At 45.4% G+C, this 70,204-nt stretch overlaps 4 protein-coding genes across 4 annotated transcripts; all 4 read left to right on the plus strand.

Annotated features, from left to right (window-relative positions):
• The first annotated feature begins 314 nt into the window (after nucleotides 1-314).
• On the plus strand, nucleotides 315-3,479 carry HOXC8 (homeobox C8). The gene is made up of 2 exons (XM_027858092.1): nucleotides 315-772; nucleotides 2,284-3,479. The coding sequence occupies exons 1-2, from the start codon at nucleotides 337-339 to the stop codon at nucleotides 2,574-2,576; spliced, it is 729 nt and encodes a 242-aa protein (XP_027713893.1). The 5' UTR covers nucleotides 315-336; the 3' UTR covers nucleotides 2,577-3,479.
• Nucleotides 3,480-21,438: 17,959 nt separating this feature from the next.
• Nucleotides 21,439-23,944, plus strand: HOXC6 (homeobox C6). The gene is made up of 2 exons (XM_027858093.1): nucleotides 21,439-21,959; nucleotides 22,743-23,944. Exons 1-2 carry the CDS (start codon nucleotides 21,560-21,562, stop codon nucleotides 23,048-23,050), a joined length of 708 nt encoding a protein of 235 aa, XP_027713894.1. The 5' UTR covers nucleotides 21,439-21,559; the 3' UTR covers nucleotides 23,051-23,944.
• Nucleotides 23,945-26,544: 2,600 nt separating this feature from the next.
• HOXC5 (homeobox C5) lies at nucleotides 26,545-28,005 on the plus strand. Its single transcript, XM_027858113.1, has 2 exons — nucleotides 26,545-26,998; nucleotides 27,746-28,005. Exons 1-2 carry the CDS (start codon nucleotides 26,545-26,547, stop codon nucleotides 27,958-27,960), a joined length of 669 nt encoding a protein of 222 aa, XP_027713914.1. The 3' UTR covers nucleotides 27,961-28,005.
• Nucleotides 28,006-50,260: 22,255 nt separating this feature from the next.
• On the plus strand, nucleotides 50,261-51,606 carry HOXC4 (homeobox C4). The gene is made up of 2 exons (XM_027858094.1): nucleotides 50,261-50,744; nucleotides 51,242-51,606. The coding sequence occupies exons 1-2, from the start codon at nucleotides 50,306-50,308 to the stop codon at nucleotides 51,592-51,594; spliced, it is 792 nt and encodes a 263-aa protein (XP_027713895.1). The 5' UTR covers nucleotides 50,261-50,305; the 3' UTR covers nucleotides 51,595-51,606.
• Nucleotides 51,607-70,204: the final 18,598 nt, after the last annotated feature.

A 70,204-nucleotide genomic window follows, 5' to 3' on the forward strand; every position in this document is an offset into this window, starting at 1 on the left:
ATTCGCCTGGGCTGTTAAAGGAAAGAGCGAAGTGAGAGAGAGCGAGAGCTCTACCTACCGACAGTAAGGAGAGACGCCGGCAGCAGCCAGCCAGCCTAGCTCGTCGCCTTGCTCGCCCCCTTAGCCTATGGAGCTGCCCTGAAAGAGGGCAGAGGCAGACAGAGACAGGCACCTAGGCGCGCCCCCAATCCTCCCCTAATCCTCAACCCAGCCTAGCCCAGCCCAGGAGAGCCAGTCAGCCTGGGGTTTGCATCTGCGGGGGCGGTGATTCGGGGTATCTGGCGGGGGTGTCAGGAGCCATAGGAGAGGGGGCCGTGGGGTTTTCATGCTCCCAGCATGAGCTCCTACTTTGTCAACCCCCTGTTCTCCAAATACAAAGGCGGTGAGTCCTTGGAGCCGGCGTATTACGACTGCCGGTTCCCTCAAAGTGTGGGTAGGAGCCATGCCTTAGTATACGGCCCGGGCAGCACGGCGCCCAGCTTTCAGCACGCCTCTCACCACGTCCAAGACTTCTTCCACCACGGGACTTCGAGCATCTCCAACTCTGGCTACCAGCAGAACCCGTGTTCCCTCAGCTGCCACGGAGACGCCTCCAAATTCTATGGCTACGAGGCGCTCCCCAGACAGCCTCTTTATGGGGCTCAGCAAGAGGCGAGCGTCGTGCAATATCCCGACTGTAAATCCTCCGCCAACAGTAACAGTAACGAAGGACAAGGGCACCTAAATCAAAACTCGTCTCCCAGTCTCATGTTTCCATGGATGAGACCCCACGGTGAGAAGTCTTTTCTCTTTCCCTCTCTGTCCCTTTCTCCGTCTATCTCTGTTTCTTTCTGGGTCTCTCCACCCCCCCCCCCCCCTTTCTTTTTTTTCACACTCCTTTTTTTCTCCCGGTTTTGGGTCTTCCTGTAAACCCCTTTCCCTCCCCCCTACCCCGCCCCATTTGTTTGGGTGGGTGTTCGTTGCTTCTCGCTGGGCCTGGGAGCAGAGGGGGTTTGCTGGGAGGGTTTGGCGACGATGGAAGAGGGAGGAGTGGAGGAGGTGGTGTCTGGGTGAAAAGGGTTAAAAATTCCTCCCCACCACCACCACCAATCTATAAAATAAAAGTTGGTTTTAGGGCAGAGTGTAAAGGGACTAAACTCCCAGGAGGTTATTAGCATTCAGAGAAGCTCTAGCTCTCTATACCGCTTTGGGCCCAATTCAGGACCGGAAAGACAGGGAGACCAACAGTGTTGTCTGAGGAAGGAGGTGAAGGGAAGTATTCTTCCAACACCGCCCCCCACCTCCAGCCCAGAAGAGCAAGGGAGATCCCAATGGTCAGGATTTTGACTTACTGAGTTCCCCTTCTCCCCCTCTCAAAAGGGTCTACAAAGGCGACTTCTCTAAACTTTGTTCAACTTAATACAATTGGCATAAGAAGAATGGAGAAAGGGGTGCCCAAATAAAAATTTCACCTTAGGGGGATGTCTCCATCCCACCAAACACACAAGCAGGGAATCTGTCCAGCTCCTGTTTCACTGTATTTGTCCTGAACGCCCACCCCCAATGGTGAGAAGCACTGTACACTCTCTCCAACAAGGAATAGCTCCAGAATGACCCTCAAAGTTATTTCAAGATTTTAGTTTTAAGCAGGGGTGAGTCTCATTATCCCATTTCGAAGCAAAAGGGGAAAAGAGAGATAGAAAAGTTATTGACAGGGAGAGGCTGTGACTGATGTGCTGGTCTCCAGTTAGCAGTAATTTTGAGCCATAATACATTTTAGTAGGTCAATTATTTTTCTTATTGGAAAAGCATTAGGTAGAAAGAGGAAGGAGGTGGGGAGGATAATACACAAACCTCGCCATCTCACTTTAGCCCTCTGGCTTCCTTTCTTTTGGGGATCATTATCTCCCCAGTCCTCCCCTCCAAAAGCTAACATAGAACAACAAAGCTTCGGAGGTCATAGAGAGAGACAGCTTGGAGGTAGTGGCTGTGGTGGAGAGAAACTTGCCAGTCCCCCTTTCTCTCAAAAGCCCCAGTTATGAAATACTCGGCGCCCCTGGCCCTACTCCCCACCTCCGTCTCCGCCTTCCAAGTAAAAAGGAAGTCAAACCAAACGAGACCAAAACAAAACAAAACCCCAAACTTTCCTTCTTCCTAGCTGCTTTTTCCCATTTCCTTTTCAAGTAGAGGGAGAGCAGCTGGGAGGATAAGAGGGGGAACCTTTTGAGAGCAATGGGAAAGAGACACCCATCCCCCTCCCTCCCGACTCCTAGAATAACAGGTTTGGGGTTTTGTTCTGTTCAGCTCCTGGGCGGCGCAGCGGACGACAAACTTACAGCCGGTATCAGACCTTGGAACTAGAAAAGGAGTTTCTCTTTAATCCATATTTGACACGAAAGCGACGAATTGAGGTCTCTCACGCCCTGGGACTGACTGAAAGACAAGTGAAGATTTGGTTCCAGAACCGCAGGATGAAGTGGAAAAAGGAGAACAACAAGGATAAACTTCCTGGAGCCCGAGATGAGGAGAAAACAGAAGAAGAAGGGAACGAGGAAGAGGAGAAAGAAGAGGAAGAAAAAGAAGAGAACAAGGACTGAAAGGGGGAAAAGATTTTTTTTTCTTTTAGCAACTCCCTTGAAGTTTCGTTTTATGGTAGAGGATAAATTGAGAAGTTTACGACTGTCATTCGCTTTTATAGAGAATAGAATGAGACTCACAACTGTAACTACCTGTCAAATACTTGTAACTCTGGTTTTACGATCATTGAACTTCCCCCTAGCTTTATATTTTTTGGGGCTGGGGAGGGGAGATGAGGGTTCTGGGATGGTGCTGGGTGGAGGCGGGAGGAGGAATCTAGACACGTAGAAAAGTTCTGGCTCCTGTCTCAACAAGCTCCCCACCACCCCTACACACACACACACACACACACACACACACACACACACACGCAAACACACGCAAACACACGCTACTCCAGCCTCTCTCCTCTCCTGGTATCTCAGATCTGCCCTCTCCTTCTTTGCTCTCCCTTTGGATATAAACTACAGTCCCACCTCACTGTCTCTTTGGTGTTTATTTTTGTAGGGGAGCACTTCCCCCAGGCTCTGAAAGAGTTGAGGGGAAGGAGAGGGAATTCCTTGCTTTTTCTTCTGTGCTATGTTATATTATTGGATTTCCCCCTCTAATTCATTGTTCCTTTTGGGGGAGGGGGAAGATCCTTACTTAGAGTGACTCCCTTGGCTTTCCCTGGAACCTTAGGGAGACCTGACTTTCTGCTGCCCCACACCCCTAAGAAGCAGAGATCAGTATGTAGCCTCCCTCTAAAGAGTTCCTTCCAGTCAGGACACGGTCAGTCCCCAGCCAGTGCTCTGTGGTTTCTGTTGTCCAAAGAGGCAGCAGCTCTGTGTCCAGCTTCCCCAGTCCCTATATGTGTTAGCTCTCTGAAATAATAATAAGTATGATGATAATAATGATAATAATAAATCTTTAATGTACTACCTAAAGGGAACCTGCAATAATCTTGAAGAAAAAAAAAGAAAAAAAAGAAAAAATCCCCATCCCAGGAGGGAGGGGGAAAAAAAGGGGAAAAAGAAAAAAGAAAAAAAAACCGTTATAAGCCTCCAGCGTATTGTATCACTACCTATAGAAGGAAGCCCTGCTTTGAGAGTATTCGTATTGCGGTTTTGTTGTCGTTTGTCGCTGCTTATTTCATGAAGAAGGTGCCCAACAACTAAAACTGCCTAGCTCACCAGTACTGTGTGTTCCTTTATTGTGCTTTGATACCCAGTAGAGTAGGAACTAAATTGCACTGAATGTATAGTTAACTGTCTTGAACTATCTGTTTATGCAACGTGCTCGAAAGAAAAGGAAAAAAAAGATAAAAAAATGATATCTATAATAATAATTTCTGGTCATTCGTCTTTATGTCGAGCTATGAATGTAGGTTTTGTGTGGCCACAGCCCTGTTTCTGGTCCAAGTACTTTGTATTGTATACGTGAATCATAATAAAAACAAAAACAAACAAAGAAGAAAAGCAAAGATTTGGAGCCCAGAATGAGTTTCCTTCAATTCTCTGTCCCCTCTCTCATATTCTCTCTTCTCTCCATCCTCTGCAATTTCTCTTCTCTCTTGAGACAGCTGGGGGAGGGGTGTTTTCTGGAAGTTCTTCATGGGTATGGCTTATGGTGGGAATAAGGATGTCAAATCAAGCAGGTCTTCAGAACTGGGAGACAGGGCTCTCAGGTGAATCTGAAGAAGGCAAGTGAAAGAGGGTTCAGTGTGGGATAAGGGGACCCTACACATGGGGGGTGGATAAGTCAATCTAGTGTATCTTCCTTGGAAATAGGTGATGATTCATTGCCCGAGTTAGGAGAAGCTCTTTCCTCAGGCCTTGTCCCAGATTCCACATCTCAACCACTCTTTAGCTTCCATCTTTCCTCTCTCTTCCCAAGCCAGACAAAAAGTCTCTCATGTACTTGTCTGATTTTTTTCCCTCACTTTCCTAAGTGGGCTGAGGGTAAATTATCAGGGGGAAGAGGGGCAGGAGGGAAATGGTTTTTTTGAGAACCCTTCTAGAACACCTCTTCCCATAACCTCCCTCCCCAGATTCTCTTGGATATAACTCTCTGGTATCTGTGGGGATAAAGGATACTTTCTGTGTGGTTTGATTTTTTTTTTTTAGAAAGAGCTTTGGGGCAGAAGCAATCCTGATTCTATAAGGGGGGTAGGGGGTGGGGGGTATCAGAGTGGAAGAGGGGGAGAATTGTCTGAGTTGAAGGTTGGTGAAAGTCGAAGGCAAGATAGGATAAGTGATGGTGAGCAGGGATAAGTCACATAATTTGTGGAGTTGTTGACCCCTTCTATGGCTTCACCTTGGCAATTGGGCAGCCAAACCATGCCCCCACTTTAATGCCAGTTCCTTGAAGATCTAACCTTGAGGGGAAAGTCTAACTCTGTACCCAACTGTCTGTCATGAGCTTTTAGTCCCAGTCCTAAGCTGACTCCATGGAATTTGGGGCAAATTTTCTGCCCCTCTTCAATTTCCTGAAGATAAAGGGGAGACAGAAGCAAGTCAAGAAAAAGAAGCAAAGGGAGGGGGGACAGTCAAGGGTCTTGGGCTGAAATTTCTGTTTATAACTATAGACTTCTGGTCAAACAATCCCAAATTCCAGAGATACAACTAGTCTGACTCAGCTGGTACTTAGGGGCGAGGGAGACTAGACCCTTCTGGATTTAGAAACCAGACCCTAAACACTGAAATATTTCCAAGTCTTGGAATGGTTTTCTCTTTGTTTTTCCTCTTTTACCTCCCTCCTCTTTTCCTCTCCCTCCTTTCCAACTTCTCTCCTCTTCTTCCTTCTTTCCTTCCTTCCTTCCTTCCTTCCTTCCTTCCTTCCTTCCTTCCTTCCTTCCTTCCTTCCTTCCTTCCTCCCTCCCTCCCTCCCTCCCTCCCTCTCTCTCTCTCTCTCTCTCTCTCTCCCAGATTAGTGAATCATTTTCCTCTATGTAGGCTTGGGGCAAATTTCTCCGCACAATTTTCTGTCAAGGACCCTCCCTCGTCTCTGGTTTGGTGCGCAAAGCGCTTTAATCACTTGAGGGTTTTTGGATTCGTATTCAAAGGGTTTTGTTATTGTTGTTATTGTTTTTGTTTGCCTTTTTTTTTTTTTTATTAGTGACGGTGTTGTTAGCACTAAGATCTGGGCGATTGGAAATGAGGGGGGTAGTTCTTGGTTATGGGAAGTGGGAGTGAGTAGAGCATTATTATCCCAAATCTCACATCTCTCGAAAATCTCATTACTGCCCTCCTTCCTCTCTCGGAGCCCATACCCGCACCGAGCCAGGTAATCAGTTTCTTGTGCTTTCGGGTGCGTCTCTCAAAGGTTAGAAAAAGGTCCTTTTCTCTAACCTTCTCTGGAATCCTTCTCCAAAGTCGGGTGTCCTTTCCAGAAGGCTAGGGGGAGAGGCAAGGTATTTGGTAAATTTTATTTATTTATTTTTAATGTTAAGGATGATTTAAAATGTTAAGCACCCACAACGAAGTCAAGAAAAAAAAAAACCCGCATTAAATAGCCTCGGCCCTCGCTCACGTGGCCTTTAGGAACGACTTTTTCTTTTCCAACCCACTCTACGGTTATCGCGTCGGCCCAGTCACAGACTCTTGGAGAGTGCCTTGGACAGGCAGAGGAACCCTAGGGTGCCTGGTTCACTGCATCTTTTCCGGGGGCCCCCTGGGAATGAAGCATCAGCTCTCAGTCGGCAACCAGAAGAATATCTCTCTTCAGTCCCCCTCCCACCCACCTCCCCCCACTTTCTTGTAGAGAGCGAAGAGGAATCGGATCCAGTTTTATGGGGGGAAAGTAATTGGGAGCGCAGTGCGCTCGCTGTCTTTAGAGCGCCGTCTCCCAAACACTCATTGCCGTTGTATTACCGGAATGGGGACCATTCCGCCGCCTGGAGAAAGGGCTCTCCCTCATCCTTTACTTTTTTATTAGCCAATCAAATTTGCTTCGGAGAGCTATTTGTGATTTGTGAAAAATAGTATCTTTCAAAATGCTGAGTTGTAGCATCTTGTTCATTTCGCCCTGAATTTATTATTCTAATCTCCGCTGCCGAGACAGGATAATGCAGCTATTAAGCTGGGGGGGGAATTCGTTTCTCTTGATTTTTTAGAAAACTCTCCCCTGATTTCTCTGCCTCTCTCACCCCACTCAGGGAGAAAATTGCGTGGCGAGTGAATGTGTATATGTGTGTCTGGTGGGGTGGGTGAGAAGGGGGTGAGGCGGGGGGGATGAGGGGGGGGGGGGGGGGGGAGGGGAGAACGATGGGGATAAATAACTGTAGGATTTCGATCTCTGGGGTCGATTTTCACATTTGCCCCAATGGGACTGGAATTCTCCTGGTCTGTGGCTCTCCCTCAGATAACCATCTTAGGGATTTTCAAGCGCCTAGTTTTTGCCGGTCTGGGACAGGTTCTTCTCCACCCCCATCCCCCAAAAGAGAGAGGCAAAGGGACAGGTTGTGCCCTGGACTGAGGAGCGAAATTTCCGGTGAGCTCCAGGCATTGCTCCCCCATTCTTCGCTCTGTCTATTGTGAGAAGCTGGGCTGGCCGCTTCCTCCTCGTAACTTTTAACTACCTGTTATAAAATTTATGGGTGGGTTTGTAAAGCGAACAAGGTACCGCATCCGGCTGAGAGGGCTGGTCGCCTACTAGAAAAGGAGTTTGGGGAGGCAACCACCCCCCTGAGCTTGGGGAGCAACAGGAACCCTCTCTCTATTGAAGAGATAAGGGGAGATCAGGGTGAACCTAAAGGGAAGGTTGCCCAAAGTATCCAAAGCCAGGAAAAATAGGGAAGAAAAAAATTTCCCCGTTCCCCAAGAGGGGAAGATGCCGTTTACGTAGGGTAATGAGAGATTAAAGAGTACTCTCTCCGCTTTTCTTTAAATAGGGAAATAGCGTTGTGAATTCACTTTGCAATAAGTGACTCGAATCAAGGCGAAAAAGAGATAATATTTTCCAAGAGCTGAGCTAGGCCTTGCTTATCTTAGGCTTTCTCTTAAACAGCGAAGGCCAAAAAATTTTTAGTGATAGAGGCAATAAATGGATGAATGGGTGAGACTCCGTGCCAAGTCCTTCGAATCTCCAGGACTGGAATGGGAAGGAAGGAAGGAAATGGACAAGTCGGGCTTTATGCGTGAGAGGGGAGTCTTTAAAAAAGTAGAAATAAAAAGATGAGAATGAGATTTAGGGAAGCGGAAGGTCCTCGGCTTCGGGATAAGAGACGCTTTACGTCAAGTGATGATATGGAAGAATTCAGCGTGGGGGTGGGGGGTTAGAGAAGAAGGGGTAGCGATAGAAGGCCTCGCTCGAATTATTGGGGTACTCTCTAGCTTCTTCCCCATTCCCCTCAACACCTCCCAATTATATGATTCTAGGGCATATCGGATACCTTTAGGAGTCTTCTTCGAGGGCTGTAACTGAGAGGAACAGATCTAGATCAAGGAGTTGGTCGGGTTTGGGTTGGGCAGTGGTGGGATGGAGGAGGACCAAACCTTTGGCCTCTAATTTCTGGACTTTGAGTGAGCAGTGAACTTTTTTGGATGTATGCATGTGCAGAGTTGGGGGGGGGAGACGTTCCCTTGGACCCCGCCAATGGGTGAAGGGACTGGACCCTTAGTGGGTATCCCTCCAGCTTTCTTTGGGAAGAAATGAGGGAGATAGGAAGGAGGGAGTCCGTCCCATTTTCTCCTTGTATGTTTGTGAATTCACGATCTTTCCAATCAGCTTATTCTGCTCATCTTTTAAAATTAAGCACCCCTCCTCATTTGTCCTAAAAATACCCCCCTTAAAAAAATCTTATAAAGGAAGAATATGACCCGTGGAACCCACCCTCCCCACGTCCTCTTTCCCTCCTTTCCCCAGTTTCTCCCTCTTGCTCATCCAGCTCTGTCGACTCTGGGGAGGGGGAGGTGGGTGAGGGTGGGGTGGGGGGCGGGGGGATGCTCCCTCTTGGAGAGAACTGGGTAAACATGGCGACAGCGGCTCCCATTTTCACACGCTACACAAATGCATCGCATTCCCGGTTGTTTGCAGAAAATTTACAGCTGAGTAATAAAAGTTTACGATCGACTCACAAGTTGGATTGGCCACAAGAAGTCATGTGGATTCCATCCATGAACGTGAACTTTTTATTGTGGTTTGTCCGTACGGAGAGCTCCGCAGAAGAGTCCTCCCTTTAAGAGCCTAACCATTGCCAGTGAAACCAGAACCGGGCGCTCCCCCTTATTAATAGTATTTCTTTTATTAGCCTGATTATTCATTATTTTCTCCCCTCCCCCCTTTTTTCCTCCCAGGTGGAGTTGCCAGAAGCTGGGGGCATCTGGGGAGGGGAGTAGGGTAGGGTGGTGTGTGTGGGGGAGAGGCAAGAGCTGCCGGTACCTCTCTGCCCCCCCGCCAGCACCCTCTTCCCCCCAGGGGCATGGAGAAGCTAGGGAGAGAAGGAGTTGCAAACTGAAAAATACCAATGCCTCTCCCCTTCCCCTCCCTTCCTGGCAACTCTCTCTGATTTTATTCGGCTCCTTTTTATTATTATTAGGATTTTTTTTTTTATATTCTCGGGAGCTGAGACAGACTCTCAGCAGCGGCACAGAATGAGAGGGAAGACGAGAAAGAGAGAGAGGGAAGGAAAGGCAGAGAGAGAGGGAGAGAGAGAAAGGGAGAGTGGCAGCAACGTTGGGTAAGTGTTTCCTTATTGGTTCAAATGTGTAACTAATGATCCGTAGCTGGGTGACTGTTTAAGGATGAGGACTAGATTCTCTTGACTAAAGAGGAACAGGGGGCTGGTCGGTTTGGTGGATAGCAATCGGGAGGGAAAGTGTGTGGAAGAGAGGAGAGAGGGAAAGATGGGGAGGAGGGAGGGAGAAAGGAAGAAGGGAGGGAGAGGCGAAGGAGAGAGGGAGGGAGGGAGGGGGGGAATATAAAGAGGGAGGGGGAGAGAGAGAGAATGGGGTTAAATTAGAGTTATGGGTAGGGAGGGGAAAGTATGCATTGTGATGTCACCATCTCTGCTGAGGTCTGATGTGTGGAAGAGATAAGGAGATGGAGGTCTTACAGTTCGCTGGGAAGGCCCGCGTTATAATGAGGTGGGAGCTGTCGTGGCCTACCCCCCTGGTTTTAAATACTGTCTGCTCATATGCTTGTGCTTCAAGGACTAATGGAACTAGAAAGGAAAGAGTAATAGAGACTCAAACTCCAGAGCTGGGGGGGGGGGGGGAATATTCATCTATTAAGAAATAAACAACCGAGTAAGCCAAACCCTCCTCCCAAAAACCCCAAACAAACTTTTCAGCGCCCCCCTCAGTTAAGTGAACAGCCTGGAGAGGATGCACATGCGCAGTGAGGGTGCTCTGCTCTCTTACCAAGCAGGAAGCGAAATGCACAGAGCCCGCTGGTCCAAGTTAATTGGCAATTAGTGGGGAGACTGGTGGCTGGGTGTAAGTCAGCTGATAGGGAAGCTTCTTCCAACCCCCTCTCCTCCACCCCCTCTCCCCTGTGAACGGAGAGCCAAGGGAGGGGGAAGAGAGGGTGCAGAGAAAAGAGATGGGGTCTGTAGGGGGAGGGGACTGTATGCAGTTCAGGCGGGGTTAGCATTGGATGGAAACAAAAATCATGAAATTAAATGAAAAGCCATTTTTCCCGTCGGAAAACTTAAGTAGTCGTCCCCCCCATTACCCCCTACTCCCACCCCCTACCCCCGCTTTTCCTCCTTCCCCAATAATCAAATGATCTCCCCTGTTCCCCTGGGCGAAAACTGATCGTTTTATGGATGCACAGGAGAAAATCCTGCTGTGTTGGCTCCCAGAGAGGGCAGGAGGGCCAGCCAGCGTAACAGAAAGCTTCCCAGCGCCCCGGGGAGCCTCTCTGTTCGAACATGTCTCTCTGATCTGGGCTGGCCTAGGCTGGTCAGAGATAGGGTGAGAGGCCTGGCCCTGGTGAGCTCAGGGGCCTAATAGGAATAGCGTTGGAGCTTTCTTCCAGAGGGGATTTATGGGGGTAGGATCTGAACATTTGTGAGTTTGTAGCTGTCTTTCGATCAGAAAGTCCAAGGTAGTGTTGTCTCTGTCTTCTAATTTGTATGTTTGAGGCCTCCTGAAAGGGGACAGGCAGGCTAGTTGGCTAGAAGGGCTCAGGGGATTGGGGAGGGGACTTGCCAAGCCAGCCAGAGGTACTTTGAATACTGGTAATAATTGGTGCTAATGGCATGTTGTATAGTCTTTAACCTAACGCATATGGTTTCATAACACAGAGGCTTAATTTCTTCCAAATGTCCATTCCCATGAATGTGTTGAGATATGATATATGACATCTCCCCATGTTCCAAAGCTTGTGGATTGGCAAAACTGGGATATTGCTATATACTGGTGTGTTTAGAGTTATGTGTGTGCCCATAAAAGCATTCATCCTCCAAAGCTTAACTATTGGGGGACGAATATATATTTACGATGATTTCTGAAGAGTCACTAAGACTTGGCAAATTGGCAGTCACAAGTATCCTTCAATTCAACTCCAAGGACTCCTTCCTCACTGCCCCCCCCACCTTTCACCCCATGTATCCTCTCCCCAGGACCTGTACTGGGGTTTATGTGTTCAGGATGGGGTAGGGGAGGTCTCTTTCTTGTTCTCTTACCTGGTGGTTAGTCCAATTTGAACCAGAGGCCCAGAGTAGAAAAAAAGGCCCCCTTTTTTTTGGTAAAATTTAAAAATATAAATACAATTTAGTCTAAGTCAATTTAAGCCATTTCTGTTTGTCCTTATTCTTGAAATTCTTTTCCCTAACCCCAAGTGATCCCTTTCCCTCCCACCCACCCCCCAAAAATACTCCCCATTCTGCACTAGACATAAAGGCCTTTATGGTGGTCTCTGGGGGGAAGAAATGGGATTTTCTCTCTTCCCCCTTCTCCCCTCCCCGTAGGATTTGTGTGTCAGCAGAGGCGTCAGGGCTGAGGGGCTAATTTCGCGTTTCTTGTTTACGAGCTAGAAAAAGGCTCTTTCCAAATGGGGCCCGAGGCCGCAGCTCTGCTGCCTTCCCCGACACTTTCGCCCAGACTCAGGGTAAGAGAAACTGGCCGCGCCCTGGGGACTCAGGCCGCGCCTTCCATTCCCTGCCCCCCCCCCTTCGCTCCCCAAAGCCTTGGAGCCTTGGGGCTGGGGCTACGGGCTGGCAGACGATGGAAACCTGGAATGGCCAGCTGTGGTGGACAGAAAATGGGACTTTTTAAAGGATTAATGTGGGAGCCGCGTTCCGGTGAGAAGTCTGTATTTTTTGCTTTCATTTGTAATTATTTGTAGGGGTTCCACATTGAGGGGACTCTGAGCTGATGGGTAAGTGGGGATCATTACCTCTCTTTGTTTGGTTGAGAAGTAGCCTCTTCTAAAAACTGTGTGACCCTTTTGGACCTGAAGTCCATTGGGTAAAATGGAAATTTACCTGGAAAATCAGAACAGAAAACTTCCACTTGGGTGTGTGTGTGTGTGTGCGCGCGCGTGTGTGTGTTTCGTTCCTTCTAGCTCTTTGTGGACTTTATCTCCCCATCTTGCTATCTGCATGAATATGCTGAAGTTGTAGATGTGTGCTAGTACAGAGATGTCTTGGTTGGTGCACTGACTGAGGGGAGTAGAGAAGGGCAGAAGGGATGACGAAAAGGCTGCGTTCATTTTTCCCTCAGTTGTGAGAATGATCCCGAAATTCTTTTGAATCCATTGATTTTCTTCTCCGTCCCTCCCTCCCTCGTTCACTCCTCTCCACCCTTTCGTCCTGGCTCTGTTCCTCCCTCCCCCTCCCTATTTCGCAGCCATTCTGCAGACCACCGCCCCCAGCCCCCGCCAGACTGGGTGTGTGGAGGGAGAGAGCTGGGAAATCGAGGCAACTGCGGTGATTGTTCGGCCCTTGTTTTGGCCTCTGAACTACAGGGTATAAGCTCGGGCCCAGCCGCCAACAGGAGAATGCCGCCACCGCTCTAGGCCTTTTTTTTCTATCAGCCCTTCTCTGCTCTCCTTTTCTATTATCCTCCACCTCTTAATACACAAACACTTAAATATCCAGACCCTGTAGTTTAAATGTCCTTTGTCACCATAAAAAAAAAGTGTATACAGAGCACTCAAATAGAGCATATATATGTTTATCCTATCTCTTTGTATATACATACGTGGACATAATATTGATGCAAAAATGATTAGAGAATAGATTAATGGTAAATATATAAAATCAAAAGCTATACAGATGAAATCACACCATTTGTGAGTGAAACGCCTTTTGTATAAATGTATGTAAAGACCTGTACATATTTGTATCTCTTTCAGAGAACATGGTACTTTCTTTTATAGGCACCCATATATTTCGGTTTATTATAAAATGCTTGTACATGGTGATAGAAATATATGAGTACAAGTAAGGCCTATCCTCGTATAGGCAGGTCTTTTGGGGACTACAGTCATTGTTATACTGGCATCATTTTCACTTGAATTTGTAAAACTTCTCTTTGGTGCAGAGCTGTGTAAAAAGATTTTTTTTCTACAAAAAGAATATTACATTGTTATCCATATTTGTGATTGGATATTATTTATTTGTTGCTTTGTTCTGATCAGGGAGTATGATTGTATATAAGCACAAATATAGAAATACATACACACATATAGTATAGATGCAGGTGTGCATTTCTCCCAAGGATAATTATGAATTTTGATGCTTATATTCTTGTGCTTTTGTTTTGCATTATTCTCGTACCTCATATTTTGTATTATGTTATATACAACCTCTGCACAGAATGTTTGGCATATGGAGAGGTGCTCACGTGTATTATATAGATATTCATTTATATGGCTAAGCATATGCATAGAATAATATAGAACTATGTCCAGATGTCTCACACATATAGAAATACTTGGACATGTTCTGTTTCTCCAAACACTTTTTGAATTATTTCCTGGCTCTGATATTATTTTCTGAGGAGAAACAGAATTAACTGGAGGGTTTCCTCACTCCTGATGAGTCTCATTCTGTTGTGAGCCTCTTCTTTTCTCCTGGGTCGTTGTGCAAGCTGGCTCAGCTGACTAGCGCTGGAGCCCGGGAACCAGTTGGGTAAATATTCCAGCTTGATTGGGGGTCCCAGGCATTCACACTTGGAGATCCCTGCTCCATTGGAGGGCTGACAGTGGGGACGATGGAAAGTGGTGCTACTACTCATGATGGTGTTGATGAGGGCAGTAAAGACTTCTCTGAATGGGACTGGGGTGTTTGGGCTCTTTGGCTACTGAGACAGTAGGCAGTGTCTTTGAATGGAAGTTAGAATAGGCAAGAAAGGCCGGTGGATAAGGAGGTAGGTAGCCAGTTGGTAAAAGGAAAGGAAGACGATTCCCTCCTCTTTCAGATTTGCTGCAGCAATAAGGGGGATTAGAGTTTATGGAGCTGGGCTGAAAGGCAAATATCTTGTTACTGGTGTGGATATCATTTTAATCCTCCATAGGAGGCTGTGCCAGTGCCAGGGCAAGAGAAGAGAAGCCGGCTGCTAGGGACCTATCTTTTTCAAGAGACTGCCAGGATCCCTAGATGAAAGAGAATTGAGGGATCTTGGGCGGGGAGACCCTTCTTGTCAGAGTGCTGGGACACTGAAAGGACCCCCTCTCTTCCTTTGGGCCTAACGGAGACTAGGATGGGAGCTCGAGTGGGAGCAGAGGGGGAAAGAAAATTATACATTTCACTAAAAAAAAAACCAAAAAAAAAAAACCATAAAAGAGAAGTTTAGCTGAAGGGGGAGGATTTTTCTCCCCGAGCTTCTTGGGAAATCTTGTTTCTCCCCCTGGCTATCCTGTTGAGACATGTTTCAGGAGCTCTCTTCGGAGTCAGGAGTTTTCTCTACCAAGACAGAGAGAGAGAGAGAGAGAGAGCTGATTGGTTTGCAGGCCTTGTTTTGCTGAGGAACTCGGGGGACCCTAGCTAAGAAAGCCTCCCCTCTTCATGGTCCCTACCCCAACCCAGGTCGCCACTGAGAGCTGCCTCGCCTCCCCTGCTTTTGGCAGCCGCCCCGTTTTTATTGTGTCTGTGTTGTTTATTTGTTTGGTCTGCTGCCACCCTGTGTTAGAAACCCGCCAAACCAGCGGCTAGCTCGGGAGAACCTTTGTGCCGCAGTGACCCTCACCTCCGTCAGGGCCCAGGCTGGTCCAGTTTCTTCCTTGGAGTGGGTGAGACCACAGGCTCCCTAAAACCTGTAGCTGTTTATAGGATTGAGGGAATTATTGGGACACAATAAACCTCCGAGTGTACAGGAGCTGGAGGGGACAGGGAATAAAGCCTCTGCCAGCCACCTCCCCCATCCCCACTTTCTTTCCTCTTCCCTAGTAACGAACCCTGGAAAAGGATAGAATCATTGAGAAAGTTTTATTTCTCTACCCCCCCCCCCCGCCCCATTCTCTCATCACTTTTGGCAGGAATTTTCCCTGAGATGCAGGTTGTTGAGTCTTAAATCAGGGTAATGTCGGAGGATTCATAAAGCTAGATAAAGCGTATCGTTCTTCCCTCCCTCCCCTCTTTTCCCAGCCCCCCAAAATAGCAGTGAATTTAAGCAAATCCTACAAAATTAAATTGCCCCTTCGCTAAAGATCCTATAAATCTCCAATCTCGCCAGGTGTGGAGTCGGAGAGCCCGCTCCTCGCCTTTAATTTTGCTCCTAGCTATCAAATCTAAAAGAGCATCATCGAAATAAGTAATATTCTCGTTTCTGGAATTAATTTCCCCCCTTCCCCATCTCTCTCCCCCTTTTGCCAGCGCAGATTAAATGGTTCTTTCAGGTCTGCAAACAATAAAGGATAAAATTATTTATAGGGAAATGAAGACGATGCTTCATTGTTGGCTTATCGTTCCAGAACATAATAACATTTTATTTTCGAGCAGCAAAACTTAGACCAAAGAAAAGAGAAGGGGGGAGAGTAGGAGGAGGAAGGGAGGGAACACACACACAAAACTCCCGCTGTATATAACTTTTACGACATTTACAATTTCCTCATGACAACTCACTGTGACGTCATAAACGCCGGGTTCTTGAATTTTACAATTCCCATAAACCCTCCTGAAATGGGCACAGGCGACACTTGGATTCGAGGGAAGTCGTGAAAGTCACGGAAACGGAGGGAGAATACTGGGATTGAGGGGTAGTAGTGAGACAGAGGGGAAGTTGGCAAAGAGCAGATTTAGAACTGCCTAGCTCCCCAATTTCTTTCCACATATGAGGGACCTTTATCAGGTTCGGGTATGGAAATACTCAGTGATTTTTCTCCTTCTCTGTGATTAGAATGGAAAGGCCATTCTGCCTTATCCTACATAGCAATTCCACTGTCTCTGAATTGTCCTCTCTCCCCCAAAAAGGGAAGCAGAGTCTCATGAGAGGTTTCCTATTTGTAGATTCAATCTATTCCCCCCCACCCCCCATGGATATTTAGATATATTGGGCAAAGAAGAAGAAGAAAGGAGGAAGCAGAGCTATTGGCAAAGTGAGTTGTGGTTTCCAGGAGTGGGAGTGTGAAGTATGGATGTGAGAAGAAAGGGTGAAGAGTCTCTGCTCTGTTATATTGTTCAACGTGAAGCCAGAGAAATAAAAATGTCCAAAAAAATAGGATTCCAGATTTTGGGTTGGGGGGAGGGGGATTTAGGGGAACTAGAGAGAGAGAGGGGAAACCTAGACAGAGAGGAGCTTGGGGGATGGGAGAACAGACAGAGGGAAATTTTATATACTATGAGAGGTCCTTCGTTAAACCCTACTCTGTTTAATTGCAAATAAAGCAAAAACAGCTCCAAGACTGCTCTTCCCCCCACCCCTTGCCCGAAATAAGGAGTAAATTAACGAGGGCCACAGAGTTGTTTCCCGATTTCCTGTGTATTCTGATAGGATCCAGAATCCAGCCTCTCCCTTTACCCACTCTCCTGCAAGTTCCAAGAAATCCTCATTGCACACATGGGTGAGATGAGGACTTGAAGTGGATATCACTGAAGAAAAGGCTCCATTTCTTAGGTTAGGGATGTCAAAGTTCGACCACTGTTTACCTTCTCTTCTCTTAAACTCGGGGGGGGGGGGAATTAGAATTCCTCAAACTGGACATGGGCAAGCTGGGGGATTGGAATGTTCTCCTTTATTTCACTCCTCCACTCTAAAACTCCTGAAAGTCCGATATGTTGGGACCAGGACTCCAAGGTCCCGATTTTGTCCCCTTCCTTTCAGATCCCTTATTCCCAGCTACAGCCTCAAGATGATCTTTTCGATCTTTCTCTGAGCACTCTGCCCGGATCAAAGGGATTTGTGTCCAGAACTCAGAGCACTTCGGTAGGCCTTTTCCCCACCTTCTTTTTCTAAAATCACATCATATTCAAATCGAGTCAACTCCCCAGGAGCGCCAAGAATAACAGAGCCTTAAGCAATAATGAAATGCTGAGGTGGGCCTGAGCAGTTATTGATCTGGGCATTCTCTAGAAGTGGGATTTCTGCTCCAACCCCGTGGCACAAAAGTAGACCTGGCCCGTTGCTCCTGAAGCCCTAACAAGAGGGGGTTTTTGAGGTGAGGCTCAGCTTGGGGGTTAGGAGAGGGGCACCTCCTGTTTGGCATCAAGGATGAAAAGCAGAGAGGCTGGCACCCCACCACCACCATTATTGCAGCAAGTGTCGAGGGAGACACAATACAGTTTTGCAGAGGCTCTGAGACTAACGCAGGAGGCCCTTGGAGGAGGAGAGAGTGTGTGTGCGTCTGTCTGCCTGTGCTTAGGGAATTTACAGTCGCAAAGATTATTACATAGTTTGAGTATGGAGTCAGGGAAGCTATAAAATACAGACTCCAGAGTTTATCTTGAGAAGACTTTCGTTCACCCCCCCAAAAAAACCCCTTAAGCCTCAGCACCCCCAGCTTCCTAGCTTGGGGGTCTTATTCATTAAAAAGAGAAACGGAAGGCAAATGGATGGGGAAATCTAGTAGGAAGAGGATACGGTTTGAACCAAGTCCGCTGCCTAGGAATTATCCCCTTTGGGGTGGGTGGATCTTCTGACCCCTAAAAGGCTGTGTCTCCAGCCCTTTCTCTGCAGCAGATCTCAAGTTAAGGAGAAGCTCAGCACTATTAACTACCTTTTTGTTGGGCAAATCCGAGCAGAGTAGAATGAATTAGAGTGCGCTTGAACGCAGCCTCCTAAAGACACCCCTAGCCCCCAGTAACATCCACATTTACCTATCTGAATAAAGTTCAGACTGGTAGACTTGCTCTCCAATCTCCAGGCCCAGGCGTCTGAAGTTAGTTTCTCTCCTATAATTAGTGATCATAGAAAGCATGTGGTTTGGGGGTTGAGGGGGAGGGTGGGGGGAAGTGAGAGATTTTTCTCTCTCTTTTCCCTTTTCTGGGTTTTTTGAACTCAGCTCATCAATCCGCTAATTACCGCGGGGAGAAGGAGCCAGCTTTGAATGTGCTCTACTCCACACGTATTTCCCCAGTGAACGCCTATTTGGGAGAAGTAGGAACGAGGGGAGAACAAGGAGGAGAAAGGGGATCTTTTCTGGTGAAGGTTATTTGATAATTTCTCCCAGTCTGGTTTATAGCAACAAAGAGCAAATTCCCACCCCCACCCTCGCCGATTCCACCCCCCCCCCTTGTGCCCACCCCTCTCTTTCCGGGACTTCTGCATATTTACAGAGCTGAGCTGCAGTTTTAATAAAACATCTGTTCTTGCTTCTGCTGATGAGTTTCCATAATTGTTTTCAGACAAATTTAACGGGAAAAAATAAATATGGAGAGAAAAAAAACTCAAAATCCCAGCTCTCCCCCCATCGACAGGTTTTCTTTTGCCAGAAAATTAGAAATGGAATAGGAAAAAAGAAAAATCAGATTGGGGAGAACATCCACTCAGGCCAAACCGTCTCCGTCTCTCGGAGTGAATCCCTCCAGCAAAATTCAGCAGTGTAATTAGAGAAGTAATTGGAAGGGGGAGACTCGGTCCCTCAGGAAGCCAAGGTGAGGGAGGTATGGGCTTTTAAATTAATATTCCTGCGAGTGTTTAGTGGTTAGGAATTTATTTAAGTTTTTTCTTTCTCTTTCCCCCTTCCAACATTTATGCCTCTCTCCACTCCACGCACCCCCCCCCCCCCCCCCCACAGCAGCTGCTTTCTGTTCATTATAAATCCACCAGACCTTTAAGTCTTTGCCCTCTGTTTAGGGATGTAATAAAACACTTAACTTTCCAGGACTGAGACTTACATTCTTATCGCTCAGGTCTTCCACCCCTGCCGGCCAGCACCTAGGGCCCAAAGAGTCTTCTTTACTAAGCAGAGATTCCCCCACACCCTCTTTAGACCTGGGTGAAGTCTAGAATTGGGTGGGGTGGGGGCTGGGCATCCGGGCTGGGAGGTTCACCTCGGAACTCCCTCAGAAGCCCTTTCAAGGTTCGAGGATTTCCTCCTCCGCCCCCATCCATAAAAGGAGAAGATTTTTAAAAATACATAAAAAAATCAAGACTCATGGAAAACGAAACCTCATTAAAACATCCAATCTTATATCATTCAATTTGTTGTATATTGCAACAATTTAATATCTTGAAGGAAATATCATTGACATGATTTATCTCTGTTAGCAATCACTCTCTGGAATGGGGAAGAATTTATTCTCTCTTCCGGCCACTTCTACTTGTTACACCGCTGTTCTTCAAGCAGAAGAGAGGGAAGGGGCTCACTAAGTGTGGCCCTACATTCTAGGGGTTTGAAGATCTGCCTCCTGCCTCATCACTAGTTCCCCCCCCTTTCCTACCCTACAAGAGCCTGGAGACCCCTCCAGCTGTTGCAAACCACTGCTTAGGCATGCCATGAATTCGGGGGCAGCTGGATACTAGAGAGAGGAACACAATACACGCGTGTGTTGGTGTGTTATTAAAAATGAGATAACACGTGTCAAAATTTCTTTCTTAATTTATAATCCCTCCCCCACCCCCTCTTTTCTCCTCCACCTCTGTGGAGAGAAAGCACGAAGGCCACGAGGACATCCCCAAACAATTGAAGAGTTTCCCCCCCTTCTAAATACTAGTCAATCGTCTGTCACTACTATCTGGAATGGGAATGCATTTTTTTTTTTTTTGAATAGGCAACCCAAGTTACTTCACAGGAAAACACGTCAATCGAGTAACGAGGTACATATGTTAACTAGCATATTCTCTCCTTTAGCTACTACATACTGTCTCCTTTTTGGTTACAAACTTTATTTTTTCCCCCAGCGACACTCCAGGGAAACCTTAATGTTATAGAAGATGAATTAACGAGTTTTTTTTTTTTTTTTTCCCAGTGTAGTCCCGTTTATGGCTTTATTGCTACCCATTGATTACTTCGCTTTGTTACACAGAAGGAAAAGATCATAAAATCCTTCGACATCCGGGTTCTTGTTATAGCCAAAAAGAGGGAGAAAAATATGGGCTCTTTCCCCCAACCCACCCCCTGCCTCAGCGCCCCCTCCCCTTTGTCAAATCAAAGGATCTCTGGGTTATGTCGCCGACATTGAATTAAGTTCGACTTCAACAGAAGAGAAACCTCATCACGACACCTTCCGCTGTGTATGTTCTCCCACTCCTGTTCCTTCTGAAGCCTTCAACTCCCTTCTTTTCCTTCCTCTGTCCAATGCACTAAGTTGGAAAGAAAATAGGGGGATAGATGAGGGATGAAGGTTGCTGAGAGGGTTCCTGGGTCCAAGCGCCACGTTTTTCTGGGTTTGAGGAGGGGAGCATTTTCTACTGGGTTGTGTTCCAAACCCTGGAAGCTAGAGTTTGGGGGCTTATCTACTGACAAGCAGCAGGTCCAGAGTGGGACTTAGAGCTTCAGGTTTGGGGACAGAGTGCCCTTAACCCCAGCAGATCTTATATTCTCCAAGAACATTCTTCTTAGCTGATTTTTGGTGAGTTACCCCACCAGCCCCAACCCTCTCCATATCATAAATTCTCTCCAACATAAACACAGTTGATGTCTCTAGAAAGCCCCTCAGAAAGAGCTCTCTCTCTCTCTCTCTCTCTCTCTCTCTCTCTCTCTCTCTCTCTCTCTCTCCCCCTCTCTCCCCCTCTCTCCCCTTTTCTTTTCTTTTCTTAAAAAATAACCCCCCCAAAAATAACCCCAAACAACCCTACAAACAAATATTTCACTTTTAGGAAAAATGCTATCCACAGTCCCAAGAGGAGACCCCAAGAGAAGACTGGGGAAGCAGAGGAGAGGCACATGCCAGCTCCCCATTACCCCAACTCAGCTCTATAACTTCTCACTCTCCCTGTGAAGTCGAGACTTCTCCTAGTCTCTTACTTGGGCTTTGAATTGCTCCCCCCAAATGCACTCCACAGTCAAGATTATCAGCCCCACTCTCCTCCCACTGGCCAGTGTAGAATTCCTTTCTACCCCTGAGATGTTTTTGCTTTTTAATCAATAGGAAGACACATCGTATTCTGTCTGAGCCCCCATTCAGAGGGAACGGGAAAATAGGGTTGGGTGCTTTAGTGTTGCCTATCACCCACTGAAGGGCTCTTCCTGGAGTTGGGCAGGGATATTTTTAGGGAAAGAGGTGCGACCCTACGTATAACACAATCAAGTAGAAATGCATTGATTTCTTCAGGCCAGTCTCTGGGCAAATTTAATCTGGGTTAGCACTGGATGGGGGATTTTTCTGAGGGGACTTTCTCCCTCTCCAGCTAGCTCAAGGGCCTGCCCTGCCCCTCCTCTCCCTTCCTCTGTTCCCCAAACCTGGTTTCGTATACCAATATATATTATATATGAATATAATATGTACTAAAAGAAATTCAAGTCTTACTTTGAATGCACACACTTAGTCTCAACTAGGGAATCAACAGAAGCAGGAGCGATTTTTTTCCCCCTTCTTGACATCTAGCTTCCGATTGGCTCCGAGGGGGTCAGCTGACTTTGTCATTTTGTCTGTCCTGGATTGGAGCCGTCCCTATAACCATCTAGTTCCGAGTACAAACTGGAGACAGAAATAAATATTAAAGAAATCATAGCCCGACCAGGTAAAGGCGAAGGGATGAATTCCTATTTCACTAACCCGTCCTTATCGTGCCATCTCGCCGGGGGTCAGGACGTTCTCCCCAACGTCGCCCTCAATTCCACCGCCTATGATCCAGTGAGACATTTCTCGACCTATGGAGCGGCGGTGGCACAGAACCGGATCTACTCGTCTCCCTTTTATTCGCCACAAGAGAATGTCGTGTTCAGTTCGAGCCGGGGGCCGTATGACTATGGATCTAATTCCTTTTACCAGGAAAAAGACATGCTCTCAAATTGCAGGCAGAACACCTTAGCACACAACACACAGACCTCAATGGCCCAGGACTTTAGCTCTGAGCAAAGCAGGACTGCTCCCCAAGACCAGAAAACCAGTATCCAGATCTACCCCTGGATGCAGCGAATGAATTCGCACAGTGGTGAGTTTTACAGCTCCAAGATATAAATTAAATAAAGTGAACTGGCGTTATGAGCAGCTTCCCTAGAAGAACAGGCGGAGAGTTTTTTTTATAGCGCCATAAAAACAATCACGTTCCTCTCCTCGCCAGCGTCGAGACAGGGCCCCCTCTTCTCCTCCGTTTTCCCCCTCCTCCTTCCCTTTCCCTAGCTCCCTCTCCCCTGATGCATTGGAGGGGTTGTAGGCGAGCTAAGGGGGAGGTGAGGCTAGGGATGGGAACAGGGACTGAGAAGGATTGGGGGAACCCCTGAAAGTGGAGTCAGGCAGAGCGGAAGAGTGAAGGGGGAGGGGAGAGAGAAGAGAAGGGGAGAAGTTTCTAAAGGGCAAGAGAGGGAGCAAAGCGGAGGGAACCTGAGAAAGTAGGGAAAATCAAGTCAAATGCACTTCTAGAGGATTCTCCTCTCTCCCCCTTCCCCTAAGCAATTGGAGTTTTCCCCTTTTCAAACTACGGTTTCAGACTTTCTCCCACAGCCTGATATCACTTCACCCTCTTCTTAATCCCCTCACCTCCAGGACAATACCTATCCCCTACATTGGGGACCTAGGAGGAAGTTGGGGTCCAAGTCCCCCCCCCCCAGGCTTCGAGGAATTAAGATGGGGGTGGGGCAGAAGCGAGGGCAGACGGGTGCAGTAGGGTGCTGAGGGAATTGGGTGGGACAGAGACACTTTTTTTTCCTTATGTGAATTACTAGGATTATTTCCCTTTACTAATTGTTTTTAGTTTGCTTTGTGTCCGGATCTCTAGGGGTCGGCTATGGGGCGGACAGGAGACGCGGCCGGCAGATCTACTCTCGATACCAGACCTTGGAGCTGGAAAAAGAATTTCACTTCAACCGTTACCTAACCCGGCGCCGGCGAATCGAGATTGCCAATGCGCTCTGCCTGACCGAGAGACAGATCAAAATTTGGTTCCAGAACCGCCGGATGAAATGGAAAAAGGAATCTAATCTCACTTCCACGCTGTCGGGGGGCGGCGGAGGGGCCGCGGCCGACAGCCTAGGCGGCAAGGAAGAGAAGCGGGAAGAGACAGAAGAAGAAAAACAGAAAGAGTGAAAACTGTCTCGCCTCCCCCCACCTTCCCCCACTACCCAATTCTCTCCTCTCCTCTTTCTCCCCAGACCTTCTGCTCCCCTCCTTTCTCACAAATCCTATATTTATCACTGACACAATTTATATTTTGACTCCCTCAGGAAGATTAGGGAGTCAAATGTGGACCTTCAAGTCAGATCTCGCCCCTGCTCCCTCTCCCCAAACACCCCCTCCTCCCTCCCTCTCTCCCTTTCTTTCTTCGGCCTCCTGTCCCTTTACCTCCCTGATCCCGCCGGCCTTGGGGGCCTAGGTCTCTGAACCTCGATTCGGAGGCCATAGGGCTCATTTTGAATGAGGACTGGATCTTCCTCCCTCCTCCACCCCAAGCCCCACTCTAGGGCCCAGCAGCAAAGAGCCGACACACAAGGCGCCTATTTCCCATTCAGCCTCCCCAGGGGCGAGAGGGACTCTAAAGCCGTGTGAGTCATCGAGGCCCTATGTAGCGACACTGCTAAGGGTCTAAAACAACCCCTGGGGCTGTTGGAGTGGGCAGGAAGCTTTCCCCCTCTTTCAAACCCTGCTGGTCCCAGTTCCAATCCCAGTACCCCAGTTCAGTACCCCCGAAGCTCCGACATATTTTCCAGCATAACCCAATCGTATTTAAAGAATCCTCGGGGGTCATTATGGCATATAACAAACTGTGACAGTTTCTGTGTGAATATTTTTAGCTGTATTTGTGGTCTCTGTATTTATATTTATGTTTAGCGCCGTCAATGTTCCAATCCCAAATTTAAAAAAAAAGGGTGGGGGGACTGAAAGGAGAAAAGATATGAATGAAGTTTGTTTAGCCAGTAGGAAAAAAAAAGAGAAAAAAATACAAAAAAGAAAAAAATGCCCCTCGTGTTACCCTCCTGTATAAATCCGTCTCCCAGACCGGTCCTCGAGTATTTAATAAAACTGATATTATTTTTAAAAGTTTATATCCTGATTTCTGCTCATTCGCTCGCCCCATCTCCTGTACATCGTGGGCGAAAGTTGGTGCTGGCGCCGAGTCCTTGCTGCGTCTCTATGCCTCCCCTGGCGGCTGCTTCTCTCCCCCAGCCCCAGTTCCAGCCCCTGCACACTCCCATTCCCTTCTGGTTTCCTCTCAGAAACTTCAGGAGCAGGAGCCCCGAAACATTCTCTCTCTGCTTCCTCTTTGTCCTCCTGCTCTGAGCTGAGAAAAGCTCCCTTCGATCCCTTCCTCGGGAAAAGGCAGTCTTCATTTACCACCCTCCCCCCCCCAAGAAAAAAATCGAATTTTTCATTGGAAAATTCCCTTCTAAAAGCCAACAATACAGATTGGAATCGAATCCCACTCTGAGTCTCCTTAAAGACTCCAAACCTTGAAGATTTGCCTCCTGACCCCACCATCCCCCCCAAAAAATAAAACCCAGGAAAGAAAAGAAGTTCACTCCAGGCGCAGAGTTCCCAGAAGAGAGAAAAAGCTGGCAAGCTGACCCCTGAACCAGGGGCCGGCTGAGGCGAGATGTGTCGGAGGCAGCGAAAGGTGAAGAAAAGATTTGGAGTCATTTCACAGAGGATTTGGTGATTCAAGGACGCTTAGAAAAATAAAGACGGGAAATTCAGTCCTCTTTTCTGCTGGGACTCGGACATAAGGGCAAAAATACATCTTTCTTCACTCCCCCCTCATCAGCACCCCAATTCTCCTTCTCCCTCAGATTCCCCTTCACGCTCCCAAGTCTGGTTGAAGAGCAAAGTTCACCCCGGTCTTTTCCCTTGCTCTGGGCCTTCTCTTTCCCTCCTGCCTTGCTTAGAAACCCTGACCCAAACTGGGGAGGAAGTCCTTTCCCAGTGAATTGGAATGTTGAGATGGGGTCTTCAAGAGGAATGAAAAGCCAAGAAGATTTCCAAAACCCCACACATCCCAGGCAGCTGCCAGAGCTTGGTGTTTCTCAATCCAGGGGCGGAGATTTCCCCGGGAAGGAAGGAAGGAAGGAAGGAAAGAATGTGACTTGGAGTTGGGGAAAAAAAATGGAAACCAACAGACATTTTAATGGGCTCTCCTCCAACTGGGAAATCATGTCCTGCCCTTCCTGATCTAGGACCTCTTCTGGCTGGCTGTTCCCCCAGATCTCTCCTCTTTGCTCCCCAAAGTCTTCTCCCTTCTCTGTCATGTTCCCTGCACCCCTTTCTCCAAAGAAACGCACATACTCTATAAAGAGTTTGACTTATAGGAACCTAACCCAGAAGACCTTAGGCCTTTGAAAGTGCCTATCCAAAAACACCTGCCCCAAAAGGTGGAAAATATGCATTTATGGGAATTTTTACAAATCCCACCTTCCTGTGACTTCACATAGTATCTATTTTCTATGCATATAGATACATATTGAGTACACGTGTGTTACATACACACAAATACCACTTTCTCCACTCAAACCACATTCGTTTACAGGCCTTTGTGTCTGACTTCTCATAAAACACACATCACCTACACTATCACCACTAAATTACTCTAATTCCTACTGTGGGGTTGGATATGAGTGAATGTGGAGTGAGGTCTAATCATAATTATTTTCTCCTCAACTCCAAGCCCTTCTTAGACATCGTCTCAGTATACTTTTGCCTCCACTATACCCACCTCAGCCTTCCCAACTCTTGTAGATCCAGGCATTCCCCTTCCCCAAATACCCCTTAGTGGTTAGACTTCCCTTTCCAAGTCGAGTCGTTTCAGAAACCTAATCAACTCTATCTGCTCCTCTCCCTTCCCCAAGGCAAGGGACTTAGGTCCTTTTAATTAGGAAAGAAACAGATCCACTCCCAGCCACCACTGAATGAAAGGTCTAGCATCTACTCCCACTTCAATTCTTCCCCCCTCCCCCCAACACGCGCACAAATTCCTGTGAACTAGCTCATTCCAACGATCCTAGAAGGCCCTGGGGGAGGGAGGGGCGACGATCTATTCAGAAAAGCCCCTTTGCGCATCCTAAATGAGGCCCCATCTTTCCTTAAAATTAAATACAATTTAAAAGGCCAACTCAGGGGGGTTTGTGTAAAACAGTACAGCTTCTCTTCGCTAGGGTAGAAAAATCCACCCTGGAGAGGCGAGGATGATGAGCCAGGGTGCAATTCTGCCGAGCCTACGCCAGGTGTCGCTGTGGACTCGTTGTCCCCGCTACCCCCTAATTCCAACAACCATTTTTTTTCTCCCCCTTCTTCTTTCCCTTTCTCTCGATCCCTCTCCCCTCGGTTGGGCTGTGCCAACATATCAAGATGCGTTTCGCCGGCTTCCATCACTAACCTCCCGGAGGTCATCAAGCCAAATTTATGAGTGGCCGCCCGAGTCACGTGACTCTATTTAAGGATCCCTTATTTGGAAAGCGCGCATAGGATAAAGAAAGAGATATCTCCACCTATAAATTGTGCACTTTGGAGAACAAAAAACCCCTCAACTTCAAAGAGTCACAAATCACCCTTAATCAAAAAGGGTGCAGAAATTTTTTTCGTCCCTCCCCGCCATGAGCTCCTACGTAGCCAATTCATTCTATAAGCAAAGCCCTAATATTCCTGCCTATAGCATGCAAACTTGTGGGAACTATGGATCTGTCTCAGAGGTGCAGCCATCCAGGTACTGCTACAGTGGATTGGACTTAAGCATCACTTTCCCACCGCCTGCTCCTTCCAACTCTCTCCACGGGTTAGACATGGCTGCCACTCCTAGACCTCACCCAGACCGACCCGCCTGTACCACGGTGGCAGCTCCGGGACACGCTCTGGGCAGAGACGAACCGGCTCCTCTAAACCCCGGGATGTACAATCAGAAGGCGGCTCGCCCGGCGCTGGAGGACAGATCTAAGGGGAGTGGGGAGATCAAGGAAGAACAGGCTCAGACTGGGCAGCCCGCAGGACTGAGCCAGCCACCGGCCCCGCCACAAATATACCCGTGGATGACCAAACTCCACATGAGCCACGGTAAACTTTAGGGCTTCATTTTGTGCGCTCGGGTCCGCCTGGGTTTTATAGGCCATACGGGGCAAATAAAAAGAAAAAACCTGCGGCCATAAATTTTACGGTGCAGGCATCAATTGCTCGTAAAACTGTCCACTAAAAGGCTTAGAGGCTGTATGCGCCCAAATTTACGACGACATAATTGGATCATAGGAACAAAACGTGTATAAAAGGCAATATTCAATTTTTTGGGGGGAGGGAGGGAGTTAAAAAAATAGAGGGATCTGAGGGGTAAGGCAAGCTGGCCTTACAGAGAGGGGATTCCCCCCTTCACCATCACCCCCATTATTAGGGAAATGATTCTAATTTGGGGGGGGGCCTGAGGAGGCTTTCCAGTCAGGAGGGAGGGAGGGAGGAAGCAGAGGAGGATAAGGGAGGGGGATCCCCTTGTGTCCGGGTCTGGAGGTCTTATTGTCTCACTGGAGTCCCGGGTCTCCCTCCCCATCCCCCTCGGCCCCCTCTGGGTAAGTGAGTGTCGGAGCGGAAAGTTTCCCTAGCACAGAGCCAAGTGTCGCCTCTCCCTAGGGCCAGGGGCTGCTTTCGTTCCCTCCCTTACCCCCTTTTGCCCGCCTGCCCTGTTCTCTAGTCAGCTGGGGCTAGTTCTGAGACTGATCTTAGGGTGGGGGTGGGGGTGGGGTAGGGAGACGCTGGGACTTTTAAAAAAACTATTCACCCGTTCCTGCACTTGCTGGGGTGGGGTTTATATTCCAGAGACAGACGGCAAGCGATCCAGAACCAGTTACACGCGCTACCAGACTTTGGAATTAGAGAAAGAATTTCACTTTAACCGCTACCTCACCCGCCGAAGGCGAATTGAGATCGCCAACAACTTGTGTCTCAACGAGAGACAGATCAAGATCTGGTTCCAGAACCGAAGGATGAAATGGAAGAAGGATTCCAAATTAAAAAGCAAAGAGGCTCTTTAAAGGGAAGAGGGAGATACGGGATATGGCAGTCCCTTCAAATAGTTCCTCTAGTTGGCTTGAATCTACCTTGGGAAACTTTTAATTTTCTTTTTTTCCTGGTGGTTTTTGTTTGTTTGTTTGGTTGTGTGTGTGTGTGTGTGTGCGCGCGCACGCGTGTGTGTGAAAAAATTTTCGGGGGTGGGGGTAGAGGGGAGTGTGTGCGTTGGAGCTGGGGGGGATTTGTCACGGGCTCTTTCAACCCTGCAGACAAAAGCGGTTCTCGATGAGCATTCAGCTTTCCAACCGCAGCTTGACTCAGTGTGTTGCTGTGTTCATTCACTTCTTCAGTCTGTCTCCCTAAGTCCTCCTGGCGACCCAATAACCCAGTGAAATCTTCTGAGGGGGTCTCACTAAAATGCTGTAGACCCCGGGACTGCTTGATGGGCCAGGCGTGGGGAAGGAGAGAGCTCTTTGCCTTCAAAATCCTCCTCCTTAAACTCGCCGCTACCAATCAAGGCAACAAGCCAAGAACCCCCTAGCCCCATCTTCTTGTCCCCTTCATCTCTGGCTACATTTCCTGAAGGAGAGGCTGGCAGTGGTCTATTCAGGACTGGGGTGGCCCCTGCAAACCTCTTTGGGTAGAGCCACCACCTTTGGGCTCGAAATGTATAACACCCCTTTTCAGCCGACCTTCAGCCTTTCTTTGTTCGAGGGGGCCCTGCTACAGAGCTGGCGAGTTGGGACCAGGCCCAGGTTGGGTATCTTTTCTTCAGTGCTGTGGCATTCTGTAGGTGTGGGTGATGTGAGTGAGTGACTGTGTGAGTGAGTGGGTTAATTTTGGGGGGGGGGAGGTTGTTTGGTTTGTTAAACTAGATTTTCATTATTTTTTTATGATTTACATATGAAAGGGGAAAAATTTAATGAACTCTGGACACCCTCTTCCAGGCCCTCTTGATGTCCCTAAGCATTACTCCTTTCAGTTTTGGGGAAAAATGTCACCCCAAACCAGCTCCCCGCATGCCCAAGGGCCAGTTCCCCGGAGTCCCTGCACTGTTTGTATGTATTGGGGTCTATCTTCATGTGATGTGCTCTCTGACTCCAGTACCAACTCTTGGTGACCATGTAGTCCCTTTCTGGCAACTTTCTTTAGGGGAAATTCCCCCACCACAGTCACCCAACTATTTATTAACTCTGGGTCCATTATGAAACTATATTTTGTCATATTGAATAAAGACCAATAGACATAAAGTCAGAAGGCGGCCACCGAATCCTCTCTTTCTTGATGGGGAAGGGCGAGGGAAGATGGGTGGGAGTCTCTAAACTTTTTGTAGAGGCTTCTTGAGGAGTCCCCTTTACTTTTGGGAGTCATTCCTAAAGAGGGGCTTTCAAGACTAGATTTGGGGGCGCCCAGGTTGGCTGGCAATGAAAGAAAAGGAACCTTAGATTGCTAGGCCTTAGGAGTTGGAGAGGAGGGAGAAAGCACCTTCCATTTGGCTTGGTTGGGGGCATACATTTGAACAGAAAAAAAAAGATATAAATGTACTGGTACATATATATGTTCTTTATGCATATATGATATAATCTCTGTGTTTATATAAGTAATCCTTCCTTGGGCCTTATTGGATGTCTGATCTCTGCTAAAAAACAGCTAAAGATTCATGGCTCCATTGGTTACGGCTGCCCCTCTCAGTTTGAGAGTCTCTTTGGGGACTGGATGGCAGGTTTCCTTTTTGGGTCTCTTGGCACAGACTGTTAGGGGTGGGGGAAAGGGAGATAGTAAGATCTGGACCTAGGAAAGACTGAATCTGTCTACAAAGGGAATCAGACTACTCCCCAAGTGGCATCTCCTGAAGGAGCACACTGTCTTGGCATGTTTGTGGTAACAGGAAAAAAAGGCAGAGACATCCGACTTTCCCTCTAAAATCTTCTTGGGAAGAAATATATGAAATTATGTATGTATGAAGATGGAGAGGGGACAGAGATGGGGTGGTCTGCATTGTGTCTGTGTAGTATAAAATGGGTCTGTTAGGTCTGTCTCTCAACCTTGCTGAGCAAAGGGCTAAGCAGGCATGCTAATTATCTGGTTAGTTCAAGCAGTACAGGTAAGCCTCCCTGGCTCAAATCTATTTTGTGTTTATTGATGTACGTTTTGATGCATGTCCTTTAGGGTCTATTTAGGGGAAAGGAGGCAAAATTCTCCCAACGGTGGTGGCTATAGAATGGACCAAACAAACACACTGTGGATTCTACTCACTGGACAGTAGGGACGTGAGGGTGGTAGAAGGACGAGGAAGCATTGTACAGTAGAAACAAATGTAGCAGCCATCTAAGGCCCCATAAAAGTTTATAGCATTTCCTCCCCCCACCATCTACAATGGAGGTAATTTCCTGAGTTTGAGCCTGATGCCATCCCACCATTCCCCACCCTTCAGAACTGCCTGGGAAGGAGGGGGAGGGGAAATCCCAGGAACTGGGCCTCAACTTGCTAAAGGTCCTGAGGAAAAAGACCCAAGGAGGTGGAGGCCAGGGGCAGAGAGGGATTGGGGAGGAGGGCAGGTGAGAAGGATATTTGTGATTATTAATGATGAAGCTTTTTGGATGTATTACAGTCCTCTGTATTGACTCCTCTTCCTTTCAGCACAGCCTGTCCTGCTTTAGTTTTTGTTTTTAATTTCTGTGAAGGGATCTAAGGGGTCCTTTTCCCTTATGTACCTTCCTCTGTGTCCCTTTCCAGACCATTTAACTCTGTCTGAACACCCAGTTCTAAATGAAGGTTTGGCTGGTATTGTGACTTCCTCCCCTGGGATTCCTGGACCTGCATTCCCTGCCTGTGATCCCTCAAATTATCTGTCTCGCTAGCTTGCTTTCACTCTGAAATAAAATGTATAATTTTCTTCAGGGAGTTATTTTAATTTTTTCTCCATGCTGAGTAAAACTATTGGGCGATCGCTGAAGCAAGGAAAATCACTGTTGTCTCCTGATGGGTAGCAGTTAACTAAGAAAGAGGACGCGGCGCTTGCTCCCAGCCCCTCTCTGACCAGCGGGCCCTCCCTAGCTGCCTGGACTCAGGTTCACCCAGGGGAGTGGGAGACGTAGTTCTCAATAGGACCCCAGGAGACCTGTAAAGACCAAAAGCCGAAGACTGCCTCCTCCCAGGTGGTTATCCCTTCTCTCCTTGAAAGACCCGGAGTCCTTCTTCACTTTTTCATCCCTCTAGGCCTGAAGACATTCAGCTGTTGTCTCCTCGAGCCAGTTCCAGATTCTCTTTTTGCTCCTGTAATGCTGGCCTTGGGCCTTTCCTCTTCCAAACACACCAATCTCTATTTCTTCGTTTCCCAAACCAAAACAGTCAAAGCTTCCTTCTCTCTTTCTCTATTCCTTCCTCTGCCTGCTTGGGGAGGGGATTTGGCAAGCAAGGCTGATGACTTCTTCCCTACTTACACCCCTTCACCAGCCTCAGGGCTAGGGACTAGGATATCTTGTCAAATATAGACAACATCTAAATATTTGGCTTTTGCGTTTCTCTGGAGACTTGTTTGGAGGTGAGGGGCGATGCATATGAGTCCCAAACGGAGATCACAGATTACTTGTCTCCCCTGCCACCTCCCTTCTCCCTGGAGCCCAACCCTTCTGGCAGCAAGAAAAAAGGGGAAGAAACATGACTTACCTTCCCGAGGGAGTGGGGAGGGGGGGGGCACGGGCCCACTCTGAGGAATAAGAGGAGAGAGGAGGAAAAAAAAAGGAGGAAAAAAAATCATGCGACCACGGAAGGCGATAGGTCCTTATGAAAATAAGTCAGTAACTAAGTAAGTAAATAAATAAATAAGGACCTCCCCTCCCCTCCCCCCCCACCATGCAAGGGGGTGCGGGGTGGGGGAAAGGGAGGAAGCAAAGAGGGCTTTTTAAGTGTAAGTGAGCATTCGAGAAATAACGCATGGCTTCTATGTGAATTTAGGAGTTTGAAACTTTTGGAGGTTATTTATGTGAATGGCCCGAAGGCAGGCCCGTGAGTGGCTCTTGGGGGACCACGTGATGTCATTAAACCAAGTTTTATGGTGTAGGGAGAGCTGACAAACCCACAATATATTTACATCATATATAATCTTAACTGTCCAGCAACGCAGCTGCTGGTGAGGTTTAATGCTAGGACAGAGAGCCAGGCAGTTAGAGGGGATTACGGCGGCTGGGGATGATGTTAAGAGAGGTTACATCTTCGCAAATGAATCCCAGGCGAACGCTGTAAGTTAATTCTCTCTCTCTCTCTCTCTCTCTCTCTCTCTCTCTCTCTCTCTCTCTCTCTCTCTCTCTCCCCCCCCTCCTTCCTCTTCCCCCCTTTTCTCCATTTTACCCACAAAACTCCCCCAACTAGTTGTGAGCACAGTTAAAGGGAGAGAAAGGGAAAGAGGTCCCCTGAAAAGAAAAGAGAGGAAAGGAAGACTGGGGTTGGGATTGGGTGGAGAGAGCTGTTGTATTTGCAGGGTGGTAGGACAAGGCTGGGGGGAGAGCTAAGTTCTTTGACTCATCTCTTCCTCCTGCCCCTCCACCTCATTCTCTCTCAATCACAAGTTATTCTTATAAGGGACTTCAGGAAGAGAGGGTTTAGTTCAGTAAAGAATTTACCTCCCTTCCCTAACCTTTCCAGTCTGGGAAGACTGAGAAGCCTAGATGGGGACAGACTTGTGTCGGCCTCTTGTTGGAATATTCATATTTTGAGTGCAAAGCAAACTTCCTTCTTTCCCCTACCCACTTTCCCTACCCTTGCCTTTGGTTATAATTAGTTGACTTCAAAACTTTGCTGGATTGGACTGTCTTGAAGATACGAGCACTGGTTGGATTGAGAGGTATGCAAGAGGGAAGAATGGGAGATTATGTTTTTTTCCTTCTCCTGGTAGAGCTGTGAGTCTCCTGGGAGTGTTCTTTTTTCTCTCTTCATCTTCAAGGGCTTCTGAGGGGACTTCTGAGCTGCCAGGGTGGGCTAAGGAAAAGGAGACCTCAGTTGGAGTAGGCTGGTGCCAAGACTCAGGGAAATAACCCTGAACCTCACTGATCCTTCCCTCTGCACTCTAGGCCAAGCCAAGGGTTGAGGTGGAAGAGAAAGGAGCTGTCTTCTCCTGGCCCTCAGAATTCAATGTCATGGTAGAGCCTGAGGGAAGGAGGCATTCTCAGCTACTCTCTCAAGCTGCCTAACAGGATTCTCCCTTCCCTTCTTAGCTTCTAGGGTAGTCAGGCCCCAGGAGCCTGGGGAAACCAGAATAGTTCAATGGAAGGTTTTGTTTTTTTGTGCGAGCCCTGTGAATCTGGAAGGAATGGGTTTGAGCAAGGAGAAAGAATCCTCTGCCAGGAACACCCTGCTCCAATGGGTTGGTAGTTCAAGGAGAATGGTCTATAGCACTTGGAGTTCTGATCCTGCTGTATCCTAATGTCTGACTTGGAGGGTTTTTGTATTGGGGGAGGTGAAAGAGAAAGAGCATGCAAGTGTGGGTGTTGGAGGCACGTGTCCCCACACACCTGAGAGCACATGCTCTCCCCTCCCCCTATTATGCATCACGTTATGCTACGTAGCAAAAGCATGCACACGTGGAATCTAGGTGAATTTATGCCCTGGAGGATTCTCCATCCAGAGAGATTGGGGTAGGTCAGAACTGTTTGAGGATAAAAACTGGCTTCCCCAAATGGACCAGCAGAGCAGGAAAGCAGGAGGGAGAGGGGAAAGGGAAGTAAGAGGGGAAAGACATGACATCAGCCTATTTGAAGACAAGGGATACCTGGATTGTCAAAGCAATGTTGGAGGTGGGAGAAGGGCAGAAGAGGATGTGTCAGCATCGACTCAGAGCAAACCAAAAGCCTGAAGTGGGAGAGGGAAATAGAACGAGATCCAGAGACACAAAAGCAGTAACCCAGAGACGGTAAAGGAGAAAGAGTAGAGACAGAGGCAGAGAGATGTAGAGCCAAAGGGAGTAATTTAGGGAATCACACTATCTATCTATCTTATCTTATTCTTCCTACACCAAATGGGTTCAACAGGGATGTGTATTTTAAGAATTCCTACCCTCTGCTTCATCCCCACCACACTGCTCCAATTTAGTACTGAGTCCCAGCCAATAAAAGCCTTCAAATGCTCCCTCTTTCCCTTCACCTGGAAGGGTAGAAAGCCCAGCCTTTCCTACTCCCAGATTGGTATATCTAGGTTAACTATGAGGCAATCCTTCGACATCACTCCCTTGGCTAATTTTGCTATTAATAACCATTTATTCATAATCATTTATGCATTTGTTAATCTTTCTTCAGATGCCCCTTCCCTTTTCCTAATCCTCCCAAGCTCTCTGCCCACTTATTGTCGACTTCCTCCCCTTTAAGTATACTTCTTCCTCTCCTATTCATAGCTTCTGCTCTTCTCTTACTCTAATTCCCACCTCTTGGAGGATTTCCCAAAAATTGAAAGTGGTAGGTTGCCAGGTCTCTCTGGACCACTGGGCTAGAATGTGTGCTTTGGGTGTATTACCTATCACTTCTCCCTCGTCTGACTGCTCTAGCTATCTTGCTTATCCCCACGGCTTTGATGGAAGGGACAGTTGAGTTTCTTTCTGAGGATAGGCTAGAGTCAGGAAATCTGGGAGCAAGACAAACTGGACATACAAACTTCAGTACAAAGACTTGAAGGCTCACGTAAAAACTCAGCCACAAGCATGGCACACAAACATGTATATGTGGTGTGTGTTTTACACACAAATACGAGCAAAGATGTTTTTCTAACTCACGTGGGCTCTTTCTCTCTTACCTGGGCACAGTAGTGCCATTTAACTTCCCTGCCCCCTCTCCTTCCCTCCTGCACTTTGTATTGGTCAGTTTCACTGTTTTGTCCTTTTTACCAGTGAAACAGGAACGTGCTAATAAGAACTGTTTCCTGGTCTTTCTATCGTCCCGAGCCACCTCTGCATGAACTTGGCTCCTTTCTGGAGGTGAGGAGGGGCATTAAATGCCGCCTGTCCTTTCATCAGGTGCCAAGGTATCCTCACTGCAGCAGGAGGGAATGCTTGTATTTTTGTTCCTAGGTCTCTAACCCAGGGAGAGGTCAAGCAACCAATCAGGCATGCGCTAAGCAAGGTCACATGTCCCCCGCCAGCCAATCAACAAAAAGTCCTTGGGTCTCTTTCTCTGTTCCCTCCCCCCCATGTCTTTCCTTAGTCCCCCACATTCGCCGCCCCCCCCCTCCCCAACATTAATCTACCCTCACCAACGGGCAACACTGGGAGCCATATTACTCTGTGAATGGTGCTGGCTTTCTCTTTGTGACTTTCTCTCCCATTTGCCCCCATCCTATCTTGGGGAGTCCTGAGCTCTACTGACCTGGTTTTGAGAACGATGGATCTCTGATACAAATCTGATTTCTGAAAATCCAAAATCTAAAGGGTCATTGAGGCTAAAGGGTGAGGTGGGAGGGAATTGTCCGAATGATTTCTAGTGTGGACCTGACCCCTTTGTGTTGGATTGGGAGCTTTCATGGATTCCATTTTACAAACAAGAATAAATCTGAAGCCTTCATTTCCCTTGAACTAAATGCAGATTTTTAAAGACTAATCTCACAAGTGCTAAATTTTCCTCAAGTTTTCACTTCTGTCTAATGTTGTTGTCCGGTGTTGTCCAGTGATAGTAAAGGTAAACAGAGATACTCCAGTAACTTACCTGGATAAAGTGTCCTCAAAGATGAGGCAAGGGTTTGTGGTAGAAATGAATAAGACTCAAAGTGTGGAAATAAATGTTTAAAGAGAGAAGGTGAGGAGTGAACATTTTGTAAAGTTGGAATTTGGTGGGTCCTTTTGGGGGAAGAAGCCTAAAATTAATTGGGGATGGGGGTAGCAGGCCAGAAAGTCCAGAAAGGGCAATAGCCAAATGGATATTCCTTCCCATAAACCCTCTGATGTAAATCATACAACTGTTTGAGTTGCTAATTCTTCCCTCCTTTTCTCTTTAAAAAACCTTTGATTTAAGGTTAATTTATCCAGAGAAGAATGTGGATCAATAGAATGTGGATCAAGAGAAAGTGTGTGTATGTGTGCTTCTGTATGTGTGTGCAAGTCTGACAGAGTACATGTACATGTGTATAGAGACTATCTCTGCCTATCAGTGTGAATGATGGTGCATCAATGTGTCTAAGTGTGTGGAGTGTGAGTGCCCTATGTAAGAGCGTATGTATATTCAACAGGAGTTCATGTGGGTTTAGATGTCTGTGTGAGAGAATCTATGAGGGGGGCAAGGAAAGTGATCGAGTCAGTTCACAAAATACCTGTCTTGTAGTCAAACCCCAGGGGGATAGAGAGAGACTTAGGACTTTCTTTGCCTCAAAATTCAAACTCCACTTTTCAGAACTTTGTTATAAGAACATTTTCCCTTGTCGGACTCCCTTGGAGGCCAAGTAGGAAAGGAAATTGTCTCTCCCTGCCTTGCTTCTAACCCCTCATTTCCCAGTTCAGATGTATCATAAAACCTCAAGTGAGCTTATCCAACTGTCTCTCTTCATGCTAGAAGGAAATCTCTCCCCCTTTTAAAGTTGAGCGCTGGAAAGGGGAAGATTCTTTATTAAGTAAGTGGAGAGAAAGTTGGAGTATCCATTGTTCTATTCCTTGGCTTGTTCCTTGTATTTATTTGCTTTTCTAAGTGGGGGGATGGGGAGGACAAATACCCTCGTGGACAGGACCTCTGAGGTCAGGTAAAAAGATTAGGTAAGAAAAAAAAACCTGAAAGGAGGAGGGAGTGGGGTAGGAGAGATTGAATCTTTAATCCAAAACCTATTATCTACAGATCCCCTAATCACCCATCCTGTAGCCCCCTCTTTACTATTAAGTGATTTTTTTTTTTTGGTAGGAGGAGATAGTTTGGGGATTGGATTCTCAATATGCAGAATCACCACATTAGATTTCAGATAGCTAAAGTCACCAAATCTTTGAGGAATGGGGGTGGAGGAAGAATATAGTAATCATGTTGATCTTGTCACAGGGAAATGTTTTATCTGGAGAATTTCAGTCCAGTAAAGATAGACCCTGGGGATTGTTTAAGCTAAACCAACTTTCACTCTCCATCAGGATTAGTAGGTCTAAAGAGAGAGAGGTAGGGATGAGATTTTTGTTTGTTTGAAGGCTTCAGTTTATTGGGTTTTGTTACGCACACATAGACACCACCTTGGAGTGTCTTTCTTCCAGAGAAAGGCTCTGAATTCAACACCTTGGTTATACTGGATGGTGGGAGGGTGGTCTAGTTTTGAAATGAGGACATCAAGGGACCTCTTGAGAAAGTTTTGTTGAGTGTCAAGGGAGGGATATTGGATGGAAAGGAGAGATTAAAAGAAATATCCTTCTCTAGCCCCCTTCTTCTTCCTCTTTTTATGGAGCCTATATAAGTCAGGAATGTGTCTGCCCTATAGCTTTTCCCTTCTGTATTTTATACTAGTGGTAAAGGCCTGGGAGGGTCTTCAGTGCTTGGGGGCAGAGGGTGTTTGTTGTACAGTGGAATGTGAAGGATACATTGAGGCATTACAAATCTTTTTGTCAATGTGCTTCCCTGTCCCTTAAGGGATCCAGAGTTTCCTTTTCCCAACATTCTCTGGGGAATTAGGAAGGAAACCCGGTTAGAAAAAAGTATGTGGGATATAGTGGAAAGATTTAGAATCGAAGTATATGAATTTAAATCCTAGTTCTGCTACAATATATCCTACTACATGTTTGTTCCCTCTGAGCCTCAGTTTCCTCATTCATAAATGTAAAATGATTGATTAGATTATCTCCCAATGCCCTTCAGAATGTGTATCCAATGTGTTGCAAAACATGCTAGATTAACGTTTGCCCAATCTGTGCTGGATGGGTTTGAATCTGCTCTGCAATGCTGCTGTCCCAAGACACCCCCCCCCTTTTTTATAGCATCCATATACCCTGGGAAGAACTGAATACCAGGTTCAACATCTGATTTAGAACATACTTTAGGAATTCCAGGATAAGGAATCCCAGGTGTAACTGGAGATATCAAACATAACATCTGGTCTGTAATGTAATATATTGCATACAATGTTGGTGTGTTCTTGTGTGTAAGGGGATGTGTTTATTTATACTCAATCCCACAGATGTATAGAGATATTCCCAGCAAGCAGCACTATATGCTTACATAAAAATGGGTGTATATATCATATATAAGTATAAATCTCTTTGTAGCTCTACATTTGTGGCTGTGTGTATAAACATCTGCATGTTTGTGCCTGTAGATTTGTGTAAGGTAAGATTCCAGTTTCTCCAATGGGCAGGAAGTTAGGCATTTTCCCCCCAACCATTTAAACCAGCCTTCTTTTCCCACCTTCTCTCTCTTCCCCTTCTCACCTATTCCCATCTCTCTGGCAATTCCCAGTCCTTAATTTTGTGCCTCAGAAACCCAAACCCACCTAACAGATCTCCCCCGGGTGACCTTTGGTGTTTATTTCTGTCTTGGCCATGATTATAGTTGGCTAAACTGGGCTAATGGAAAAAGAGTAGCCTTCATTTTCCTTTGTTCTCCTCTTCCTCCTCTGCCTGGGGGGCTGGCCCATTGGAATATCTGTTGCTTAAATCCCCTTGGACTTCTTGATTGCACAGACATCGGAGAAAATTTTTTTCAGTAAGAACTTTAAAAAAAGAAGAGGTAATTTTCTAGCCACTTGGGAAGTCAGGGGTAAGGGAAGGGTAGAGAGGGTGGTTACTGTCTATGCCCTTTTGAATTGGGCTTCCTGGCTTTTCCATTTCCCTAGTGTAGGAGTGTTGGGTGGGTGGGGGTGGAGGTGGGTAGGGTGTAAGCTAAAGTTTTATTGAAGGCGCTTTTCCGCCGAGAGGAGAGACAGAGTCATAAACACAGAGAGGAGGTTGTTTTGATCTGGTCCCTTCCCAGGAAATGGCATCTGAGGCTTTGCTTTGTAAATTCTCCCTAGCCTGCTATCTAAATAGTATTTCACTCCCTAAGTCCCCATCATGGTCCCTCCCAGCCAAACTCACCCCCCAATAAAACCCAATTAAAGAAGAAGCAAGAAGGAAACCCTGTGTTCTGATTCTGAGCCCTTTCAGCACACCTAGACAGAAGAGCTCTTTCTGTCTCTGTTTCTGTCTGTCTCTGTCTCTGTCTCTGTTTGGTACTCATTTTACCACTTTGTGGCCTTTGAATTAGAACAGTTATGCATGTAATCTTCCATTCTCCCTCAGCTCCCGAATCTTCCACTTTTCTGTGGAGAAAGAAAAAAATATTGTCTTCCTTTTTTTCCCTCAAGGGAAGTGCTGCTCCAACTTCTCATCTTTTTTTTTTTTTTTTTTTGGCTATGTAGACACGGCTCTGTCTTGCCTCTCCCCATCTCTTTACCTCCAAGAGACACAAAAATTCCACAGACCTCAAGACAGTCTCCCCAAATAACACCAAATGCAAGGGGTGGGGAAAAGCTATTGGTACTAGAAAACTGAATGTGTTGGTTTGGACCAGAAGCGGGGCACACAGATTGGTCAGGTTTCCTTCTTCAGGGGACTTCTTGCCTCCATTTGACCCCTTCCTCCAAATATAAAGTCGGCTCCCCCAGATACAGGATTTCTGAGGTTTACATAAGAGCTTGTGGGATCAAAAGAGGAAAATCACTGTAGGGGTGAGAGGGGGAGGGGAAATGCAACTCCTAGCCGATCCAAGCCAGTGCTCTGGGGCTGTGGTGCAAAGTAATTAAGAGCTGTGTGTGCGTGTGTAAGTGAACGAGAGTAAGTGTACGTAGTAGCCTTCTTTCCTAGGCTGTTTCGCTCTGTACACGCCTGATGTCTCCTCTCTGTGGAGCTGCCTCCAAACAAAATCATATTTTATCCAAATGACCCCATTTCGTAATGTTAACGAGCCTTCCCTTCGTGACACCCGGAGCCCCCCCGCTGCTTCTGAGTATGCCTAAGGAGTCTCTGAGTCCCACGTCGGAAGAGCTTTTCCGTTGGTCTTTCGGTGAGGGGGTGGGAGTGGCGTGGGGGAAGGGAGAGGGGAGGGGGAGAGAGAAGGATAAGGAAGGGAGGGGGTAAGAGATAGAGCCAAATGAATCCCCCACCTGAGGCCTCAGTTTCAACTTCACCAGAGGCAATGCTACACTTCCCCCACCCCACCCCGCCCCCAGACTTGAGGGTTAATATTCCTCTCAAGAGAAATGCCCCATATGCTATAAATGAGGGTATATGTTTCTCTACTTCTGTGGTCTTTGTATGTCGGTCAAATCCAGTGTCTCTTTCTTGGCTTGGAGATGTGTCTGCATTTGATACCTATTGACATCATAGAGACACATTAACTTGGACATCTGTGTCCATATAAAAATGTGTCTTTCTAGAGAGAGTTCTGTATATGTGGTTGCGTATTTAAAGATCGTCCTATAAGTATACAGTCAGAAACAATTTTACATACTTCCTCACCACAGCTTTAAAAGCATGTTGATGAATCTTTCACGAGGGACTAGATATATCTCTTTACTATACCTGAGTGTACATTATAGCCCTTTCTATAGTGGTGGGTGACAACTGGGTGCATATTTGTACATATCATTAAATCCAAATCTATACTGATTTGTTTGTGCATGGATTGTGTATACAAATGAATTTGCTGGTGTGCATTTATTAACCTCCTTCTATAAACTTAAATGAACATTCAGTAATCTAATGATGAAAACTGGTATTTATAGATGTCTTTTGTTATGTAACTGTTTGGTTTCAAATGTTATTCTTCATTATATCTCTACTTAATTGGCCTTCTTCATAGTATGACTACATACTTGTGTATTTATTTAGAGATGGTCCCTAACTAAGCATAGATGCTTATTTGGGGATGGTGGTGGTGATCTCTTTTCTCCTTCTCCATTTTGGCTTCTGCCACGAAGAGTATGTGGGGGGGAGGGGGAAGTGGAGAAGCATTTTTCTGGAGTATTTACTTATTATACTAAATTACTCCCCGGCCACTCCTAAGTGTGACCTAGGTCTTTGCACCCCTGCCCCAGATTGAGTGCTGGAGCCCAAATGAGAAGAGCTCTGCCAGGTCTTAAGGACTCTCCCAGAGGCTTTACCATTCCTCCTAATTCCCTTCCTCATGCTTGGCCTGAGCTTTCCTCTCACCCAATTGCCCTCTGACTCTACTTATAGGAGCCTCTCACCCTGGCTGCCTTTTTCTAAAAAGAAGGAATGGTATGAGGGAAAATCCTTAGGTGTCAGCAAAATGGTAGCAACCTAAACCTTTCTTCTCTCCCCTCTCTTCTCAGGTTTTACCCAAAGCTAGTTGGGACTCCTCCTGGGTATGCAGTGGGGGTACCTTTCTTTTCTTCTTGCCTCTTGATCTCAGGGCATTTGGAGAAGAGGTTCAAGGTGTCCACGAACCTATAGGGTTTTCATTGGGGGAACAAAAAAGGGTGCAATGTCTCCCCTTTGGGGCTTTTAAAGCTCCCTTCCTCCTCCCTAATTATGAAAGGTACCCAGAGCCCAATTAAACACCCTCCCGCTCCAGCTCCCAGCAGCCCCGCTCTTATCGGCCTAAATTGATGCTCCAGCCGGCTCCTGTATATCATTTCCAAGATTTCTTCTGTCCAACTCCTCGGTTCCTTTGGCTTCCGCGGGTTTGACTAATGATCGCTACACATGCCAACGTCTTCAGAATTCTAATAACGAAGAGCAGGCGAACTCTTATTTACCCTGCAACATTTCTGCTCTGGGAAGGGGACTGGGGTTGGGGGATTCAGTCTTGGGGGCAGGAAAGGGGGACAAGGTTGTAACTATACGAAGTTTCGCTGAAGTTTTTCTCTAGCCAAAAAGCCAGGCGCCCCACCCCCCCCCCCGCCCCCCCCCCCCCACCCCCGAGCTCGGGAAAAGAGCCTCATAAAAATACCAATAATAGTAGCTAATGGCTGCGGTGTTGGAAGGGATCAGAGAATGAAAAGGACGTGAGGGAATAAGCGAGAAGCGTTTATTAGGTGTAAACAGATGAGAAATGAAACTGGAAAAATACGCCGATGGCCGATCAAATAGTTTGTCTGTAGGACTTAACATAGAAAGTCAGCTCGGGAAAAGGTTATCTCTATTCCCTATTTGTTACTCTTTTCCACCCTCCAAAATAATACAATTCGCTTCCACCTTGGATTTCTCCTCTCTTTAAATCCCCCTACCCTCGGACAGGGTAGATTCAATGACTTGAGGCATTAGGTTCTGCGGGAGGACAACAGTTAACTGGGGGGAGGGGGGCGGGGGGGCGCGGTGAAAGAAAGTCTACTTGGTTTTCCTGAGCATCTATGAATGCACCTGAAGAGGTGGGGGGGGGGGCATAGAGGGGAAAAAATGAAACTCAGATTACCGTCTTTCTGTGTTTGTCTGCACCCGTTCTTCAATGTTCAAGTTATGACTATTTCTTCACACCCAAGTCTTTCCATTATCCATAGATAGTGAGGAGAGCACATCTATTGGGAAGGGGTTTTACCTTCTCTGCAGAGTTGTGTGTCTGCATTTGTGCCTGCAGAGGTCATAACTGTAGACCTTTTTACTAGAGACCCAACTCCAGCGTGTGCTAATGTACACGCTGAACTGTATAGAACACAAAGGTAAACAATGTGTAGGAAAATAACATACTTAAGACAACACTACAGAAGACGAATCCATAGAGGCGTGTATGTATGAATGTTTCTATCTCCTCTCTATCCATATATGTGTCTAAAAATCAGAATGGATCTCTATACACAAATACATAGAATGTGTGTATCTCTGATACGGACACAAATAGAAGTGTCTATATTTGCATATATTTCTAGATGACAGAATAACATCATGTAAAACACAGTTATACTCAAATTGGGAACAGAGTAGAGGGGTACTGCAATAGGAACACAATTTGGGATAACACAGGATGCAAAAAAAAAGACAGAAAATATATATTTTTTTTGGACGCTAGAACAAGATGGAATAATTCGGGTAGAGGACAGCGAATCTTATTGAACAATGAAAACAACATAGTGTGGAAACAGGAGTGATACTAAGTAAATTAGATGATTCAGAGCAGAGACGAAAATACTAAAGGAAAGTGGGGAAATCTATAAACAGTCAGAAACAGACTAGACTAAAAAAAATGTTGACATAAAGAATTAATCCCTTTCTTATCATAGGAGCGAATCCCCAGTGTACTTCTGGCAAGGGTTCTTCCTGTTCCCAGGGGAGGAAGTTTTCGGGTTCAGAAAACGAGTGGGAGAGCACGAAGCAGATTTTAATTCTTTGGCTTGCAGGGTGAGAGTTGCGCACAGCTCAGGCAGAGACGGAAACAGGGAAGCGAGAGGGATTTCTATCAAGTTGATTAACCGATCACTATTGATTCATTTCCCCGCCTGGCTGGAGAGGACATAGGATGTCTTTTCTTAGAAATCCGGCTTGCTTCAGGCCTTGATCTCAACCACTCCTATCCCTTCCCCCTCGTTTTTGTTTTTGTTTTAGTATGGTTCTAGCGGGCCTGAGTCTCGGAAACTGGGGTACAGACCCCCGGAGATTACCGAAGGGAGATTGGTTTGTCACTGAGAGAACTTATCAATGGTCTAAGTCAAGCCGGAGCAACCTCATCTGGAGGTACTGGGGGAGGGGATTGGTGTCTTAGATCCCACGGAGAGAGCTTAGATCTGTCCATCTGTCCTCTTTCTGTAAAACAGGAAATATAGGGATTTGTAGTGACTGGGATTAGCTGGGGGTGGGTAAGGGGGTTATGAAGGATATGATGACACATTTTAAAAAGGGGACCCCAAAACTTGGGGAGCTGGCCTAGAGGATCTGTTTGCTTTTCTTTGGCAAGAAAGAAAAAAAAATCTTGCTTGAAAAAGAGAAAAATGTTAAGGGAAAAACTGGGTGCTCTGACCTGCCGATAGAAAAATGCTATTATTGATATTATTACCATTCATAATAATGTGGATAGTGATGTAAGTTGGTGAGGTTCTGGGTCATCTGTGAGGGAGATAGACCTGAAGAGAGCTTATAGTGCAGAGTCTCCAATGCAGTATCCTTTCTCCAGCTATATTTCTGCAGGGAGCCAAGGACTCTCTCCACCAACTTTTCTATTTTTTATTTTAGGGGAAGCTGAAGGACCTCTTTTTCCCTGGGGGAAACCTTATGCAAAAACCAGACCCTCTACCCCGACCCCATTCATTTCTCTGCATCAGTCTTATTGATCCTACTAAATTTCACCTTTTCCCGGGCTTTAGAATGCAGGAGAATGCAGTGATGGCTAAGGAGAGACAAAGTCCAACAAATGGGTGACCCCTGGCCAATTCCCAGTCAGCAAGTCACTGGAAGGAGTCATTTTGGCACTGAGGCCTTGAAAAGAAGCCGGTTTCCCTCTCTTCCAAAGCCTCTTTTAAAACACTCCCAACCCCCAGAACCCGTTGGTTTCTAGCCATCAGACGTGGGACCAAAGCTGAGCCTGCTTCGCAGTTTCTGACACATTTAATGTCTTAGAAAAGAGTCCTCAATAAGCTCGATACATTTTTCTGCCCAGCTGCAGAAGCCAACAAAGGTTAGAAGCATCTGCACTAAGCCGTTCTAAAGCCAGGCTTTTTCTCAGGCCTTTAAAAGACACAACAGCACACCCATCACCACCCTTTAAAAAGTAAAAGTCTTTCCCATTCCAAGAATGAAAGTTCGGGTTACAGACCTCCAGTAGCTTCAGCTTCCTCCTTCCAAGTGTTGGAGATTGTAAAAGTAAAAATGAAAAAAAAAAAAAAAAGTAAAGGGGGGGGCAAGAGCAGAAGCTAAGGTTAAAAGGGGGGGGGAGAATTCAGTACCCCCCCAGGGGGGGGGGAAGGGGACCAAAGCCCAAACTAACAATTTCTCCAGTATAAAAATGAAACATCAAATTCGTTAGCCCAGGGCCTTCATTTTTTGCCTTCCACATTATAACTAGTTATTGAACTCACTGGAAGATCTAAAGGCCATTTGCGAAGAGACAAATTTCAATGGAGTTTCCCCATCAATAACTCTATGGCAGTGACCTATTGGAACAAGTCAAACAACCGAGGTGAAATGCGGGTCACTCTGTCTAACCAATATTAAAATGCGTCCACTTTTTAAAAAGCCACTTTAAACGAGATTTGAAGAAAATTGAATTCCAGGGAAAGGAAGGGGAAGGGGGGGGGCAAGCCAGAAGAGGATCTTGTCCATGATCTCCGAACAAACAAGAGAAATTCATCTTTAATATTTTAAAAGAGGGGAAATGAACGGGTCCATAATTGGTTTTTTTGAGACTATAGGCAATTGTGGGGGGTGGGGAAGGTTGGGCATTTTCTACTGACACGTCCGGGTTATTAAAATCATTTTAGACCAATTCATTACTTTTACTGACAAGAGATTTAAGAAAAAATCAATTAAGCATTTGCATATTCCTTTGCATACATTAGTCCTGTCTGCCAGGCGTCATAAAGGAACAAAACCAGAAGGGGACCTCGCTTCAGTTTGGAGCTTTCAAGTTGTTGGGGGGGGGGCAGAAATTAAAATGGAATTAATTACTTGTCATCTAGAAGTCAACTTATTTGGAAAGGAAAAAGAGGGAGGGCTGTGGAAGTCTCTTTTCTTTCAAAAAATCCTGCAGTTTGTGGAGTGGGGGAGGGGACGACCATGATCTTCTCTCCCAATTCTTTCCCTCCAACCAAAAAGACAAAAAAAAAAAAAAATCTTCAAATCCAAATCAAAATACCCCCCTGCCCCCACATACACACACTTTCTCCCTTGGAAAAGAAGGGAGTGGGGTGAGTCTAAGGGCTGAGATTTTTAAAAGGATCACAAAGTCTCAAGAGCTACTTATGTTCTCGGGCCGCAGATTGTTAATGGGAGGGGGGAGCGAATATAGGTTATCCAACGGTCAATATGGTAATGCTGGACACAATAACGCCACACACAATGAACACTTATTTTTCTTCAGTACTGTCAGAAGGGAAGCGCTTTGTACTGAAACATGTTTCCGAAAAGAGAAACCAGATCTAGACGTAGAGAAAGGCGACAGATGATGAGGGTTGGGGGTGATACAGACTGTAAATGCAGGTGAAAGTGCAACGAAAATAAAAATAAAATTAGGAAATAGCAGGATGTGTGCATGTATAGCTGGGGTGAGAGATGGCTGGTTAGGAAAAGGCAAGGGGGAGGAGGATGAACCTAGCTGGCCATGGGGGTGGGAAGGCAAAGGGGGGGAATACAAAAGGATTGAGGAGGTTAGTATAGAAGTGTTTTTCACACGCCATGGAAGCCCCAGTGGCTCCTCAATGCAAACAGGAAATCTATGGAAGGGAACAAGTTGGGGTATGCAGAATATTCTATAGGTGAAATGTGTATGGCCATTAGAGGTGAAGCGCATATGTATATGATTGCTCGCAAATAGCTTTCAAAATGTAGAGAAAGTGTGGGTGTGGGTTTAAGTAAATATATATGCCCAGAGCCCTATCAATGTCCAAGTGTGTGAGTATAAGTGCATAGATTCCTCTTCACATCCAAAAATTCAATGAGATGTACAAATATGGTATTAAATCCCTGTGTGTGTGCATCTTTATGGCACACATGCTGGCATTTAGTATTATGTTTGTGGGTATATTGTTAGTTAACAGTGTAGTTATATTAGCTAAATGCAGAGTTAAATTCAATCTCCCACCCTGTGTTCAGGATAGTTCCTATAACACAAACTTACCTGTATAAACAGAAGGCTTTAGGGGTATGCATCTGTGTGGTCCTTCGTGCAGATAACCAAATGAGTTTATTGGAGGCTATGATAGAGGCTAGTCTTTAGAAACAGCAAGAAAAGTGTGAGGAGTTGGAGGGCAGAGGGCTGGGCCTAGAAAGGGAGAGTGATAGAGATTCCTAAAGAAAATCTAAGCAGGTGAGTCCCCTAATATATGATAAAAGCCATTCCCTCTGACATATACATATCTCTATTATGCATTTGTGAAGGAGTTTCCTGACTAGGAAGTTCCCTTAATGGATGAAATCACAGGTGAAGGAGAAAACACACACATATACACACACACATATACATGAACATAAGTGTATAGATATACATACATAGATAAATTATTCTGGATACATGTAATCTATATATACAAAAGACATACATGTGTGTATGTATGTTTGCATGCATGCATGTATCCAGAAGGCTGACAAAGATCAGAGAGGAAGACTCCACCAGCATCAGGCCTAGAAAAGAGATTCTGAATATTTGTGGAAAGCTTCACCTTCACTTCTCCCTCAGTCCCACCTGATATCTTTCTGACTTTTCAGTGTCCCAGTGGAGAAAGCTGATTTCCAGCTCACGATTAGCCATTGATTCTCCCTCCTAGCCTGGAATTACTCTTCTTACTTCCTCCTTCCCAAACTACTAGCCCTGTTTAGAGCTAGGATCTTACTTTCCCCAATTAACCTACTCTACCTCCTTGCTCAGGCACAGGCAGCTCAAACCAGCCTCCTGCTCCCTCCCACCAGAACTCCCAGCTAGTTTTCAATCAAGTTTGGAAACTCAGGCTCTAATTTCCCTGAATGGATTATTCAATGTTCCAGGGGATTCAAACATTCCATCCCAATCCCATTGAGGGTGTGTATGTGTATGCACAAGAAGGGTGCTTTCTCTGCCCTTCAGGGAGAAGGAATGTGCCCCTTTCCAGAGAGTATGTATACACATACTCACTCACACCCACACATAACCAAAGCTCCTGTTCTCAAGAACGAACAGCCTTCGTACTGAAGAATATAGATTTAGTTGTGGTGGGGCGGTTTCGTAGAGATGGATTAAAAAACTCGTGGATTTGAAGCCATAAACTAGACTAAGAAGAAATAAAAAGAAAAGTGGGTGTGGGTAGCACTTTGAAGAAAGAATACTTGGTTGCCAACAAGAAGAGAGCAGTGGATAGCTGCAATTCAGAGGTTTAATTTGGTTTCTTCTTATTCTTCCCCCTTCCCCTCCCTTTCTCTCTTCTCCTCAATCCCTTAATGAGAGGGAGGGGGTTTAATTTGGGGGGAGAGGAGACCTTTCACCCTCCCCCCACCCAAGTTCCAGAAGCGGAAGGGATAAGCTCTGAGTCTCCCTGCTCTAGTCTCTTCCTCCCTCTCAGCTCCTCTCTTCCCTTTCTCCTTCCCATTCCCTTAATTGCAGATGTTCTAATTAAACCCTCAAATAGTTGTTATGCTGTTTTAAAAGGTACTAATTCAAGTGTCAACCAGGCCGGGAGGGGAGGGGAGGCAGCGATAGTGGCAGCGGCAGCGCAGGGTGGCGAATTAAAGGTAGATTGACTAATCACGGCGGCGATCATAATAATAAAATCAGAGGGGGAAAAAAATCACATTATGACTTTTCGTGGAAAGAAGGGAGCAGGCAGCGGCCGCCAGCAGCACGCCTACTCCGACACAAAGAGCCTCGGCGATTCCCCTAGACTGATTTATGACGTTTTACAGCCCTATAAAAGCTGCAGCGACGAGGCAAACGCTCCTACCACCGCTGGCAGATTTAGTCTAATAAATAAAACATAAACAGTTAACTTTATGTGTCACTTTTATTGTTATCAAGTAAAATATAGCTGGGCCCGGCAAGCTATGATTTTAAACTATAATTGTTATCAAGTACAACAAGGGGATCCGGCTCCCTCCCTTCCTCTCTCCTCTCCTCTTCCCCCCCCCGCAACCCCCCCCCCCCCCCCAACCAAACTATGACTTATCCAGGGGCAATTAATTGCAATCGATGTCCTGAAGTGGCTTCTTCAGCTCTGGCCAGGGTGTGTTGTGTTGGGCCTTATATTTCCCCCACCTTAGTGAGGTTTCCACTTATCTCCCCCTTCCTCCTTCTGAAAGCCATCAGGGTAGTCTAATTTGAGGGGAATGGGGATGAATAAGGACATCAGCAGGAATCTACTCAGGTCCTTAGGTCCTTCTCCCATCTCCCAATACCCCTCTCCTTCTCTCTTCCACCTTATCCCCTCCCCACCTCCCCACAGGCCCAGCTGAGTCAGAACTTAGTCTTGGAAGAACAAAATCTTCACCTGTCCCTGTTTTCCAATGCACACTCGCCAAAGGACCCCACTTCTATACTTCCCCCCCACCCCCCCAAAAAAAACCAAAGCAATAAACTCTGACTCCTGGGGGGACTGAGGGAAGTTTTGCACTAAAGACTCAGCCTTAAGCCAAAGGTGTTCTGGGATGCATATGCAAATGTGTTGACACACGTGTACCATAGATATTGCCTCACACCTAACAGGTATACACACAAAATTACATATACAACGAGTACCGGCAAGCATTCTATCACACCAAAATTTACTTCTCTCTACTTATAGAAATATCCTACATCTGCTTGTGTAATAGCTATAGACATAGGTCAGCTATAGAGATATGGTCAATATTGATAGAGTTCTGTAAATGTTATCAGTTTTTTTCTTCCAAAATACCAGATGCAGTCCTTTTAGATGATTTTCAGGAGCTGGAAAGCCAAGGTAGGTAGGACATTGGAAAAGTCCCAACAGTGAAAATGTAAAGGTGAAGCTCTGGTTCTGGGGGGAGAGCCTGTGAGAATGGGGAAGCAAAGAGGAAGAGTTCTGAATTCTGCCTTTTTCCAAAGACATAGCATCTCTCTCCAACCAAGTTAAGGGCATCCAGATCTTCAGGCATGACAGTCATTTTCGTACAGCCAGCTCTACCTGCCAGGTAAAATTCTTTACCTCACCTTCTCTCCCAATAGTCAGAGGGTAGGTTTGGGGGGAGGGGAGGTTTGGGTGGGTGTGTTTAAGCTGGGCAGAGAAGGGCATGGGTTCTGGTCTTCTTAGACTTGTGGTACACCAGTGTCTTGCCCAGCTTGGTGCCCTCTCCCATCCAACCTCTGCTCCAACTTCACACTCTTCTGGTTCTCGACCTAGACAGACTGAGACATACAACCATTAATGGATTCATTTGGAAAAAATACATACAATCAAGGAGACACAATACGACTGGGATTTGGGGCTCTCTCACACAACCTTCCAACGCCCCAAATCAGATTCTACTTCTCTCTGAGTGGGACTTGGGGGTACCCTTGCCTTCTTGGGCTGGGGAAAACAAACTGATTGAGGGGTTGAAGGAAGACACCCCAACTTCAGTCAGTCTGGGGCTAGTCTCCCCTTCACAAAGCCCCCCACTCACCCCCACACCACCACCACCAGGAAAAAAATTGGATACATTTTGAATAAAGCGATTCTGTTCCTTATCCGGGGACTAGGTTGCTTGGCGTGATTGGCCGGCGGAGTCACATGGTGAAAGTAACTTTACAGGGTCGCTAGCTAGTAGGAGGGCTTTATGGAGCAGAAAAACGACAAAGCGAGAAAAATTATTTTCCACTCCAGAAATTAATGATCATGAGCTCCTATTTGATGGACTCTAACTACATCGATCCGAAATTTCCTCCATGCGAGGAATATTCGCAAAATAGCTACATCCCTGAGCATAGTCCGGAATATTACGGCCGGACCAGGGAATCAGGATTTCAGCATCACCATCAAGAGCTGTACCCACCACCACCTCCACGGTCTAGCTATCCCGAGCGCCAATATAGCTGTACCAGTCTCCAGGGACCGGGCAATCCGAGAGGCCACGGGCCGGCTCAGGCGGGGCACCATCACCCCGAGAAATCGCAGCCGCTCTGCGAGCCAGCTCCTCTCTCCGGCTCCTCCACTTCCCCCTCCCCAGCCCCGCCAGCCTGCAGCCAGCCAGCCCCAGACCATCCCTCCAGCGCCGCATCCAAGCAGCCCATAGTGTACCCATGGATGAAAAAAATCCACGTTAGCACGGGTAGGCAACTTTGCTTTTTTGCTCTCCTCCTCCCTCCCCTCTTCCTCTACACTTCCCACCCTCCCCAGTCCCCCTCCGGCTCCCGTCCTCCTTTCTCTCCTTCCCCCTCTCTCTCTCCAGGAGCGACTCTGGGTTAGCACAATTGAACTGGATTTACGAGCGAGAATGGGTAATTACATCCCCCATAAATTTTATGGCTTAGCTACTCTGGGCAGTCCGAGCCATGTGCTAGGATCTGTTATGTATGTGAGAAAACTCTGCTCGCTTTCTAAGGGCGCATAAATAATTCAGTGGCGTTACAATGAGGATTCCCCTCTTATTAGACTACAAAGTCTTCAGCGTCCCTCAAGTTCTTTATAACCCATTTAGTTCGATGACTTTATTATTTCCCCCTCCTGCTCCTCCGAGCTGAGAAGGGGGTGGGGGTTGGGGGTCAGGAAAGCCTGCTGCCTCTGAACCCCCTATCTGCTTTTCCCATCCCCCTCCCCTCCTCCTAGTGAACCCCAATTATAATGGAGGGGAACCCAAGCGTTCGAGGACAGCCTACACCCGCCAGCAGGTCCTGGAATTAGAAAAAGAGTTTCATTACAACCGCTACCTGACCCGGAGGAGAAGAATCGAGATCGCCCACTCGCTGTGTCTCTCCGAGCGGCAGATCAAAATTTGGTTCCAAAACCGTCGGATGAAATGGAAGAAGGACCACCGACTCCCCAACACCAAAGTCAGATCCGCCCCACCAGCCGGAGCGGCGCCCAGCGCCCTGCCCGCAACCACCCCTGGCCCTACTGAAGACCATTCCCAAAGCTCAACACCACAGGAGCAGCGAGCAGAGGACATTACCAGGTTATAAAACATAAATCACACCCCCCTCGCCCCCATACCCACTCCCCCACCCCCCACACACAAATTGACTCTTATTTATAGAATCTAATATATATATATATATTTTGGTTCTTTCTTCTCTTCCCCCCACCTCTTGTCCTTTGCTTATTCCAAACAGAAACAACAGATACATGGAAACAAGCCCCCCCCCTTCTCTCCTTTCCACTGTTAAGGACCCTTTTAAGCATGTGATGTTGTCTTAGCATGGTACCTGCGGGGCTTTTTTTAGGCCGTTTGGGGGTTTTATTTATTTTTTAAGAAAAAAAAGCAGCAAAAAAAAAAAAGATATATATTGCAAGGTGCGATGGTCCAGTTCTGGTTAATTTTCAGGGGGAAAGAGGGAAGAAAAAGGAAAGAGACATTTTTAGGCCAATTCTTCTGTTTCTTCTTTTCCTTTTTTCCCCCTTAGGCCTTTTGCATTGAAAAATGCATCAGGGGAGGTGAGGGAGGGGAAGTCATTTTAAGGAGAACAAAGCTATGAAGTTCTTTTGTATCATTGTTGGGGGGGTGGGAGGAGAAGGGGGGGGAAGGCAGCAGACAAAGCTAAATGCATCTCGGGAGCCTCTCCTAGCTGTTCAGTTTGAGGAGCCAAAAGAATACAAAAAAGAACTTTCAGTTCTGAGACGGAAACTCCAGACTTTAGGTAGATTTTTCACCCCCCTTGTGATCATTGTGGTTTTTGGACTGAATTTACTTGGTTATTGTAAAACTTGCAATAAAGAATTTTAGTGTTGATGTGAAGTGCCCCGTGATCAATAATAAACCAGTGAATGTGAATTAGTTTTACTTAATGTCTGATGGTTTCTTTTTTATTCCCCCTCTTCTCCTGTGGACTTGGGCTGCTGCTGGTAAAATCCCACCTTTTCCCTAGTTGCTTGCTAAGTTTACTCTAAGCAAACATATGAATCTTAACTCTCAACTCCAATTTTCCAAGTGTCCTTAGAAGGACCAGGAGGAGAAAGGAATCGTATGTGTGTTTGTGCGTGTGTGTGTGTGTGTGTGTGTGTGTGTGTGTGTGTGTGGTGTGATGGTTCAACTAATAGGTTTATGTGGGACATTAGGTTTGAGTTCTCTTTTCACCTCTCCTCAATCTGAGTTTTCAGAAAGGAAGGCATCTTCTGGGGGTGGGGACAATAGAGTTGGGAGGCAGAGGGTGTCTGATTTTCAGGTAGCAAGTGGCCCCATTTAGTTTGTCTCCCAACCCCACCCCTTCCTTGCCTTAGAGCAGAGCTTGGTTTGAGATAAGTAGAGTTGGACTGGGGTAGTGTCTTCAATCTTGCTTTGTTTTGTTTTTAAATGGGAACTATAACTTTGTTAGACCAGAGGGCTCCCAGCGAAGGGCTCCTAACAATGTAGATACATATAGTCTTAGAGAGTTGCCTGGGGACAAGTGACTTACCTAGGTTCACACAGCATGTATCTGGGGCATGTATCTAAACTTAGGTCTTTCTGAATCTAAGGCATTTACTGTGCAATTCTGCTCCCCATTTGTCATCTTATAGGGTTATTTTGTGATTGAGACAACATAAAGGAGATGTGCCCCCAACCAATCTCCCTGAAAAGTCATTTTAAAGGCAACTAAAGGGACACTTTGGCCACTTTTTCTGTTAGTTTAGACTAAGAATGGAGGGGGAAGTGAAAGGCTCTAGAGGGCCTCCTTCCATGGGTAGGCCTCAAAGCCTTGTGTTGGGAGATAATGGAGATTTTTTTCCCCCCTAACTCCTATCATAGACTAGCCAGGTATGGGGCAAAGGCACAGAGAGAAAAATATCTCAACCCCCTTTTCTCCCCCACCCGTGGCAGGCTTGTGGGAGATAAATGAGTTTATAATTTTGTTTATAATAAAATTGGAAATTCAAGAAGAAATGTACAAAAATAAACACTCTCCCCTCCACATCATCTGAATAATTCGAGCCAATAATTTTAGTGTTGTAGACCAGGCCCAAGCAACCTCCATGAACATATTTTGTTTGCTTATTGGAAGAACAGTATCTGCATTCAATTGATTGTTGTAACAGAGTTATCTTCCTCAAAACTCACAGACCTTTCCTTGCCAGGAAGTCTGTCCAAATTTCAGGACATTAAGGGATCTTAGAAGCAATATTCTTTTTAAAAGGTAAAGAGAAGAACTGTTCTGGGTTTGGCTTACATCAAAGTCTTGCTCTCCTTTACCATTTCTTAGGATGAAAGGTGACAGGACCAGATAAAGGCCTCCCTGAATAGAGAAGTCAAGTTGTAGAGGAATATGTGTGTGGTTAGTTCTCTCTCTCTCTCTCTCTCTCTCTCTCTCATCCACTTTGCTGGTTAGGGTAGTTGTTGAGATGTAGGTTGGGTGAACAGAATGGTCCTGCAGGCCTCTTTTCTCCACCCTTGATCATACTCTAGAGAAGGCAAAACTGCCTCTTTCATCCAGCTCCGGGAGTGCAGGACAATAATTATCGTAAGTTATTTTTATGTAATCAAGTGAATTAGCAACCAATCACAGCTGAAGCTTCCATCATCTCAAGGCAATTGATTTGGGGTCAGAAGGGGATAAGATTTGCATGTTCCACGTAGGCAAGAGAAGTTGTGAAGAGTGTATAGAGTGGATAGCTTATAGTTTTATACTAAAACTAAAGTGAAAAATATGAGGATAGGGATGGAGGGGATAGAGAAATAGTGCCCCTAAATCTATCCAGGAATCTATTATTCTTTGGGGATTTTTTTTCTTTTTTCTGGAAGTTGTAGAAAGGAGATTAAAAAAAAATCAACAACTACAATTCTGATTTCTGGTTTTGCCAGAACTTACTAAATGAAGATTGCTTCAGCACAGGGACCTTAGTTTCAAATGTGAGGAGAATTAGGGTCAAATAGGGACAGAACTGGGGACATTTATTTTATTTCTTTCACTCCTCTGATCTCTGTTTGTTTCCTCCTTCTCTTTTTCTCTCTGTGTTTGGATCAGAGGAGAGACATCATAGATTATAATAATAAGCATTACTACTACTACTACTAATATCAATTATTTTAAGTTTATGCCCAAGGTAGCTTTGGCCTCTGGCCCTGTCTTTTACTAGTTTGCCTGTCTTGTCCTTATTGCCAAAATTTCCCCTTTGCCTTGGACATGACCACCAGGAATAGGGGAGAGACTGCCCTGAAGGAATGCTGGGTGAAGGGATCAGGAATGGGGCTCCAAGCCCCAAGCCTGTCTTTTCCTCCCCACCAACAGGACTCTTTCATTCTAGTTGTCTTCCTGGTGAAGAGGAAGGGAGGGGGTTTTTATTGAAGTTGGGTGGAGAAGAGGGGAAAGGCAAGGGGAGAATGCAACTCAGGTTCACGGAGAGGACACATTTTCTCTGCCATTGCTTTTATATTCCACAGCTGCCCTGACCTCTCCCCCCTTCTCTGACCCTTTGGGCTCTGCACCGTGTACTACCCCGGGTCTCGAAGCTTTTGTAAGGTTGTGGATTTTTTTCCCCCATAGTAATGGGGTGGGGTAGGGGGAGAGCCAAGTCGAGCTGAATGCATGTGTCTCTCTCCAATGGCTAAATAAAAAAGATGTGGTTGAAGCGGTGACCAATCCATCCAAGGTCCTTCTCCAAGAGGCTGGCGATCCCCAACAGGTCAAAAATTCGCTTGACATGTAAGTAGTTAGCATTTAGATTTGTTTGAGGGTGGGATGGGGGCAATGTAAATATATATCTATATATCTACATTTTTCCTCCAAATTTCATCTCTACTCCAGCTAAAGAGGAGAAGGATAAAGAGGGAAGAAGAGCAATGAGGGAGTAGAGAAAGGAAGTGTCTGTTCAATGTGGTAGAGTTCGAGCAACATTCCCCCTCCCCAATTACAGAGGCAAGCACATTTCTCTGATGTTAAAAGTCATCAGGAAAATGTTGAGAGAGAAAGAGAGATAGAAAAACAGAAAGAGGAACCCTGGCTGCTTGTCTCCGGATGCCTCTGGTCCACTTTATAAGGAGTTCCCTAGCAAGTTTCCATCTCCTTGGGCCAGCCTCCTTCAGAGAGGTTGGCTGTAACAGAGGGAAGATAGAAAGTCTCCCATTTCTTGATAGAAAAGCGGAAGGCAGGGGTGAACCAGATGAGGGCTAGGGGCCACTCATTCCAGCTGTTAGTTGCTTTCATTTGCCTCCTTAGGATTAAAGGAGAATTGAATTTTTTGACTTGAGCATAGTTTAGTGAGAAGGTGCCGTGGTCCTGGAGTTGAAAGACGAAGGCGAGTGATGCTGGTGTAGGAGGAATCCGGTTCTCACGTCCACCCCACTACCACAATTGCCTTTTCTCTCTTATTCAGGGAAAGCCATATATCCTGTCTCCCCACTCTACCTTTCTGAGGTATTTCCTGATCTTGCAGCAGTTTCTTTCACCCTGCCCCCATCCCACACCTTGGAGAGAGGTTAACTTTAATTAAAAACTGCTTCTCCCTACTCAGGCTAGGTAACAGAGCTAGAAGACATCCCTCAATCCCCACATACACACACCACTCCCAACCAGAGCTGGAAGGGATATTTGTTAACACTCTGAATGTCATTACCCACAGATACAGTTTTATGAACTTCCTAATCTGTCGTCTTGATTTATCTGGATGGGCAGGGGCCCAAGCTAAACATTTGGGGTCTTTGGTGAAAGAGGGGAATTTCTTGCCAAACAATTCTATTAAAATTAGTCCCACTTGGGTCTATTTCTACATCCCTTTTCTCCCACTCATGCCCTGCTTTTTTTTTCTATTTTTCTCCCCCAGTGCAGGCCCAGGTTCCTGGTTGCCTTGGTCTCCCATTACCTTTCGGGAATTAAAAATAGGGAGAGATGCTTGTAGCAAAAGACTGAAAGGAGATTCTCCACCTCTTATCCACACACTACCCTGGTTCCTTTCTTTAAAATAAACCTCCATTCTCCCTCTGACCTGTTTTTGCTTCGGGTTGCCGTGGGAAGGCAAAGTCAAAATCCCTACTTTGTTTCCAGTCTTCTCCCACCATAGGAATCCCCCTCTTTGTTCATTTCTCCCCCTTCCCCAATTTCCATGCTGTTGGTTCCCTTAATTATTTCAATATCCCCAGTGGGTTGACCAGTAAAGCAGTTTGTTTCTAAGTCTTTTGATCCATGTTTTTCTCCTTTCCTCTCCCAAGCCAGCTCTGAGTCTTCCAGAAAACAGACAGAGCACTGGAAAACACCTCCCCTTCTGCATCTTGTCAGCTTCCATCCCATTTCAATATCTCCTCTGTCAGGCTATCATGATTTCATCTTGCTCCTTTATAACCCTCAATGGTGGTCCAAAAAGTTGATAGGTCAGAAAGAAGGGAGATGAGGCAGTAAAATTCCTTTTAAAAGCATGTGGAAAGTGCATTGTAGGGCACTGCAAAGAGGTTATAAGGTCAGATAGAAATGTGGGAAATAATCTTAATTTCCAATCGAGGTTAGAAGATGCCCATGGTTAGTAGAGCCCTCTGGTTTGTCCAGCCTGAAGTGGAGAATTAGGCTAGCAGGATAAAAAAACATGGCTTCCAACTCCCTCACTACCTCTGGCCTCCTGTTTGTCCTCTCTTTGTCACAGGGTGGGGAGAAGGAGAGAAAACTCTATTTTTGTTTGCAGTGGTAGAAATCTGAAAACTGCACCTGTAGAAGGCAGGTTCCCTCCTGCTCTTGCTTCTTTCCAAATGGTCTCTGCCTTCTTGGGGAACCTTGGGAGAAAAAAATGTGACAGGACGTGGTCTCTTCCAAATAAATTAACATAGCACCACCTCTCTTAGGGGTATCCCACATTTTACAGGATTGGAATTTAGGGGATCCAGGATTAAGGAGGAAGCCTTTGTGCTTCAATGCTCCAAGATGAGACACCTTCTTAGATTTCCCAGACTCCTCCTCCCAAGTTTCTGGGGCACCTACCTTCCATTCCAGTGTCTGCTGGGAGGGCTGCCTTTGCATTCTTCTGGGTCACGACCCCAGCTTCGGACAGCAGGACAATAGCGGGTTGAACCGGGCAGCCGAGGTGGGTGAGCAGGAACAGGCGCCTAAAGCAGGTTCACCGAGTGGTGAATTCCATTGCCTGGGAGTCCACTGCATTCGGCCCTGGGCTTGAGCCTTCTGGAGCTCCCCTTACTTTTCTCTGATGCTTAAAAAGTGCTACCCCCATGCTGTCCATTTTCTTCCCCAGGAAAAATGGAGTAGGCCCTTTATCTGCATCCTCCCCCATCCATATATTGGGATTTATTTTCCTTCTATACGTAAAGAGTGAGTATGAGAGCTGCTGGTGTCAGAATGTCAGCTGGTCTTTCCCCCTAGAGCAGTCAGTCTCTGAAGGGGAGGTTTGGTTGCAGATTGTAGGAATCACCGGATCCCCTTGACCATAGGTTATGCCTAATATAAAGGGACTAAAGAAAGTGGAAGCCCGGGTAATCCAAGACACCAGATAAAGCATTTTCTTGATCTGGGAGATATTAGTCATAAAAGAGGCTGAGACTGAATTATCCAGATAATTACCTCAACCCTCTTGAGTGACCAAGGCTTTTGTCAGGAAAATGGGACTGAGACTAGAAATCTCTGTTGTTTTGAACAGCAAAAGAAAAATAAAAACTAACAAAATCAAATAGGAAGTACGATAGATTTGTGTTGGGGGGAGGGGACCAAAGAGGAAGGGGGTGGTGCCATTTTAGGGGGCCTCCCCAAATATCCCTCCTCTTGGGAAGGGATTTTATTAAAGGAATCACCCTTCTACCCTGTCAACCATCACCCATGCCGAAGTAATTGCCCCACCTTACTTCAATCCTTTGGCCTCTATTCTAACTTGTGAATCACATCAGCCCAGCCTGGATGGAATTTGATTGTTGAGTCCCCAGTCAGCCTAAAGAGCCTGGTGTCTGGGCTGGAGAAAAAAAAAATTAGGTGAGTCTGGAAAATATGGGATGAGTAGTTGCATTTGGGGGACAGGAAAATTTGAGGGGACCTGTAGAGTTTGGGCAGGGGGAAGGGTAAGGGATAATTGAAGACCTATTGGATTTGGGGAGGCAAGGATTGAAAGCACGGTTGTGCCAGAGTTCTTGGGTAGTATCTGTTTCATTCCCTCTACCTTTTTTCAGCGATTAGAGTTTCAAAATGAAAATAATTCGAAGGAATAGGAACAGGGCTTCCTAGGTGCAAAACCAGGCACTCAGAGCTCAGGGCAGAACCTACAAGTTATGGGTCTCTAGGCCCAAGGAGAATACTGTGATTGGGGTTCAGCCTCCTCTGCTTTTGTTGCAGACTGTTCCTAGCAATTTAGGGGGGAAATGTTAGTTTCCTTCTTCCCCTTGGTGTCTGCCAATCTATCCACGTCTCACCCTGGCTCACTGTTTCTCTCTGTGTCTCCTGTATACTTCTTCTTATACTTTCTTCTCTTTGAGTTCCCAGCCCAATATTTTTAAAAAATTTATTCTCAGCCTCGGCCTTCTTCTCGACCCAGGTTGGGAGAGTGCAGCACCGTATACCACCATAAAAGCAGAGAAAGAGGAGCCAAATGGCTTGGGGTTGTGGTGTGGAGAGAGAGCTGGCCTGGTTGGCTGCAGGGTCTACTGAGGTTCAAAGGTTCCCAGGCTGGAGTAAGGGGCTAGGGCCGCCCACAGAACACTTACTGGGGGATTGGGGAGCAGCCTGCTTTCCTGGGGCAAACAACACTGTTTTATAGCCCTTTCAGCAGATGTTGAAGGAACCACTTTCTCCCGGGATGCCCCTTTATCTCTCAGGCCGCCCCAAGGCCCCAGTCTCCTCTGCAGCTTTGTTCTCTCTTTCTTCCCCTCCTCCCCCTCCTCTTCCTCTGTTTGATCCTTCCTCTCCCCCCATCAAATTGTTTCTTTAGATCTTAAAGCATCTGCTCCTCCCTCCCCCTCCCCCACATCCCCTCATTCCACACCAAGGGAGTCAGAGGGGCCCCCAAAATGGAAGAATATTGAGGGGGGCTTCAGCAACCATAAATGCTGCCTTCCTTCCTGCCTCCTCCAAGCCCTGCAATTAGAGACCAAAGAAACATTCTGCCTCATCTTCATGAGAGCCCCTGATTCTGTAATTAAGATTGTTTTTAACTCCTCCCTTGAATTCCTAAGGAAATTAAAGCTGTGTAGACTAGGCCTCACCCCTAAGTATTTGGGACTGTTCTGGTCACAGATACTTAATTATCCACCTAATTCAAGCAAAAGCAATTTAAAAAGATGGTTAATATTTTTTCTGAATAATTCCAATAACTGGTCCAAACCTCCGTTCTTTTGGAGCTCTGCAGTTTTAGAATGTAACTTCTATTTTATTCTGTGTTGAGGAAAGGTAGACTAACATTCTACCTAACCTGGAATGGAAAGCACTGGATTTGGAGGAGTACCTGGGGTCTCCCCGGAATCCTCCCCTTCCCCTGCAATTTTTGGGCAAGTCACATGATTAGTCTGGGACTCAATGACCTCATCTAAAAAGTGATCATTTCTAAGTTTCCTTCTAACTCCAAATCTGTGATCTTACGATTGATATGTCATCCTACTCCATCTACTACTACCTTTTGCCCCATGTTTTTGCTTTGAGGTCCCTTCGGAGCAAATAAGGGGATAAGGAGGACACGCTCCCTATCATTACCCTAACTTCTCTCCCCAAACTGGTCATCATCTAAGAAAATCAAGGCATTTTAAATTAAGTAGATGCTTGCCCCCACATTTGTGTTGTTCTACAATGTCTGGAGGTAGAGGGAGCACATATAATGCTTGTCTAATGTTGACAGCATAGGGCAGCTAGGTGGCACACTAGATAGAACACTAGGGTTGGAATCAAGAAGACTCATCTTCCTGAGTTCAAATCCAGCTTCAGACACTCAGAGTCTGGGCAACTCACTTAACCTGTTTGCCTCACTTCTGTATCTGTAAAATGAGATGGAGAAGGAAATTAAAAACCATTCCAGTATCTTTGCCAAGAAAACCCCCCAAAAGGAGTCATAATTAGTCAGACGTGACTGAAAAACTACTATGCTGGCCATGTTGACACCAGCTTGTCTGCCACCATCCCAAACCAGCCAGGCCAGGTCTACACAGCTAATCAATTGAATCATTCAGTACAAAGCATTCTGAACTGGAGGAATGGGAGAGGGGAGGTTCTTGCTGCACTTCTAGTTTCGGCCTGACTTTCACAGACTTTACAAATATCTACAACTTCAGTGAGCCTGATTGGATTGATTTCAACCATCCCATGGAGATGAAATTTTCGTTTTGCTCCCGATCTTTACCCTGGTGTCACCCCCTAGTGCCATCCGTCCCCCCTCCACAAATTGAGACCTTAGCTATGGCATCTGGTTAAACCTAGAAATTGCTCCACTGCTCCTCCATTTTTTTTCCTCCCAGAATTACTAGGGGGTCCACAATCTTTGACTTCCCTTCTCTCAAATCTGGTTCAGTCATCTTCCAAAGATTCTTGGGGGTCCTTGAAGAACAGCCTGTTAGCCACAAACCTTCAATTCATACCGTTGGTGATGGTATTTCCTTGACTCAGTCTCCATAGCAATGACAGAGGCAGCAAGGCTCCCTCCCCCTTCAAAGCACATAAACTCTCTTGCACTCCCTTTCCCGCCTGGCCTCAGAGTCTGGCCTGCTCTGGTCACCAGTATGTTCTGGGGGAGCCCAACCCAAGAAAGGGGTGGAGAAACACTGTACTTTATTATCATATCATTACAAACTCAACAGAAAAAGAGAGGAGAAAAGCTTCAAGTGAAGCTTTATCCTTTATCTAAGATCATGGTTCCTTGTCCATGTACATGCAAATACACACACATATGTGTACATATGCATAACACAAATATTTATACAAATACATGTATGCAAACATGTTTCTGTTTGTATATTTGTATGTGTTGTTGATATTCTTTTTTGGAGGTGATAGCACTTGTAATGTATAAGGAATAATGTGGTTAATTGTGGGGAGAGGGAGAGAAGGGGAAGAAAAGAGACAGATGCATGATGGATTTCTTCACTGGCACCTTTGATTTAACAACTGCTGTCCTTAGCTTACTGCTGTTGCTATTTTCCTTCTAGGAGGGGTTCCAAACCTAGGATTCATGAACTTGGTTTAGCAAATATTATATGAACTACATTTCAATATAATTGGTTTCCTTTGTAATACTATGTATTTTATTAAATGTATTTAAGAACATGATTCTGAGAAGTGCTCCAGGCTTCACCAGACTGCCAAAGGAGTCCAGGACACAAAAAGGGTTAAGAACCCTTACAATTCTAGTCTTAATGCTGACTGACCCACAAACAGACTCCATGTCCCTCATGGAGCCATAGCCTGAGCACATCTGACTACTTCTAACTCTGTTTCTAAGAGGAATCCACAAGCTGCCTTCTACCAGTGGCCTCGTTTCTTTCTCGTTCCACCAAAAATCAAATGAACAAACATTTATGAGGCATTTAGTATTGCATTAGGCACTGCTATACTTACACTACTTAGAGGAATGGAATCAATGCTTGGGATCTAACACCATTGTTGTTGTTGAGTCGTTTCAGTCGTATCCAACTCTTCGTGACCCCATTTGGAGTTTTCTTGGCAAAAATACCACAGTGGTTTGCCATTTCCTTCTCCAGACCGTTTTACAGATGAGGAACTGAGGAAAACAGGGTTAGGCCAGGTCATACAGCTAGGAAGTGTCTGAAGTCAAATTTGAACTCGGGAAGATGAGTCTTCCTGACTTCAGGCCTGGTGCTTTATCCGCCATGCCACCTACCTCCCCTCCTGATACTATTAACATAATATGGATTTAAGTAACTTCTGCAGTGTTGGTGATGGTTTTGTCCCGCTCATCCTTACTCTTTCACGAGGCTCAGTCAGTATGTTACTTGGACCATTTCCCCTTGATTAAAGTGACTTGGGTGGGATTAGGAGCCTCTCCCCAACCAGTTGGATTAGATGCCTGCTATGATTTGTCTTAGCTTTCAATCTTATCGTACTCATTAGTATCAAGTTCTTATCAATCGAGGTGACAACATTCCTCCAATTTACAACATAACAATAATGGCTTGCATTTGTATCGGGCCTTATGGTTTTCAAAACAACCTTGCACATATTAGGTAATTTAATCCTTACAATGACCCTTCAAAATAGCCCAGGCAGGTTTGATCATTCCAGCTTTGTGGATGAGGAGAGGGCAAGTGATTTGCCTGAGGTCACAGGGCTGAGAAGTGAATTCACTGGGACTCCAACCCAGGTCTAGTGACTTGTAGACCAATGCTCTTTACACTTCACTCACACACTGATTTCAGATCTATAAACGTATACCTCTGTATAGGTGCCTAGACAGGAAACAAGTAAATTTGAACATGTATACATAGAAAGACCAGCATAGACTATATGGTGGCTGGTCTGCCTTAGCAGCTTTGCAGAGAGGTGCAAGTTGACCAGCCTGTCAGTGGTTAGGTTCATTTGCTCATTAACTCACAAAACTATCCCCTTCCCACCTACTGATGTCCTGGACATGATATACTCATTAAAGAGATCCAACAGCCTGCTTTCTTTTGATTTCCACAACTGTAAAGATCCACACAGAATATGCATGTGATTTGGGCATCCAGAGGAGCGTGTGGGTGACAATCTGTAAATTTAAGACTTATTTCTTTCAACACTCTAATCTTTAAGTGCACAAATAAAAAGCGTAACTGTGGGAATTTTTTTGAATGATGCAAATATGGGACCACTGAGTGCTCATATATTTGTTGCTTTGACATATACAGAACTTCTGTGTAACAGAAACTTCCATTTATTAATCTAGTGATATTTTTAAACAGGGGTCATATATATTGTATATCTTTATGTGCAAAGATGTATGAAGTCTATGTTTTCATGGATCCATGTATGTGTTCCAGAACAAAAAGCCCCAGGGTGGGAATCAGAATGTTGGGGAGTGCATGGGAGTGGAAGGAGAAGTGGACTGGCACTGGTTCAGAACCTGACAATGGTAGGTGTGTGACCTTGAGCAAGTCACATAGCCTCTATAGGGGACTTTAGTTTCTTATCCATAGACTGGGAAGACAGACAGACAGATAGAGAAGTAGACAAAACATTTATTGAGTTCTTACTATGGACCCACAAAAACTGGGGTACTGTAGGGCTACTTAATTGACCAGGCCATTTAGGTAAGCAACCAGTTTGGCAGATCCTCCCAATGATTGCCCCCCTTAGTAAACTGACTATATATATATATATATATATATATATATATATATATATATATATACACACACATATACACATATGTGTAATGTATACATATGTACATACACACACACATATAGAGAGAGAGAGAGACAGAGACAGAGAGAGACGGAGACACAGAGACAGAGAAAGAGAGAATACAGGGAGAGAGAAAAAAATAGAGGGAGAGAGGAGCATGCCTTTCATAGGACTTACTATGTGCCAGACACTCTCCTAAGTGCTGGAGATACAAATCCAAGCAAGGAAGAAAATGCTTGCCCTCAAGGAGCTTATATTCATCAGAATACAATACACCAACATGTAACGAACAGAGAAGGGGTAATAATACATCAGCTGGTTTGGTGTGTCATGGAGGCCCCTTTCCAAGGAAGATAAGGCAAATGTTCACTTATCAGAATAAGGCATGACAGGGATGTAGTCCAAGATCCTGATAGTATTAGGTGAGGATGGTGGCTGGAGTGGGAGCAGCATGATGCAGAGATGGCCACATTTGGATTGGCTTCAGTGCTTATTGGTGTATTGGTGCTATATAGATAATAATCAACATCACTAGCACTTCAGGGATCTGTCCAGTAGTCCTGTCTAGACCCTCTCCACTCTAGGTCTCATCCTATTATCCCTTGGTCCTCTCATCTTACAAGGTGTGACCCCCTAAGCTAGGCAGCCAGGGTAATATGTTTGAATATGGCAGGCAATGGTTGTGACTTTCAGATTATGTGCATGTTTGTGAGTGTTTGTGTGCTTATGTGTATGTGTGTTATAATATATGCTTATTCTCACATTCATCAATCAATTAATCAACAAACATTAATAAACTCTTACAGTATTCCAGTCACTGTGTTAGGCACTATGGATACAAATGCAATAAACAAAAACCTCTCCTAAAAAATTTATATTCTGACACATACCAACATTGTGGTAGTAATAGTGGTGGAGGTTTGAGGGTATTATGCTGTTTCTACAACCTGCCAACCTTAAGGGTTGAAAGGTGAAAATGTCAACCAATCTATTGTTTTTCCTTCATTACTCCAAACAGTTGGTTGGACTGATTTTTTTCCTCCTAAATTGATTGAATTGAGCTGGTGTCTTGGCATCTAGTAGACACAGGCTTATAGTTCTTTTTTTTTTCCTTTTTTTTTTAAGTGTCTTCATGAGTCTATGTCAATAGTTGGGGCCTACCAGGCTTATTGTTTAATCCCAATATACCAAGCAATTCAGTCAAAGAAGTGATTTGACCAAAATTTTCCCCAAAGTGATCCAGGTATTTTGGCTTCAAATAGACTCAGCCATGGTTTGAAGATGAAGTTTTATTCACTGGAGGCCAAGAGAACTGGTTGATGCTGACAATTTAGAGATTAAGTTAGTTAAATGGACTGGGGTTGGAGAAAATCAGGCAAATGGTTTGGCCTTGTAGAGGTCAGACTCAGCTTTTCACTTTCAGACAAACTTTGGTATGCTAGAGGTGCAACTCTTGTGCCAGTGGTTTTGTGTGACAGTGTGCTACTAGGTATTTAGCTTTAGGTCTAGGAGACTGAAGAAATGTTCTTGCTGCTATCTCTAAATCCCATCCACTTTTAAAGTTTCTTTAATTCTAAACTGTGTGTGCACTGTGAGTGCACACACTCATATTATCTGAAACTTTCTACAGGAAGCAAACATAGTTGGTTGAAAAGTGACATGTACATTTGAACCATCAGGGTTTTTTCCTTTATATAAAACCATAGAATCTCAGAGCTGTAAGGAACCTTAGTAACCATCTATTCCAATCCTTTTACTTTTAGAGGTGAGAAAACTGATTCTCAGAGGAGTAAATGACTGGCTTGACATCATGCAGTGAATTGTGACAGGGTTGGAACTAGGCAATTCAGGTTTCCTGATTCTGTTGGTTTGCATAATATTGCCCCTAAATTAATCAGAGTTGCAATTGTTGCTTTCTTGTTCTATTTTTTATTTTGCAAATGCAACCTCAAATTCAAACTACCTGAAATGTAGACCCTTACATGGATATAAAACAGAAAGCATTTGGTAAGATGGTGGCATTGAGTCAAGAGGATATTGCTAGTTCAAAAATTTTAGTACTTGAAGGGATCCTATAAGATTGTTTTGTCTATTCTCTTGCTTTTAGTCAAAGCTTCCAAGAGATGGGTACACCTTTACTTTGTGAGAATTTGGGAGACTACAAAAAAAGAGTTGCTATAAATATTTTTGCCTTTGTGTCCTCTTCATATTTTGTTTATCTCTTTGGGAATATAATGCCATTAGTGGTATCCCTGGGTCAAAAGGTAAGCACAGTATAGTGATTTTGAGGGCATAGTTATAAATTGCTTTCCAGAATGACTGGACCAATTTGGAGGACCAGCAGTGCCTTAGTGCCAATCACCTTCTTTAGGAAACCTTTCTGGATTCCCTCTTCTTCTCAAGATTTGTTATTGCTTAGTCATTTTTCAGTCATGTCCCCACTCTTCATGGCCCCTTTTGGGGTTTTCTTGGCAAAGATACTGGAGTGGTTTGCCATTTCCCTCTCCAGATCATTTTACAGATAAGGAACTGAAGCAAACAGGGTTAAGTGACTTGCCCAGGGTCACACAGTTTATAAGTGTCTGAGGTTGGATTTGAACTCATGAAGATGCATCTTCCTGACTCCAGTTCAGGTGTCTATCCACTTTTCCATCTAGTTGTCCTCTCCCCAAGATTACCTTGCATCTATTTTGTATCTGCCTCCATATTATGAACACGTTATCTTTCCAGCTTAGATTATGGTGATGAGCTCCTTGTTTTATATTTGTCTTTGCATCCCTCTTACCTAGTACAGATCCTGGAATGCAACAGGTACTTAACAGATGTTGATTGATTGTGTCCTGTTCCCTTCCAGTTCTGGGATTCAAAGCACAAGATTGGAGAGGAAAAGTATCCTTTATCTTTTTGGTAAATTCAAAGATGGATTATGTATCTTTCTCTGACTTGAAACAGGAATAAAAAACCTTTCCTTTTCACTCTGTTCTGGGGGGGCAATTTTCAACCTTGGTGGATTTGTATTTGACCATATTACCTTTTGGACAAACCTCTATGGACATGCCAACAGATGATGTTTTTCTGGAAGGACCAATCCCTAGAGAGAAGATGAAAGACAGTGGGACTTGGAGATAGAGACTGTATATCATCTAAATGATGCCCACTATCCAGATGAAAATGAAAAAAAATCAGCCCATTCTCAGTCTCTCTCTAAATACAATGTTTTCATATACAGATAATAGATAGAATTTTATAGCTTTTATTCTACATATTTGGCATCCATTAGAGCCAGTCTGAAGCTAATGAATTACAGTGAGTCACCTATTTGGGGAGATCTGAGGAGCCTTGGCTCTAATCCTGCTGAAATTCTCCCCCACTCAAGTGCTAAGGTGCCTGAAGCTCTACCATTAGAGACCCATTACTTTTGGTTAAATTTTTGCCTCTTAGAAGCAGCCTCTTATAAAACAATAAGAACTTCCATCTCGATTGTACACTTCGTATGCTTTTGATCCTCACAACAACCCTATGAGGTAGATTATCTTTATTTTACAGATGAGGAAACTGAGGCTTAAAAATCTTAGATGACTCCCCCAGGGTCACATGGTGGGATTTGAATATAAGTCTAGTTGACTGAAACCAGTGCTCCATTCATTATATCATACTTCCTCTAAAATACAAATAGTCCCCCAGCAGAGTCAGTAGATAAAAAACAGGCCAGTATGAAATAGTACTTGCCTGTTGGGGGTATGTGGCTTGTCTGAGTGTGAGTTGTTGCTGAAACAATGCAAGGAATGCAAGGTGAGGAAGAAAAGACAAATCAATATTTCCTTAGTTCATCAAGTGTTGGTCCTTGTGAATAGACCAGACTCTAACTAGAAAGGTGGGAGATGAAGGGCCTCCATAGGAACTAAGTACCTGAATCTATTGCCAAAAACCTTTCTGGATTCTGCTCCCTGGAAGAGGAGAGGCGAATTCTCAAAGGAAGGTTGGCTTCAGTCTGAGAATCACCAAGCTGCTCCAATGGAGTTTCCAAGTGCAGTGACTAGGATGCCTAGGTTATCAGAACTCTTACAACTGAAAGAAGTCAAGGGGTGGTCTAAGAGAAACAACATATTTATGGAATCATAGCAGGAGATGGTAAAGAACTTACACACAATCTAGTCTTCTTCTTTTACAGAGGAGGAAACTGAGGCTTAGAAGGATGCAAAATATCTTGCTCAAAGGTATATAGCTCATGAATACTGCCACTAAAACCCTGGTCTACTTCCTTTTTTTTTCTGTATAGTGGGAAGTACACTGGGCTTAATTCCAGAAGATCTGAGTTCAGTCTCACTTCTATTATTTGCCAGCTATATGACCAGGGGGTGAGCCACTTAACTTTTCTTGGGCTCAATTTCCTCAACTGTAAAATGGGAAATAATACCTGTAGTGTCATTTATAGTGTGGAACAGTTGAGATGATGTAAGAACTTTACAAATCTTAAAATGCTACCTAAGTGTTGTTGCTCCACAATGATAGATTTAGAGGTAAAAGGGATCTTAAAGATAATCTAGTATAATGATAATAATTTTTAAAAAATAAACCTAGATAATCTAGACTAGATTATCTCTAGCCTCCCCACTTTACAATGAAGACCAAGGCCCAAAGCAGGAAAATGACTTGCCCAAGGTCAAACAAGGCAGAGAAGAGATTCAAACTCAGTACCTCTGACCATAATTTCAATACTCTTTACACTGCATATAGAGTTAGGGCAAGTGTGTGACTACATTTCAGAAAGCTGCAAACTGAATAGAGAATTGCCTCTCAGGGGCAAAAGCCAAGCAGACTCCTAGAACTGGATAATTCCAGGAGGGCTTCACTCTTGATTGAATGAACCCAGCCCCTTTCCTATTCTCCTTTGCCTTTCAAAGTCTGTCAAGGAAAAAGGTTCAGAAGAGCTTGGGCCAGTGTAGACAATGTGACTATCTTAGGCTAAATGCAGGGTTGATTTTACTCATAGGTAAAGTAGATAGCTGTCTTCATGCTGGGATTTGAAGAACTTCCCCAAATCTTAATTGCCCCCAATATCTCTCCCACTGGCTTGTTCTGGTATCTGAAATTCCAATATTATAGCTGCTGTTGTTGATTGTTTTGTTTATTAATGTTCCAGAAAAAAGTAACACATTTTATTCGTACTATCCAGGAGAGATAGCAAAATGTTAGCACATGGATTCTTTATAAAGAATACTTAGGTGAACTGTTACCTGTCAAGAAACATGGCCAGGAGTGATAAGACACAGAACATTTAGGTTTTTATGGGGGTTAGAGGAAAGAAAAGTCCAGAACATGAAATACTTCCAGGAAACAATGGATTCTATCCAGGGGACAACTTCCAGGTTGATGAGAGAACCTGAGAGAGAAAGGATGAAAAGAAAGGAACCCAAAAATAGAGACAGGGAGTAACAAAGATGAATTTTATCCAATTTTACCATTTTCTGTATAGTCAGATTTGTAACAGACTTTTCTGTCTTATCTCTGGTGTTATCTACAACACTGTAGATAATGTTGGGGAGGAGGAGAGTTGGAGACATTAGAATATTATCTAAAAAATCCAGAACACACTGTTACTTGAATGATAGAGGCATGAAAGGCACCACAAGGTTCTGGTCTGAATTATTTCAGTTTACAAAATGTGGTCTGTAGTTTGATAAAGGTCTTCCAGGTGGTCTGGGGTCTGGTTCTGAAATGTGTGCATGTGTGTGTACATGTTCACATGTGTACATGTATGTGCTGAAAGTTTATTTTCCCTGACAGACTTTAATCTATATTTATTTCAGTCCTTCATTATATCTGTGATCACATCTACATGGAGTTTCTCTCCATCAGTGTATAGCACAATCCGGTCATGACTTTTCATACTCTGTGATTTTTATCTATAAATTCTCTACAGAGGAATGTTAAAGGCCCCCTCTTGGTGTTTTTACACCTCATGGAAACCATTGTATTTGTTAGTTTAAATCTATTTTCAAAGCTACAAAATGAATATTTTAAATGGTTTTAATTTAAAAAATAGAATCACAGTAGTAAAAAGTTCTATAATATATTTACATATATTCATGTAAATGTAATAACAACAATAATAGCTCACATTTATATAGCATTTTAAGCTTTATGAAACATTTTGCAAATAACATCTCATGTTATCCCCACACAAGGAGGAGGCAAGTGCTATCATCCCCATTTCACAGAAAAGGGTTCTTTTGTTGTTGTGTTTGTTCAGTCATTTCATTGTTTCTGTGACCTCATTTGGGGTTTTCTTTGAAAAGACAGTGGAGTGGTTTGCCCTTTCCTCCTCCGGCTCATTTTACAGAAGAGGAAACCGAGA

Source organism: Vombatus ursinus, unplaced genomic scaffold (assembly GCF_900497805.2).
Source record: "Vombatus ursinus unplaced genomic scaffold, bare-nosed wombat genome assembly UNPS02012709.1, whole genome shotgun sequence".
In the NCBI taxonomy this organism is placed as follows: domain Eukaryota; kingdom Metazoa; phylum Chordata; class Mammalia; order Diprotodontia; family Vombatidae; genus Vombatus; species Vombatus ursinus.

Excerpts from the sequence above, each read along its gene's own strand:
- HOXC8 (XM_027858092.1), top strand. The coding sequence starts at position 337 with ATGAGCTCCTACTTTGTCAACCCCCTGTTCTCCAAATACAAAGGCGGT. Across the intron at positions 773-2,283 it reads TCCATGGATGAGACCCCACG|CTCCTGGGCGGCGCAGCGGA; the intron begins GTGAGAAGTCTT and ends TGTTCTGTTCAG.
- HOXC6 (XM_027858093.1), top strand. The coding sequence starts at position 21,560 with ATGAATTCCTATTTCACTAACCCGTCCTTATCGTGCCATCTCGCCGGG. Across the intron at positions 21,960-22,742 it reads GCGAATGAATTCGCACAGTG|GGGTCGGCTATGGGGCGGAC; the intron begins GTGAGTTTTACA and ends CCGGATCTCTAG.
- HOXC5 (XM_027858113.1), top strand. The coding sequence starts at position 26,545 with ATGAGCTCCTACGTAGCCAATTCATTCTATAAGCAAAGCCCTAATATT. Across the intron at positions 26,999-27,745 it reads CAAACTCCACATGAGCCACG|AGACAGACGGCAAGCGATCC; the intron begins GTAAACTTTAGG and ends TTTATATTCCAG.
- HOXC4 (XM_027858094.1), top strand. The coding sequence starts at position 50,306 with ATGATCATGAGCTCCTATTTGATGGACTCTAACTACATCGATCCGAAA. Across the intron at positions 50,745-51,241 it reads AAAAATCCACGTTAGCACGG|TGAACCCCAATTATAATGGA; the intron begins GTAGGCAACTTT and ends CCCTCCTCCTAG.